Raw genomic sequence first — 72089 nt, forward strand, 5'->3', positions numbered from 1 at the left:
GGTCTGGGACCTATTCAGGGGGTGGCTGTTGTGAAGGGCCAGATTAAACCGAATATATATATTTATTTATATATATATATTTAATTGTATTTGTATATTCTCTAATATTCCCTGATATCCCTTGTATATTCCTTGTACAATATGCATTGAATATCCATTCTAGCCTACTGAACATCCCATAATAGTCTCCATTCTACTATTGGTCGAGACCTTGGTGCCAGGCTGCCATACCCCTCAGACCCAGTTCAAACGTACCGCTCCACATGTACGAACAAGTCCTAGTTCCGCGTAGGAATCTGGCTACCGCACCACTAATGGGACTATTTGTTCATAGTGCGTATATATACTGCGCTACTAAAGTGGGACTTTCTTTTTCAGTCCAGTTTCTTACCCTCCAATAGAGTCACAGACGTAAAGCCTCCCCGCAACGCCACGTGTGGGAGTAAGGCCAAGTTCGCCTACCATCGGTATTGAGACATCGTGTATATTAATATTTGAATAGTCATATTTGGCACTATATCGTCGAGTTGGACGTAGTCTATTAAGCTAATAATAGTCTGTTAATATATAGTGCTTCGTGCGGTGAGAATACTACCGTAGTCAGTACCCCATCGTTTCGGGCAGAGAACTGGCTGCTTACCCAGGATGGTTGACCCATGTGAAGCTGCACCCGAGGAGCCCCAGAGCCGACGAGCGAGTGGACCTGTATACCGGATTATTCTACCGACGACAGCCCGCCTTCCCAGGCACGGATTATGCTTTGTATACTTTGATTATTCCATGGATAAAGACCCCCGACACTGCCGTGTGTTGGAACCCCCCCCCCTGGAGAGGACGCAAGGTGAGGAGACGCTCTGCAAGACGAGGTCGCTTCACGTCTCTCCCCCGTGGACCGGAGAGAGCCGGCCCACAAAGAGTCCACCTGCTTTCATCTGTGGTCCAAGGATCGCCGGCGCATTGAACGGCACTACAGTGGGTTCACCTGGGATACCCTTGGCCGGACGAGGCAGCCGGATTCTACCCCCCCCCCCCTCCTACTCCTGTCGGCTTACAAGCGACCGGATTAACCCCCCCTTAGTGTATCCAGTCATATAATCATTAAAGTATCATTGCTGTTATTCCTTAACTATTCCAGGTCGTATATTTACCACCTGCGCCATCAGAGATTGGACATTCTCTATTGATATACCGACGAATACTCTTTGCCATAAAAGTGCATACTATTTCAATTCATAAATGTAATTAAGTGATTAAGTGCTTGCTCTACACACCATTGCTGTGTAGTAATAAACGCATACTTCGACTTCGTACATTTGTGTTGGATCCGTTTCATCTACGTGAGAGTGTTTATGATAATATATTTATGCCGTGTACTGGGTGGCCGAATATTAAGTACAAAGGTAGTGGTAGTAAGTATCATATCTAGTAATACAGTCAGGGAATTGTACCCCTCAGTTACACATATGCTAGCCTGTTTTTTAACAATAAGTTGTGATGCCATCACAAACACTGGCATTTAAAGGGTACAAATAAAAAAAATGCCTGCACCAGAATGCAGGAAATTAAGTCTTTGTAACAAAGAGATTCCTGGTGGGGGACCCCCAGACCCCCTGCTTAAAAAGTGGCCTGACTGGGGCTATATTTCCTGGCCTGAATGATTTCCCCAGTCCGGCCCTGGTTAAAAGCCTCCAATGCTTATTAGTGTGTGTGCGTTTGAACGCTTGCATTTTCAACCATACATTTCCATTTAAAATAATTTTTTTTACCTCCTATAATAGTGGGGGTCGCGGCTCTCTGACACCATTTTTTTTGGGTCGCGGCCTGAAAAGTTTGGGAACCCCTGGTCTAGCCTGTACCCCCCAGACATGTTGCTGGCCCCGTCAAAACAGTATCCTATCAGCCTCTCCATGGGCAGGTCGAGGCGTAAAAGTATTTTATACACAAAAACAGCGTCTCGGCTGTTGTGTCTTGGCCGGGCATTGTAAAAACCCCAAAAGAAGTTCTGAGCTTCCAAGTTGTCATCGGCTAACTGTATATTACACGAGAATTGTTCTTTTCCAGTGATTGATCAGTGGTTCCGTCAGCGCTCAAGCCAAAGATTGGGCTTTTGGATGCTTTGCCTCTAATTTGTCACTGAATATCATGGGCAAGCAGCTGTAAGATTTCGTTTTGGATGTTGTTGGACATCCAGTTGTCTCTCTTTTGGAGCCAATTCTTCAACTCGGGATCAGACTCGGTGCGCACTCTTTCCATCATGAGCTGCCATAACACCCCATCCCTATTTGCATCACCCCTCAGTGGAAGCCCCTGGCGCCCGAGGGGGGGTATAGGGGAACAGACTCAGTTAACTCTTCAATACCTGATGCTGAGGCTGAACCTGTCGTCTCTGTCTCTCTCTGACGTTTATCAGATTTAGTGGGACTGTCACTGGGACCGGCGGGACGTTTCGAAAATAAATCTGATATTTTTCTTTTCTGCGAGTGAGACATTCTGTGCTGGCAAAGTCTGACTACTAGCTCAAATCGACTGACTGCGCAAGCACTGTATCACAGTAGCTCAGTGGTTCGTGGTGCGTGGGAAGGGCGGGAGACAGGAGGTGAATACAATTAGTTGTTTCACCTGTCATTCAATCAGTCTGTGACAGTCTGTCATCACTCGAAAATCTACTCGGTTTTATGATTGTGTACATACAGTAGTGTAATGAATGAATGAAAACTTTATTTAACAGATTGGAGAATGGCTACAATACAGTACGGCTCAATACACACAATATTAAAATGGTGACGTGCTTTGAGCAGGATAAACTTATAATATACAGTGTTACAGTTATACAGTTACAGTATATACAAATATATAAATACTGCCAAAAAAAAATATATATATATATTATTATATATTTATATATTTATTTATATATATATTTGCAATAATTGAGAGGGGGTGCTGCAGCACCCCCCGCACCCCCCCTTCCCGCGTCCCTGGGGGGGGGGGGGGTTGGAGGGGAGAAAATAACAGTGTTAATATACAGCCGGAGCCTTGCGTAAAATATGAATGTATGAGGCCTCTTTTTTGGAAACACGGAGTGGCGCTAGTAGTTGCGTTTTACAATGAAAAGACACCATGAACAAACATAGCAGCCACCAACCATGAGCACAGAAATTGCGCCTCTTCAAAAGGCGTGTTTCCCGCAGCCCCACGTTCTCTGTGTCACCAGCGAAAGACTTGTCGTCCGTCATGCCTTTTCACATTAACACGTGAAAGAATACACAGACTGAATGAAAAAAGAGGGGCAGAACCCTTGGCCATGTGCTATGTACCTTGCCTGCAAGTGTGGTAGAACTGGATTCCCCCCCACCACCCCAAATTGTAATTAACCCCTCCCTGCAGACAGCCCATTGTCCCCCAATATCCAAGTTCTATCTAAACCTGTCTAACCTTCAACCCCACCCCCCTACCACCACCCCAAGCCCCCACCCCCCATTGTATCCAAAGACCCCACAACCTCACCTCTCTTGGCCAACCACCCCTAGCCCCCCCCCCTCACCATTCCAAACAAACCACCCTGAAACACATCACCCCCCCCCCCCCCCCCATGGACCCGAAACCTCCCCATGGAACAAACCAATCACCCACCTTTCCAGTTCGACCACTAACAATGGACACACCTTTTTCCCCTCCTGATTTGACTGTATATAATGTGACCACAATCATTGATCTAGAAGACCTCAGTTTGGATACACCCGGCCAGTGTCCACTCTGAGTCATCCAGCTGTAACTCTTTGATTCACCTGAACCTACTTTGGTGTATTAAACCCATGTTTGTTCAAGCCTACCTGACTGTCTACATTTGATTACTCCGGGAACAATTCTCCCACACAAGCTAACATGAATAGCAATACCAAATGCGAATTCAGAGTCTACGCCTGTTTTAACACTTTGACGACCGATGGGCTTAGTCTAATTAGTGGCTAGAGGACCGGGGAATGTAAACAAACATGTGGGTTTTCTAACAGCTATATCTATACTTTATAGTGTTGCTATCTGTCCATTCTCATTGTCAATTGAGTGCATAAACCGTCCCTTCAGAATGGCTTAAAGAAAAAAAAATCCATCGGTTTCGTATCATCTATTTTCTGGAAAGCTAGTTATAGAGCTAAAGGCTACTAACGTTATATTCAACGGCATTTCCGTCGTATATATGCTAATGAAATAACATAAACTGCTTATGATCAAGATACAAGATACAAGATACAAGAGTTTTATTTGTCACAGCGTGAAATGCGGGGGGTCTCGCCCCCAACAATGTGCATAATACAAGTAATAATATAATATAAGAGTCCAACCAATAGAGCGACATAGTACAATAAACAAGTAAACAAAGTAGGCATATCGGTATCTGTACATGAGCTATTTACAGAGCATGCCACAGGTCCTGTGGCAGTGCAGTACACTGTTAGCTACGGATGAGGCATTGGGTCTTTATGTACACTGCTATACAATGCTATATTATACGATCTCAAGCTATACTATTTTAAAGTGATCTTTCCTTCTGTAAAGTGTCCATAGTGTGAGCGTGTTCAGCATGAGTGTGTGTGTGTGCTCATGTTAAAGTGGCTGCTAGTGTGTGAGCGTGTACAGTGTGTGTGCTCATGTGTGCTTGTGCGTGGAGAGTTCAGTGTTCAAGGCTCTGATGACCTGTGGGAAGAAGCTGAGCCTAAGTCTCTCGTTACTGGTGCTCACAGGCGTTTGCCTGACCGCAGCAGCATGAACATGCTGTTGTTGGGGTGGTGAGGGTCTTTCATTATCCTGTAGGCTCTGGATTTGCACCTCTTGTTGTATAGGACCTGTAGGGTTGGAAGTGCAATACCTGTGGTACACTCGGCTGAGCGCACCACTCTCTGTAGGGCCTTCTTGTCCTGTGCCGTGCTGTTGCCATACCAGGCAGTGATGTTTCCAGTCAAGATGCTCTCTACAGCTCCGGAGTAGAAGGACTGGAGTATCTTCCCAGATACTCTGAACTTCCTTAACTGTCTCAGGTGGTAGAGGCGCTGCTTCGCCTTTTTTACGACTGAGTCTATGTGTGTTGTCCATGTCAGGTCCTCTGAGATGTGGACCCCCAGGTACTTGAAGCTGCTCACCCTGTCCACGGTAGCCCCGTTTATCTTCAGTGGTGTGTGTGTCTCCTGCTGTCTCCTCATAAAATCCACGATCCGTACTATCCCAGAGCATCTATGGATGAAAGGGGGGCGGCGGGGGACGTCGATTAGTATTATTGATTACCAATACAGTGTCCGTGTAAGTAGCCACATTCACAGATCGATTGCTTGCGTTGCACAACAAGCTCCAATCCGGCTATAAATTAGGTGATATCTTACCATCAGCCCGTGTGATACCCGGCAGCATTTCCCCGTTATCGATCGGCATCTGGTAGATCGATATGTCCATTGGTTGATGATAAATCCCCTTATTCCATGGTGAAATCTCCGCTTCGAAACGTGATACACAGTGCATGCTGTTGGTTTGTGATCAGAGTAATATGATACTCCGTTGGAGGGTAAAAAAAAATATTCCATTCGCCCACGATGATACTGCAGTGGAGCGATGGCGCCCCTAAGAGGATCTGGCCGGTATTGCATGTTGCCGATTCCACAGAGGCGGGTAGATCTGCAGAGTCGATCGGGGATCTTGATCCGGTTATTAATATGGAATAAAACAATAACAACTTGCCACGGCTATATACGTGCCTCTGGTCCACAACGCATGGCACCAAAACACGTATATATACGTGGCTGGTCCTTAAAGTGTTAAAAAGCGTGTTCTCAATTAACCCCAAACTCTCTCACACACAAACTCTCTCACACACAAGAGAACGCCACCCGTCAATTTGAGCTGTTATCAACAGAAACAACGGGCCCTCATTACTCATTTCATACGAGAGCTACCTCAAAATACACAGTAAATAAACACATGCACGTTACAAACAAAACTCGTCACTCCTTTAGAGGGACCTTTCTCATTGTAACGTATAGTATTTCGAGGGCAGAACAGAGGGAGAGAGATGAAGGAACCTGCTGCTGCAGTGACAGTACCAACACAGTGCAACACTACAAGATGCCTTTGTCGGCCCTACGTGAGCACGGCCCAGTTCGACTACTGAATGCCGTGCGATGTTCACCGGTCTACTGTCATGGAACTCTGAAGAAAGTCCAACAGCGTCTCTCCCCATGTTTACACCCCGCGTCCACTCCATGCAACACCTGTGATGTGCTGGTAAGAGACGCAGGGCCTCAGCATTTTCCGCAGAGACCGGGGGACTTGAACCCTGTGGCCCGTGCGTACTCTTCCTTCTACTGTTAACCACCTCACTCGTCGGGAATCCGTTTGACGTTGCCGGAGCCGACGGCATCTGAGCAGCACCATACCCGGCACCGTTTGCCATAGTGAACGGCGGAGGCTTGGAGAAGGAAGTGCTGGTGGAAACCGCCTGACCACCAGCCATAGCTGCTCACCGAATGACAGGAGCAAGCAGCGGCGGGAGTCTTGCGCCGTAAGTCAACCCCGGAGGGGACGCCGGAGTCTGAGGGCCTCTCATTGAAGAGGGGCGCTCAAGGGTCTCTGGACGGTACGCACCCAGCTCCGAGCGCCGCCGAAGCTCAACCTCACACCATGAACGTGGGGTCAGGGAACCTCTGCGGCCCACAAAGGAGGTTGTGACGGACATTTTTGGTGATGCCATCCTCCGTAAAAACAGCAACCACCGAGAATAACTAAGCTAAAAGCCACTTGCATGCCGTGTGCGTATAGCAAAACACTTCCTGAAGTGAAAGAATTGGGAAGGTGGAGTACGGTCACGCCCCTCGCCTATATGCATATGGCCGGAAGGGGCGTGGCCGGGCAGGTAAAGGTGCATAGCGGAATTCTTTCAAGGTCACGGCTAGGTGACTGGGATATCCCATAGAGCAGAGCCGAGCTATCTACGAAATATAACACTCTCATCACAGACAAGCAGGATGTGGCCAAATACTTAAACACATTCTTCACTAACATAGCCACAACACTGGTTAATAAACTACCCTCCCACTCAGGGCATTTTGGGGTAGAACACATCCTAGCATACTACAAAAACCTAGGGGTCCGCAAAGACGACTTCAAACTTGAATTGGTAACAACAGATGAGGTACTCAAAAAACTGAGCGCCCTCCAACCTAACAAGGCCACTGGTCATGACAATATCCCCTCCAAATTCCTCAGAGACTCAGCAGCCGCCATCACCCCAGTCATCACACGCATAATAAACCTATCCATAAAACAGGGACATGTCCCCAAAGACTTCAAAATTGTGAGAGTGAGCCCCCTGCACAAAAAAGGCAGCAAATTAGACCCAGGCAACTAACGCCCTGTTTTTATTCTTACCTCCATCTCAAAAGTCATGGAAAAAATTGTCTACGAACAGGTCGAAAAGTACCTTGCGGAAAAAAATCTAATCTACGAATTCCAATCTGGGTTCAGAACATCGCTGTCCACTGACACATGCCTTCTCTATTTGAACGACCACATCAAACAAGAGGTGGACGCGGGCAAATACTGCGGCATGGTCATGCTGGACCTCCAAAAGGCTTTCGACTGTCAATCACTCCATTCTGATTGACAAGCTAAAATCTATTGGTTTTGTTTATCAGTGAGCTGGATGCAATCCTACCTGGAGGGGAGAGAACAGATGGTGGAGGTAAACGGTACCCTATCCCCCCCCCTCCCAGTGAACTGTGGTGTTCCACAAGGAAGCATACTAGGACCATTACTGTTCCTAATTTATGCAAATTACATGTCATCAGCTTGTGACTGCAACCTGTTCCTGTTCGCAGACGACTCAGCCCTGCTGGTCTCTGACAAGAACAAGTTACAGGTTGAACAAACCCTCAGCTCAGAACTCGGCAGAATCTGCACCTGGCTCGCTGATAACAAACTATACACCTGGGTAAAACAGAGTCCATTCTCTTCGGATCAAATAACAAACTCAGCAAGACCAACAGCTTCTCTGTTACAGTGGGTGACAATATTGTCACAAGGAAAGATGAAATTACATACCTGGGTTCCATCCTAGAGGCAAATCTTTCCTGTGACAAGATGGCATCCAATGTGTGGAATAATATATTGATTCCCCAACTCTCATGTAAAGACATCCCCCTCCCTTCTCCTTTGTTCCCTATCCTGTTCCCCCCCCCCCCCCTAACTCGTTTGACCTATCATGTGAGTGTTCCCCCCCCCCCCCCCCCGTTTCACTATATAGGGCTCCTCCCGACAACAATCGAGCTTCTCTACCTGGGTCATTTCAGCTGATCACCAAGGGCGAGAGCCTCAGCCATTCTCTCTAAATACTATGTGTATATTTCTATCTGTCTGGCTAATAAACCTTGTTATTAACTGGATCTCGGTTGACTGAGAACGTTCTTCAGGATATCCACAATATCCCACAATTGGCGTCTACGAACTTGTGACAGAGTCTTTGCGTCCTGGCCCTGCCGTGTTGTTTCACCTATACAGAGAAAAGTGAGTATATAGATGGTCGACCAAAAATGTATGGCAAGGATTTAAAACCTTCCCGCTTTTCTCTGTGCCAGGGGAATGTTACGGTATGTTGTCAATATTGAGATCATGGCTGAGTGAGGGTAATGTGCATTAATATATTGGTAGCACTTTATAATAACACCCTGTTATAATACATTTATAAGGTATTTGTAGATAATGAACTAATCATGAACAAACCATTTATATACATTCATAAATGATTATTAAATCATTTATAACTATATTTGTATACCATTTACAAAGTATTTATAACGCATTAGTGGATAATGACTAATCATGAACAAACCATTTATATACATTCATAAATTATTATTAAATCATTTATAACTATATTTGTATAACATTTACAGATTAGTTCTACATTATTTATAACTCATTATCAACATTGTTTGTACTTGATTTGTTCATCATTAAATAATGTTGTTTAATGTGTAGTAACACATTTGTAGATGCTTTGAAAAATAGATATGAAAAAACGACTATAGTGTATCTCCATTTATTTTTCATGTTCAACAAATGATTTGTTAAGACATTCATAAAACATCTATAAATCATTTGCAGATGCTATCGTGGGGGCCAATCTAAAGTGAAGCCTATTCATCATTAACAAGTGTCTAATACAGTTAATTATTTGTTTACTTTTTCATCACGTTACAAATGTTGTAGGCAGCTTTCGGATACACCCTTCTTTGTGACATCAAACAGTGACAGAATTAGGACTAAAGATAAATGCAATTTTATTAACATATAAAATACATGTGCATGACATATAGTGTAACATCGGGGGGCACTAGGACCCAGGAGTTCCCTGGCCAGGTAGAGTATCTAGAGAGGAAGTCTCACGCGAGCGAGACTTGACGTCACGTGTGTTGCACTGTTGCCGTCTGTTTGAATGGAAGCACAAGTTATCCGCGCTGCGTCTATACTTTAGCGGCCACCACATCTACACGAACGTCTACACAACACAAGTTGTTTGTAGGTCGGAAATGATGGAATAGATTTACCAACAAAAAAAGGTGTTTAACCTGCTCATACCTTATTAAAAGCGAAAGTATAGACGCAGCACGGATAACTTGTGCTTCCATTCAAACAGACGGCAACAGTGCAACACACGTGACGTCAAGTCTCGCTCGCGTGAGACTTCCTCTCTAGATACTCTACCTGGCCAGGGTACTCCTGGGTCCTAGTGCCCCCCGATGTTACACTATATGTCATGCACATGTATTTTATATGTTAATAAAATTGCATTTATCTTTAGTCCTAATTCTGTCACTGTTTGATGTCACAAAGAAGGGTGTATCCGAAAGCTGCCTACAACATTTGTAACATGTGATGAAAAAGTAAACAAATAATTAACTGTATTAGACACTTGTTAATGATGAATAGGCTTCACTTTAGATTGGCCCCCACGATAGCATCTGCAAACGATTTATAAATGTTTTATGAATGTCTTAACAAATCATTTGTTCAACATGAAAAATAAATGGAGATACACTATAGTCGTTTTTTCATATCCATTTTTCAAAGCATCTACAAATGTGTTACTACACATTAAACAACATTATTTAATGATGAACAAATCAAGTACAAACAATGTTGATAATGAGTTATAAATAATGTAGAACTAATCTGTAAATGTTATACAAATATAGTTATAAATGATTTAATAATCATTTATGAATGTATATAAATGGTTTGTTCATGATTAGTTCATTATCTACAAATACCTTATAAATGTATTATAACAGGGTGTTATTATAAAGTGCTACCAATATATTTGATCTGTATTGTGAATCGTTACGGGGGAAACGCGTGTACCCCGGTCCTTATCAGGTGAGTTCTGAAAGGATTTGCTAGGTTGTTGGCGTGCTATCCCTGGTTAGAGTACCAAAACATAGGCACCATAGGTTGTTGGATTGCTATCCCTAGTCGAGCTGGAGCCGGCTGAAATATAGGCAACAAGGTGAGATATGTAGGCTTATTAAGGCTTGGAAAACGCTACTCTGTTAGAATCTGTTCTGTGATTCTTCTGCAATAGGCGGGACGAAAGACCAAGAGCTGGTAGAATCATGATAGGATTTACCAGAGTATCGTTGTAATGTTCATAGTTTAAATCTCAGACTAAGCCTACGGTCTGTTCCATTCCTGAAAACGATGTATTCGGATTAGGTGAACCATTATCATCATAGATAGGCGGGTAGATATAGCTACGGGACATTTGTTGCGTGTGTTGAGAGACCGTGAGTTTTGGTTAAATGGTGTATTAAATCTACAAGATATCGCTGGTCAATTTCGAAGTTCAGGATTCGGTCGTATGCTTTAATGACGATGTATAGTTATATCAAGGGTATCCAAGCCTTATCGCAGCATGAGGCTGGTCGATTAAACGAACAGCGATCCAATATAGACCAGATATGCACACACATTACTGTTTTTATGTTATTATCGTTTTTTTCTTTCTTTGTTTACGTTTTACATGGAACCACATATGATGCACAGGCTCGTTCATTCGGTTACAAAACGCTGGTTTTAGTTGACTTCCGGGCTATTGAGAGCTTGTGGAAAGGTACTGCATGGATTGCAAAGCGTTATTTCCGAGGTGAATGGGAACGCATGAACATCGCTGGAAGCGATGACGTCACATGGTGTGCGCTGTGAAGTTATGAGTTTGATACGAAGCTATCCGTGTGTGACCGGTGTACTGTGACGGCGTTGTGTTAAGGACGACAGACATGGATGACTGTTGACGGACTTTATTTCCCTCCTGTTAGGTTACAAAGGCAACAATATGCAGCAGCATTAGGAACACGACATCTGCAGCACGAGCCCACGGAACTCCGGGTGGAACTCTCTTATAAGAATGACACATTTTAATATACAATTACATTGGAAAATATACACAATTGAATACAAAACGGACACATGGGAGCTACTGTACACACATACCTGTTAGGTTACAAAGGCAACAATATGCAGCAGCATTAGGAACACGACATCTGCAGCACGAGCTATGGTTGAGAAAAGACGTGACTCCATTAACTCCATGTTAGCAGCGCACATGTGTGCAAACTTCCTACATGCTATTAAAGTGCATTTTACCCAGTCAAACCTCCCACAAAACAACTGCACAGGTACATATTAACAACAGTAGTTACATTACAAACTTGTTTCACAGTTTTAGGAATGTAACATACAATATTTAACAACTTTTAGACCGAAGTCTTTCACTGAACATAAGGAGTAGTGCTCACCCCACGGAACTCCGGGTGGAACTAGCTCACCACGAGAAAGCAGGCAGGATGCGTGTCCCGGAGGACCGGAAAAGTAAGGGTGTCGATTTCAAAATAAAAGCCTTAACTCCCAAAAGTGCAATAAAACAAAACTAAAGGAATTAAATCAACTTAAATCAATAAAATAAAACGTTTAGGAGTATTAGTGGAATGTATTAAAGTGTATTTTGTGATGGGGTGTAATTATCTATACAAGGCAACAAGGCACTTGTTACATTCACCCCACAGAATTACACCTACATCGAAGAAAAAAAAAAAAACCCTGTGCCTACCTCGTGTCACACTAGTCACAAGCTTACTATGAGAACCACACACTGCGGAACAATCCAACGATACCTGTCACCTAATAAAAGGCCAGGAGGGCACTAGGAGTGGCCAACTCCCACCATACCTCCAGGGATAACGACGGTGCCTTATACACCATCCAGCTACACTTGACCATACCATGACGAGGGCACATACACATAAATAAAACTGTTACTCCTTATCACCACAAAGGACACTGTATCAGGCTGTAAGCGCTATACACAACACTGCAGCTAACCTCACACACGTTTGATAGAGGCTTGTGGCTCGAAGCCCATCATACTCTCAAGTTGGACCATTGTCTCTATCAGCCGAAAGACTGGCCTGATGACCCTACCGAACCTGGACGTGTAGTGTTCAGTGGTCTGTGGACCCTGGCTCTGACCAGGCACACTGACACTCATTAGCTCAGGAGTACGCCCTGGTTGTGTGGACACAACACTGTCATCATGCTGGACTACAGCAGGGGGGGAACTCGGTGGAGCAAGCAACAGTGGGGGACTGGCGGCACTTGCCACTGGAAGCTCACTCAGAGCAGGGGACATCCCCTGGGGGGAATACGGACGTAGCCCGTCATCCTCACTCTCCACTGAAGACTGCTCTTGCACCCATGATGCGGTGCGATCCCCATCAGGTCCATCTCCCATGGAAGGTCCATCTCCCATGGAAGGCTCTGCCGCCACACTGTCCGCGTCTGAGGTGTTAGCTTCAGACATGACTGAGAGGGAGGCTTCCTCTTGCACCCATGATGCGGTGCGACCCCCATCAGGTCCATCTCCCATGGAAGGTCCATCTCCCATGGAAGGCTCTGCCACCACACTGTCCGCGTCTGAGGCGCTAGCTTCAGGCATGACTGAGAGGGAGGCTTCACCAGGCGCACAGGTGTCGCTGTCCACGGCTAGACCCTCATCATCAAATGACCTGTCCAAGGGGAGGAAGTTGACCTGAAGCAGGAGGTTCCTGTGGACTGTCTTCTCCCGTCCAGTCCGGTCTCTGATCCGATATATGTGGCACTGTGGTCTGGAAGCGATGACGGTGTAGACGTCCGGCTCCCATTTGTCCGCCAGCTTCCGCTTCCCTCTGGCGCCCTTGTTCGCCACCAGGACCCGATCACCCACCGAGAGGGGCAAGCCCTTCATCTTTTTGTTGTACTGGTCGGCCTGATGCGCCTGTTCCACTGAGGTGTGCCTCTGGGCCAACAGCATAGCAGACTGGAGATCGGCCGCCAGGGACTTCACATAGGCATCATAGTCACAGACCACCTCGTCCTGGAGCACATTCTTAAACAGCAGATCAACTGGCAGACGCGGGACCCTCCCGAACATCAGGTAAAAGGGTGCAAAGCCAGTCGTCTCATGCTGTGTACAATTGTAGGCGAAGGTCAGGCTCTGGACCATCTGGGGCCATCTGTGCTTAGACTCCGATGGCAGGGAGCGCAGCATTCCACCCAGGGTCCGATTGAATCTCTCAGTGCCACCATTCCCCATAGGGTGATACGGAGTGGTCCGGGACTGCGTGACCCCTGCTAACTCCAGCAGCTCCGCCATCAACTCACTCTGGAAGTTCGCTCCTTGGTCCGAATGCAGGCGCTGTGGGAAGCCATACACACAGAAATAGTTGTCCCACAGCTTTTTAGCAACCTTCTTCGCGGTTTGGTCTTTGCAGGGGAAGGCGTGGGCCAGCTTTGTAAAGTGGTCAGTTATGACCAGAACATCCACAGACTTGTTGTTATTATCTTCAGCTGACCAGAAGTCGATGCACACCAGCTCCAGTGGTGCAGAGGTTATTATGCTCTCCAGAGGGGCTCTGGCCGCCGGCTCTGGAGTCTTGCTGAGTACGCATCTGGGACAGTTCCTCACATGGCCCTGCACATCCTTCTCCATGTCATACCAGTAGAAACGCTGACGTACGAGAGACAGCGTTCTAGGTTGACCTTGGTGACCAGCCAAGTCATGCACTCCAGACAGCGCCTCCGACTTCAAGGACTCAGGCAGAACATACTGGAACCTCTTGTGCCTGGTCATGTGGTCCTTCGTAACCCTGTACAATATGCCGTTCTGCATAGCGAGCCTCTCCCACTGCTTCAGCATCCTCAAGGCGGGCTGATCTTCATAGCAGCGCTCGCGTCTGGAGGGTCTTCGGCCCCTTTCAACGTAAAAGATGACTCTGGAGACGGTGGCATCTTTTCGCTGGCGGGCCTGCAGATCGGCCAACGACAAGGAGGAGACTGCGTCGTGGTCGGCAGTGACAACAGTGGACAGGTGACCCGCCATAGATACTGCCCTGTGTCAAGGCCGCAGAGTCCCAGTCTTCCTGGGAGGAAAGCACCGTGGAGGTCTCATCCGCCGACATGGACACATCAGCAACCGCACATCCAGAAGGGGTCACTAGAGCTTGGGGCTGGCATGTCAGACGGAAGATATCCTGCACCCCCCTGTTCTCCACATCACACACCTGCTCCAGAAGAGCGGAGTAAGGCTCGGTCAAGAGACGCCGGCTGAGCGGCCTCACGAAGGGATCTCTGCTCAGCGCATCGGCCACTGTATTCAGCCTCCCAGGCACATGCTTGATGTCGAAGCAGTAAGGGGCCAGCTTGGACACCCAGCGCTGCTCGCATGCGTCAAGTTTAGGCTTGGTCATGTACTTGAGTGGATTATTATCAGTCCACACAGTGAACTTGTGACCCTTGAGCCAGTGACTGAATTTGTCACACACTGACCATTTGAGGGCCAGGAACTCCAGTCTGTGGGCAGGATAGTTCGCTTGACTGTGGCTGAGCGACTTGCTCGCAAAGGCGATTGGTCTGGCCTTCTCCTCCCCGACAGGGACTTGAGAGAGCACTGCTCCAATACCATCCAACGACGCGTCAGTGGAGAGGATGAACGGCCTCTCAAAGTCCGGGTGAGCCAGCACTACACATTCGACGAGCGCCTTCTTGAGCTCCTCAAACGCAGTCTCACAGGCGGGAGTCCAGTCCTCAGGAGTCAGCTTCCGGAACGTACCGGCTCTCGTACGACCAGCACTGGTCTTCCCTTTTCTCTTCTGGCCAGCTGTCAAGGCGAAGAGGGGCTTGGCTATACTGGAGCAGCCATGTATGAAATTTTGGTAATACAACACCATGCCGAGGAAGGATCTCACTCTCTTCTGAGCGGGAGTGCGGCCATCCGACTCCATCAGATCCTCTCTCTGGAAGCCAGAGATGACGGAGACCTTCTCTTGGTCGACAGAGACTCCACTGGCATCGACCACATGACCCAGGAACCTGACCGACCTCTGTAAGAAGTTACATTTCTTCTGTGCGAGCTTGAGGTTGTTCACTCTGAGTCTGCAGAAGACCACCTCCAATCGCTTCAACGCCTCCTCCTCAGACGGCGCAAACACCAGCAGGTCGTCCAAGTAGCACAAGAGGCTGGAGTAGTTGAGGTCGCCAAAGATGCCGAGCATCATACGCATGAAAGATGCCGGACTGTTGCACAGGCCTTGCGGGAGTCTGTTGTACTCGTACAAGCCCAGTGGTGTTGTGAAGGCAGTGTACCGCCGGTCAGACACATGGAGAGGGACGTTGTAGAACCCTGAGGTCAGATCCATGGTGCTAAAGAAAGTGTTCCCACCAAGGGCAGCAAGGCAGTCGGACTGATGGGGCAACGGATGAGCATCTTTGACGGTCTTTGCGTTGAGCCAGCGAAAATCCGTACAGATCCTGAGGTCTCCATTCTTCTTCCACACCATGACCAGAGGTGAGGCATACTCGCTCATCGACTTGGAGATTATCCCCTTCACCTCCATCTCAGTCAACACCTCTCTCAGTTTGTGATAGTCAGCTGGGGGGACACGCCTAAAGGGCAGGCGGAACGGACGGTCGTCCGAGAGGTGGATACGGTGCACAAAGTCTTTGACCTCTCCACAGTCCAGCTTGTCCTTGGAGAAGACATCTTGATACGTCACCAGTAGGTCAGCTAGCCTCTTCTTCCCATCAGGAGACACCTCACATGACTTGATGTTCACGTCCTCCAGTCCACAGTCGGCCAACATCTGCTCAGCATCTAACGAGGAGCCAGGAGAGGCGGAGGAGCTGGAGACACCAGACTGCTGCTGACACAGGCCCTGAGTGATGGACAGATCTTCAACAGCAAGACAAGGTGAGACATCAGCCAGTTTGGCATTACGACGGAGCGTGATGGGGCTCTGTGTCGGGTTCAAGACCTTCATGGGGACCCAGCGGTCGCCCCACATGGGAGTCACCACTCTCCCCACTATGATGTTGCGAGGGGCCGACCTCGCTGAGGTGGGCTCCACAATGACTGTACTCCCAGGAGACACATGTGCACTGGCTGGTAGCTTCCCCCACACTAGATACTCCTGCTGAGGGAGGAGGGTAACCGCCTGGCATAGCTTCACTGTGCCTATCACCCCGGGCGGGTCTGGGCCCGACCAGCGGGAGGTGCAGCTTAAGAGCTCAAGGAACTTCTCACACTCAGGGTCTCTGTTTCTGCAGGACACAAGCGCCCAGTACTTTTCAGTCGACTTCAGCCTTTGGAGAACGGACTTGATTACATTAGTGCCAATTATAAACTCGTCTCTCAGACCTGGCACAACCAACGTAGGAACCACAAATTTTGACCCACAAACTTCAATCTCCAAATCATAGACACACTTTGGTCGAGTAGTCAAGCCACCACAACCAACCAGCACCACATTCACAGGTGCCGGCTGGACACGAGGGAGAACACCAGCGGTTTGTAACTTTTGTTCACCCTCCTCACTGAGCGTGCATGACATACTACCAGAATCCAACATCCCCCTCAATGTGTACTTGTCACTGACTAACACTGGAGCATAAAACAGTTCACTAGCTCCGTTCACTCTCTGTGACCCAACAAAGATGGCTGTTTCGTTTTCTGGAAGTAATCTGCAGCTGTTTACATAGATGGCTTCTAAGTCTGGTTCTCTCTCGAGGGTTTCATTGACTTTGCCCATACTATCCCTCTCACTGCATGGGCTGGCTAGTTTAAAGGGGCAGCATTGACAGGATGGGTCTGAGCGGGTCTGTTGGAGGGAGATGCTGATCCAGCTGATGGCTGGGAGATGCCAGGGCATGAGTCCTCATAGTGACCAGGGCGGAAACAGCGGTGGCACAGCCGATAGAGCATACAGTGTTGATAAGTGTTGTGCCTGCTGTCTTGACACACTTCGCATGGGTCGTGCTGGTTGTGCGGGTAACTCTGCTGATTCGGTCTGGCCTGGTTGCGCGAATAACCCTGCTGACTCGGTCTGGCCTGGTTGCGCGAGTAACTCTGCTGACTCGGTCTGGCCTGGTTGCGTGAGTGGTATGTCTGCCCATTACTTGGCTGGATGTGGGAGCGAGACGGCTGACCAGGCTGAGCCTGTACTGCTGGGGCCAGCGAGGCCGAACACAGTGAGAGCACACGGTCTAACAAGTCAACCACCTGATGAAGGCCAGGGTCTACAGAGGGGGGACACGCCGGGGCAGGAGTCATTAAGATGGGTGTAGGAGGGCTGAGGGCCTGCGCTGCGGCTAAGACCCTGTGGGGCTCACCAAGCTGTTCATGAGAAGAGCCAAAGGAGGGAGGCTGCTGTGACTGCACAACAACAGAAGACTGCTGGGCCCCACCATACAGGACAGGAGGGGATGGGCCACCAGCCATGGGGCTCTGACTGCATGCCGAGATGTTAACCTGCTGTGCCCGTAAACTGGATCTCCTTTGGTCTCTCTGGTAACCATCTAGACGCTCCTGGACCTCAGCTGCAGTCCACTGCTCCACAGGCTTCAGCTGGAAGGACATAGCTAGACTGGGATCTGGGCAGTGCGTGATCAACATCATCACGACCTCGGCGCTCGCATCATCAACACACCGACCCCGGCGACGTAGACACTCATCTGCAACATCGATTGCTTTATTCAGCCGGACCCAGTAATCCATCACTCCCTCACTAGGCCTGGGAACCATGGCATAGAAGTCGGCCATGGGCATACTGGAGTATGTCAGCTCGCTGAAGTTACGCTTTAAAATGTCAAACACAGCTGCAGGGGTCATATTGGCAGACAACTCATGCCGGCTACGCAGTGACACCTTCACTATGTCTCTAGCTTTACCAGTCAACCTGCCCATCACTAGTGTGATAGGCCCGATGGCCTTCAAGGTCCCCTGAACTTTATTAGATCACTATCTGGAATAAGTTTGTCTACTGAACCTTTGTAACGCTCTGCAACCCCCCCCCCCCCCCTCGCCCCTTGTTGTTATTGTTATTATTATCATTTCTTGTCTTGTTTTGTCGTGTATGTATTGTCTTGTTTGAGAAAAATAAAAAACTTTAAATATCAAAAAACTAAAAAAAAACAAAAAAACCTGCCCATCACTAGATCACACAATTCTCTGTCGGTTTTACAACTCGTACACTAGCATCATGTCTTCCCACTCATGTATGGAGACTGGCTCAGTGCGATCACCTCTGAAGAACGGAGGTGGTTTAGTCTCCGCCTGCACTATTACCTTCATCCTTGACATGTCTGCACACCCAGAAAAACATTGTGGTTGGGGTGCGGGGACCTTGGGCTCAGGGGCGGGGACCTGGGGCTCAGGGACGGGGACCTGGGGCTGATAACTGGTCTGGTGCATGGCATGCAGAGTAGATGCAATTTGTTCTCCTATCTGTATGGCAAGGTCTGTGACGAGGCTGCCTAAATCCTCTGACCTAGCGAGTTGCGGGGCTGCATCATTGCCATGCGTGATTGGAGTAGATGTGGCCACTGGCCCCACTGCTTCAAACACTGACTGGCGAACTGTAGACTGACTCAGTTCCACAGGTCTTCCCCTCCCACACATAAGAGCTGACTGACCTAGTTCTGTAGGACCCACTGGTCTTCCCCTCCCATACATAAGAGCTGACTGACCCAGTTCTGTAGGACCCACTGGTCTTCCCCTCCCATACATAAGAGCTGACTGACCCCTGCCATATACAGGCATCATACCCACAATCTCCAGATCTGGTGCTACTGCTTCGGACATGTTCAAGAATAAAAATAAAAATGCTTTAGAGGGCTATAAACAAAAGAAAAGTATGTGTGAATGTGTTAAATGGCCGCTCGTTACTGCTCAGACTTTGAACACTAGACTACACACGAATACATGTAGGCTACTGTATGGCTATCCATTCACAATTTACCCAGGGCCACCTCAGGGGGTGTGCGAGCAGTGCGGTCGCACAGGGCCTCGCGGGAAGGGGGGCCTCGCAAAAAAAAAAAAAAAAAAACATTTTTTATTTATTATTTTTTTTATTTTTTATTTTTTTTATTTTTTTGCGAGGCCCCCCTTCCCGCGAGGCCCTTTTTCATCACATACCTAAAATCTAGTTTTGCTTATATGCTTATATATTTCACATTAGACACGTTTGTAGAATGTGTCTGACTTGTTCCTGGGTCTGCACCTGGGTCACTATTGGAGCTCTGGTGCTCTGCAGCAGACATACTATTGGTTTCAACGAAGGGAGTGGTTACTTACATCATAGTACGCCGCCGGAAACTTAAACGAAGAAGAAGAAGAAGAGTCAGCTGCGTTTGAATATTTCGCGCGTGCAGCTTTTGACTATTATGCTTAGTTATGCCAGCCAAGGTCGGCCATTATCAGTCGGTCAGTCACCAAGGAACGTTGACGAAAGGCGGGACAAATGGCCGGAGCCTTGTCATGATGCAGTCGGGATATAGCCATGGCCCATGATGATGTCGGCTAGTAGCTAGCTTAGCTAAAGGCTATCTAGCGTTAGCTAACCTGCAGCCAAGGATGAAGAGGATGGTCGTTTGGCAGATGAACTTCGTCAACTCCACGCGGTTGTCTCCATCCTCTTGGACGTTTGGTGAGTTTTTCACCTATTCTATTAACTCTATTCTATTCCCGCCGTGGACATCGCTCTCTCTCTCACTCTCTCTCTCACTCTCTGGAGCTAAACTGGCCGACTAGCTAATAGTACTACTAGTAGCTAACGGTGTGTGCCTGGTGTCAGCACCTGGCTGTATGTAGCCGCATAGCTTGCTTCTGCGTTAGCTAATGGTTAGCGATAGCCTGGTTGAGCTAACTGTTAGCCAGTTAGCTGTTTAGCTTCGACGTTAACTGCCGGCTGCGCTCGGCTGGGAACGTTCGTTTGATGCTATCAGTTAGCCTTGAGTTAGCTGTTAGCTTGTGCTACGACCATTGACATTAGCCGTGAGAATAGCAGGGGGTTCTGGCACTCTGACTACGACATCATCTTTGACAGAAGATGTAGTCGGGCCTGCACCATGACAAGGCTCTGGCAGCAGCTTATTTTTGTCCCGACAGCGAGAGGCCTTTCGTCAACGTGGAGACCTGTGTTACGGCCTTTCGCCCTGCGTTCCTTGGTGCAGGTAAGATTAATGAAAATGTCATGACATTACCCCACTCTTCCTTCCTTCCCCTCCCGAATGTTTTGTTAATAACGATGTTTTTTTCCAGGCAAAACATATGCTACTTCACAACATTTGGAGATACGACATGTGCTGTGTGTGAATGTCTTGGTCGTTTGTGTAGCTTGGGTAGCGTTGGGCCGTTGGCCAAAGCTGTGTGTGGCCTGGTGTCAGTAGCCTACCTGGCTAGCCTATTTAGCTGATGTCGGCCATTGGCTCCTTGCTGCTTTGGTTTCTCTGGTATAGACCCTCTTCTCTTTGGATTTAAGTGTTGATCTTTGTCCTTTTGGATCTCTCATACATGCTCTCTCTCTAACACACACACACATGCTCTCTCTCTCTCTCTCTCTCTCTCTCTCTCATACATGCTCTCTCTCTAACACACATGCTCTCTCTCTCTCTCTCTCTCTTTCTAACACACACAGTCTGCCTATGGCGGCCTTTCTCGATGGCTAGGCTGTGCTCGCTGAGTCTGTATAGTCAAGGATCTTCAGTCACAGTGCTCAGGTATTCTGCCACTGTGTACTCTCTGTTTAGGGCCAAATAGCATTTCAATTTATTTCCAATGTCTCTCTCTCTCTCTCTCTCTCTCTCTCTCTCTCTTGGATTTAAGTGTTGATCTTTGTCCTTTTGGATCTCTCATACATGCTCTCTCTCTAACACACACACACATGACAAACACACATGTTCTCTCTCTCTCTCTCTCTTTCTAACACACACAGTCTGCCTATGGCGGCCTTTCTCGATGGCTAGACTGTGCTCGCTGAGTCTGTACATAGTCAAGGATCTTCAGTCACAGTGCTCAGGTATTCTGCCACTGTGTACTCTCTGTTTAGGGCCAAATAGCATTTCAATTTCTTTCCAATGTGTCTCTCTCTCTCTCTCTCTCTCTGTACACTGTATATTGACTGTAGAACGGGAGCTCTCTCTCGCTCTCTCTTTTGCTATATGTTGACTGTATCATGCCCCGCCTCGGGCAGCGCTATTATTTAAGAATATGTTGACTGTATGAAAAAACATACAGTTGCGTTAAATCTTGCACAGGGCCTCGCATTTCTCCCAGGCGGCCCTGATTTTACCAGAACAGATGGGGGGGGGGGGAAATAATATATATATATATATCTCATTACCAGCCAACCATATAAACAAATTAGTTCCTAATTATATTTACAGTGGGCATGTGTTAGATAGCAACACTTGTTACTGCTCAAACTTTGAACATTAGACCATAGGCTATCTATTCACAATACATAACAGATGAAAGAAAAAGAAAAAAAAAATACAATGGTCTTGTACAACTAGTGTCGTTTCCAATTACTGTATCATTACAATAATATTTACAATTATAATCTATAGCATATTATTATCAAACAAAAACAACCAATATCCCATGTGCGCTTATCCTATGCGCACACGTTAACGTTCGACGTTGTACTCAGCACAGCCAGTTGAATGAAGAAGCGGCGTGCAGACAGCGTCCCCGGTGGACAGACGAGCGTTGTCCGTTGTCCGAGGTCGAACGGCACCAAGTGTGACCGGTGTACTCTGACGGCGTTGTGTTAAGGACGACAGACATGGATGACTGTTGACGGACTTTATTTCCCTCCTGTTAGGTTACAAAGGCAACAATATGCAGCAGCATTAGGAACACGACATCTGCAGCACGAGCCCACGGAACTCCGGGTGGAACTCTCTTATAAGAATGACACATTTTAATATACAATTACATTGGAAAATATACACAATTGAATACAAAACGGACACATGGGAGCTACTGTACACACATACCTGTTAGGTTACAAAGGCAACAATATGCAGCAGCATTAGGAACACGACATCTGCAGCACGAGCTATGGTTGAGAAAAGACGTGACTCCATTAACTCCATGTTAGCAGCGCACATGTGTGCAAACTTCCTACATGCTATTAAAGTGCATTTTACCCAGTCAAACCTCCCACAAAACAACTGCACAGGTACATATTAACAACAGTAGTTACATTACAAACTCGTTTCACAGTTTTAGGAATGTAACATACAATATTTAACAACTTTTAGGCCGAAGTCTTTCACTGAACATAAGGAGTAGTAGTGCTCACCCCACGGAACTCCGGGTGGAACTAGCTCACCACGAGAAAGCAGGCAGGATGCGTGTCCCGGAGGACCGGAAAAGTAAGGGTGTCGATTTCAAAATAAAAGCCTTAACTCCCAAAAGTGCAATAAAACAAAACTAAAGGAATTAAATCAACTTAAATCAATAAAATAAAACGTTTAGGAGTATTAGTGGAATGTATTAAAGTGTATTTTGTGATGGGGTGTAATTATCTATACAAGGCAACAAGGCACTTGTTACACGTGGGCTAACGTGAAGTTTAATATGCCCGAGGCAGAGGGTGTATGAAATCCACGTTTAGTTATCTGTTTTATTTTTATGTGTATGTACACGCTATTGGAACCTGCCATGTTACTTTAGCGAGATGAAAAAGAGTTTTTCCAAGGTTGCATTGTCTCAGCCACCGGAGAAACATGCCGAGTGTTGCATTGACGACACGTAGCGTGTTACAGCCTCGACCACTAATCTTTTATTTAATTTTTTTTAACCTTCTCTTTCTCCTAATTTTCTCTGATTTTCTCCCTGTCCCAATTTAGTCATTGTGCCAATTCCCCCCCTCCACTACCTGGTTGTTGTACGCATGTTCTCCCACGAGTCGGTACAAGGGTGTCCTGATGTCGAACGCACGCTTCCTCCGAGACGTGCGCCATCAAGCCAGTGACGCTCTTTCCACTTGGCAGCGAGGACTCTCATTGGTGAAGTGTAACGCGTGGGAGTGCACGCTATCTCCACCAAGTCCTGCCCCGCTTAGCAAACGCCGAGACCTGACCTGTAGGCGTCGCTGTCCACAACGCCAGATTCCCACCTGCCAGCTTTCCCACCCCCTAATACTGCCAATTGTATTAGTATGAACGGCCAGCCAAGCTGGTAGCAACGCCGAGAGCTGGGCTCGAACCCAGCGTCTCCTGCATTGGTGACGAGCGCAATCTCCGCTACGCCACCTGACCGCCTCCTCGACCACTAATCTTAAACTATCTTCAACCGAATAGAGAATGGAATGTATTTGATTGAAGCTACACATAAAAAAAAAAAATTGTTATATGGTTATTCAATAACTGAACTGAACTATGAGGACTCGACGTGAGCACAACAACTTTCCGGTGAGTATGAAACAAAACCTTGATGCTGTATGACATATCTTCTCATTTACAGTAAATTACAGCTATCCCATATCGCTTGAGTGTTTATGTTTCTTTAATGTACATGTTATAAATCACATAAAGCTAATCTCAATGTCTGTTTCAGATTAGACTTTATGAGTTTTTCATTTGGAAAATATTTTGACACAAACAACACAGATTATGTTTAAAAATAAGATGTTTAGATCAACAAGCAGGTTATATTCACTTGAGTTAATGGGTTTATCTGAAGAACCAAGGAAAAATAACTGGCCCTCTCCATTATAAAACATTTTAAATAGAATTCTAATCAATTGGATAGATTTGATCTAAGAGTTAAAGAAAGAATAACAACAACCTTTCTTTAGATGAATGAATATAATGCAGATAATGTTTTTAGATGAGAGGCCAAATTAGGGGTGGACGGTATAAACGGTATACGGTATAAACGGTATGAATTTGCTCTACGGTATGGATTTTGACTATACCGTGTAACCGGTAGTGCAGCTCTAAAATAGCAATGACGTCATGTAACCACAGCGCGACTATTTCACTCGCATTTACCCCTAAAAATAGATAGAATTAGTCATAGATAATAGATATGTGCGAACTGGAAAAAGTTATTTAGGAGGCTTCGCGCAGTGGGCGTGCCAGCCCCTCCCGCACGCATGTAAACACGGGTCTAGTAGTCTAGTGGGACGGGACACGGCACACGGGAGGACGGCGGCGTCTCCCTGAGCTAACGTTAGCTTAGCTACCGTTACAAAATGACCCAGTCAACTATTCACTTTTAGTTTAATACATGATGAGGCATTGTCTAACCGAACGGTATCTAGTCGGCCAGCTACCGATAGCTCCTGACATCAACAAACGCTCCATCAAGTCTAGTAGAGACGTGTATGATAGCTCCGTTAGCTGTTAGCTCACGTTAACGCAAGTTAGTTCACCGTTCAAAACGAAATGTCCCATTGAACTAAATAATTCACTGAGGCGTTGTATTAACGTTATATATCCGGCTAGCAGTAGCTACAGATAGCTCCTGATATCAATGTCTTATAAGTTATAACACTGATTCGATGCGTATTCGAGCTGAGGGCTTGCTAACGTTATACCAATACAATAGGGTCCAGGTGCAGCGCCGGAGAATCCTGGCCGTAGCTCTGCTCGAGGCTACTCGAGTATAGGTCCAGGTGCAGCTCCGGAGAATCCTGGCCGTAGCTGGAGGCTACTAGAGTACACACAGACAGTGGAGCTTGTTGCGTGGTGGCGATGTCTCGCAGATAATACAAGTACAAGTCTAATTATATAATATATATATTTTATAAAAAAAAAATTATATAAAATTAAAAAAAAATGTTTTATCAAAAACGATGATACCGTGATATATACCGTTACCGTCTATGCTTCAAATTATACCGTGATATAAATTTTAGACCATACCGTCCACCCCTAGGCCAAATCATGCCTCCTCTTTTCCAGAGTAACATTGATGAGATATGTATATTGTGTGAGATGATGAAATAGATGAAGACTAGATGATGTGTTTTGAGCTCACAATCAAGGAGAACACACACAGAATGGTCTTAGAGGAGTGGGAAATTAACATGTTTTTGTGTTTACAGAAAACAAGCAGACAATCAAGAAGACAGACTGATTTGCATTGTTTAGACACTCAATTGTATCACAAAAAGACTTACCACAGTGAAACTCAAATGATTTGCATGTGAACATGAGATATAGCTGAGGACAGTTTGGAGCTGAAGGGCAATCGATTGACCGTTCAAAATAAATCTACATCATGTAAATCTAGTTTTACAGGAAAAAAGACGATAGCAGACGCTATTCAGAGTGGGCACTTGAAAAGCACAGGGTAGGGCAGGAGGCAGACAAAGCAATGGCCTGCACTCTGACCAGACGAAAGGGCACTGTGAATGCAATGTCTGTGTGAGGATTCGCCTGTTCCCTGAGCTTTTCCCTGTCTACTCTTCACCAGCCCCCACCCTTGGACATTCTGTTCCTCTACCCTCACGCACCTGTTGGGAGTTTGCAATCTGCTGGAGAGTACTTAGGTTGCAGACTCCCCTCCAGTCCTTGTCGGGTCGTTCTGTGTTCTGGATTCTGTGTTCTGGACTCTGTATCTGTATCTGTGTTCACTCTGTGTTCATGGAGTTCTGTACGTTACCATCCTGTACGTTACCATCACCTGCCCCGTCTCCGGCGTGAGACGACGTGCCAGCCATCTCCACCTGTCGCCGTTTGCCTGGAGTGGGACACCGTCTTCGCTCTCTAATTCTCTACGGGAGGTTTTCCAGTGTTCCCACTCCAGACGTCAAGCCGGCTCGTCATCGCTCCCGATTCCACGGGAGGAAGGCGTCTCTTCGTGATCCTCGTTCCTGGGGTGAGGCTCGTCGTCGCTCCCTAGTATTCCACGGGAGGACGGCGTGTGCCCATCCCGTTCCCCTTGGACCCAGGCTCGTCGTCGCTCCCTAGTATTCCACGGGAGGACGGCGTGTTCCCATCCCGGTCCCCTGGGACCCCCTTTGTTCTGCGCTGCCCGTCTGCAGCATCCGAAGAGGAGGATCCCCGTGCCAGGCCTCCGCCGTCGGGACCCTGTCCCCGTGCCAGGCCTCCGCCGTCGGGCCCCTGTTCCCGTGCCAGGCCTCCGCCATCTGAACCCTGTCCTCATCCCTGTAAGCAGCTCTGGCCCTCGCCCTGTCCAAGGCCTTAACCCTGTTCTCTGTCCCTGTCTCCAGCCCGCCTCTCCGGGCCTCTGTCCCTGTCCCCCTCTCCAGTGCCCCTGTTCCTGGCCCTGACACTTAGCCCTGGTCCTTAGCCCTGGCCCTTAGCCTTAGTCCCTTAGCCTGTTCGCCTCTTAAAGGCACAGTGCCGCATTTTCCAGATTTCCTTGACTCTAGTGTTTTTGTGTTTTCCCTTAAAGGGACTGTGCCGCTTTTTGTTCTATAATAAATATTTGCCCTGTTTTGGCTTACTCTCATACCTGTCTTGTGTTGTGTGATTGGGGTCGGTTACAAACCATAACAGTACGACCCGACCAGTCGACGACCCCAGCCAGCACAGACAGTGTATGTGAGTTAGCCCCTGTTAGTTCCCTCTAGTTCCCTCTAACCCACTCTAGCTCCCTCTAGCTCCCTCTAGTTCCCCTGTTAGTTCCCCTGTTAGTTCCCCTGTTGACTCCCCTGTTAGCCTCGTTAGCTCCCCTGTTAGATACCCTGTTTCCCCACAGCTAGGACTGTCCTTCCAGCTAGCTTGTTCTCCTTTGCTAGTCCAGCCCTGTCTGCTAGCCTAGCTCCGGCAGCTAGTGCAGCCTCTATGCTAATGTAGCAGTACAGCTAGCATAGGCCCTGTAGCTAGCAATGCTCTGGCAGCTACCCAGTCCCTCTGCTAGCCCCACTTTAGGTGTAGCTTCCCCTGCTAGCATGGCCATTTTTTTTGTTTGTTGCTTTGTCATGTCCCCTGCCCCGCTGTCTGCTTTTTTCGGTCGCCCGGTGGCTCCCGTGGGGGGGGAGGTACTGTGAGGATTCGCCTGTTCCCTGAGCTTTTCCCTGTCTACTCTTCACCAGCCCCCACCCTTGGACATTCTGTTCCTCTACCCTCACGCACCTGTTGGGAGTTTGCAATCTGCTGGAGAGTACTTAGGTTGCAGACTCCCCTCCAGTCCTTGTCGGGTCGTTCTGTGTTCTGGATTCTGTGTTCTGGACTCTGTATCTGTATCTGTGTTCACTCTGTGTTCATGGAGTTCTGTACGTTACCATCCTGTACGTTACCATCACCTGCCGCGTCTCCGGCGTGAGACGACGTGCCAGCCATCTCCACCTGTCGCCGTTTGCCTGGAGTGGGACACCGTCTTCGCTCTCTAATTCTCTACGGGAGGTTTTCCAGTGTTCCCACTCCAGATGTCAAGCCGGCTCGTCATCGCTCCCGATTCCACGGGAGGAAGGCGTCTCTTCGTGATCCTCGTTCCTGGGGTGAGGCTCGTCGTCGCTCCCTAGTATTCCACGGGAGGACGGCGTGTGCCCATCCCGTTCCCCTTGGACCCAGGCTCGTCGTCGCTCCCTAGTATTCCACGGGAGGACGGCGTGTTCCCATCCCGGTCCCCTGGGACCCCCTTTGTTCTGTGCTGCCCGTCTGCAGCATCCGAAGAGGAGGAGGAGGATCCCCGTGCCAGGCCTCCGCTGTCGGGACCCTGTCCCCGTGCCAGGCCTCCGCCGTCGGGCCCCTGTTCCCGTGCCAGGCCTCCGCCGTCGGAACCCTGTCCTCATCCCTGTAAGCAGCTCTGGCCCTCGCCCTGTCCAAGGCCTTAACCCTGTTCTCTGTCCCTGTCTCCAGCCCGCCTCTCCGGGCCTCTGTCCCTGTCCCCCTCTCCAGTGCCCCTGTTCCTGGCCCTGACACTTAGCCCTGGTCCTTAGCCCTGGCCCTTAGCCTTAGTCCCTTAGCCTGTTCGCCCCTTAAAGGGACTGTGCCGCTTTTTTTTCTATAATAAATATTTGCCCTGTTTTGGCTTACTCTCATACCTGTCTTGTGTTGTGCGATTGGGGTCGGTTACAAACCATAACAGTTTGGAGATCAGCTTGCCATAGTAAACACTGGTACTTTATGAATGCAGTCAGGAAATTACTCACAAATTCTATTTTTCCACTAACTAAATAACATGCATGACTCTTCCTTTTAACAAACTAATACATTTCTATGACTGCAAATATCAACAACACCAGGTGGAACATCAATATAATCATTTACACAATGATTATCAACATGTACAAGGTGTACATTTACAAACCATCACTAATGCCAAAGCTTCTTTCTTCCACCATAGGATCGAGGCCTCTGCCAAGAATCTTCGCAAACTGCATGCTACCATGTCCTCCCTCCTCACTCCACCCCCACCCCCCCCTCCCTCATCTTTCTCTGCCGAAGACTTTGCGATCTTCTTTGAGGAAAAAGTGGAGAACATCCGCAGCTCCTTCTCCCAACCCCCACCCATTCCAAATGCTGAATCGAGAACCTCATCCTTCACTCTGTCATCTTTCTCTCCCATTACAGAAGCAGAGACCCTGACACTGGTAACGTCGAACCGTCCGACTACTTGCCAGCTGGACCAGCTACCCTCCCCACTCCTCCAGACCATAGCACCAGACATCCTCCCATTCCTAACGGCAACCATCAACTCCTCACTCAACTCGGGGGTGGTCCCCACCTCCCTAAAACAAGCCAGAGTCACGCCGCTCATAAAAAAACCAACCCTGAACCCTACCGTCATAGGCAGCTACCGTCCTGTCTCTCTTCTCTCCTTCCTTTCTAAAACACTTGAACGTGCTGTATCCAACCAACTTACTGCTTATCTCTTACAGAATGACCTCCTAGACCCTAATCAGTCAGGCTTCAGGACTGGTCACTCCACAGAGACAGCCCTCATTGCGGTCACAGAGGCACTTCACTTAGCAAAAGCTCCGGAGTATACGTATACGTATAATGTATACGTTTTCGCGTTATCCCGTGGTGAATGCCAGATCCTCCTCGCAGCCGTCGCAGGAATGGGAGTGGCTGGCTCTGCGCTGACATGGCACATTATACCTCAATGACCGCTCCTACCAAGTGTCATGGAGAGGGACCCTGTCGGCCACCCGCCCCCTGCGGACGGGTGTCCCCCAGGGCTCGGTTTTAGGACCCCTTCTCTTCTCCCTCTACACTAAATCACTGGGTAACATTATCACGTCTCATGGCTTCTCCTACCATTGTTATGCCGACGATACTCAACTCTTCCTCTCCTTCCCTCCCTCAGATATCCACGTCTCTGAGCGGATCTCGGCCTGTCTGTCCGACATCTCCGCCTGGATGACGTCCAACCATCTCAAACTGAACCTAAGCAAAACAGAATTGCTCCACCTGCCGGCCAAATCCTCCCCCCTAACCGACCTTTCAATCACAGTCGAGAATGCAGCTGTGACTGCGTCCCCGACCGCCAAGAACCTTGGTGTTGTCCTCGACGACCAGTTGAACTTCTCTGCTCACATCGCAGCGACGACCAGAACCTGCCGATTCCTCCTGAGCAACGTCAGAAGGATCCGCCCCTTCCTGACAAAAGAAGCCACCCAACTCCTCGTCCAATCAACAGTCATCTCCCGCCTCGACTACTGCAATGCACTGCTCGCTGGCCTCCCGGCCACTGCCACTAAGCCTCTTCAACTCATTCAGAACGCAGCGGCCCGCCTGATCTCAAACCTACCGAAGTCGGCCCATGTCACCCCACTTCTTAGGGACCTGCACTGGCTCCCCATTGCTGCACGAATCCGCTTCAAGGCCCTCGACCTAGCATACCGTGCGGCAAAGGGAACCGCTCCCGCCTACCTCCGGTCAATGGTCTCTAACTACACACCCTCAAGACCCCTACGCTCTGCATCTTCTGGCCGCCTCAGACCTACTCCTATCCAAGCTCCGGGAGGGTCATCAAAGAGAAGTCGCCTATTCTCAGTCCTTGCCCCACAATGGTGGAATGAACTACCCACCCCAGTTAGGACAGCCGAATCACGTCCAATCTTTCGCCTTCGACTAAAGACGCACTTCTTCAACCATTATCTGAATTAAAAAAAGAAATATAAAAAAATAAAAAATCTAACCCTAACTAACCGTACTGTCATGCACTTGTCCTAATAAACTAACCTACACTGTAGCACTCAACACTTTGATGAACATTGTTACTCAGCTGATAGAGTTGTGCCCTTCCTGATGGCTTGTCGTACAGAACTTGTAAGTCGCTTTGGATAAAAGCGTCAGCTAAATGACTAAATGTAAATGTAAATGTAAATTTGTCATTTAGCTGGCGCTTTTACCCAAAGCGACTTACAGGTTCTGTACGACAGGTCACCAGGAAGGGCACAACTCTATCAGCTGAGTAACAATGTTCATCAAACAGTGTTGGGTGCTGCAGTGTAGGTTAGTTTATTGGGACAAGAACATGACAGTAAGGTTAGTTAGGGTTAGATTAAGTTTTATCGGTTGGAAGCAGGATAATCATTTACACAATGATTATCAAAATGCACAAGATATATTATAGGATAATTGAATTAATGCTACTTAAGAGTAGATGAGAAAATGAATGATTGTTTTTCATGCAAAATTAACTGGCAATTAATTAATTAATTAATTAATTAATTAATTAATGCAAATAAGAGACTCAAGGAGGATAGGTATGTATGAAAACTCGCTCACCATCCTGAGGTAAGGTCAACTTCAATTTAACATCACAGACTATAAAGATAAAGAGCTATTTTGTCTGATTCCATGCAAAGATCGGATCCAAACGATATAACATGCATAATGGTATCACACAATGAATGGAACTATGAATTGAATTAACCCTAAATGATTTTCCTCTTTAGCAGAAAGGCGTTGAATCATTTATGTGAGGATTTTTTTTTTTTTTTTTTTTTGTCTTTTTCCCCCTCCATTTTTCCTCCGATTTTCTCCCATCCCAATGTTAGTCGTATGCCAATTCCCAGTCCCTTCCTGGTCGCTGCGCTTTACCCCCCACAGTCAGATCATTTGGGAGAGTGGAGGCTACCACATGCTTCCTCCAACACACGTCCAGCCAATCACCGCTTCTTTTCACCTGGCAGCGCGGATTCTCATTGAGAGGGCGTAGCGTGTGGGAGGACCACACTATCCCCCTCACGTCCAATCCGCGCTTAGCAGGCGCCCCGACCGAACTGTAGGAGTCGCTGTTTACAACGACCCGGACCCACCCCGCCAGCTTCTCCCACCCTCTGATACAGCCAATTGTATCAGTGCAGACGGCCAGCCAAGCTGGTGACAACCCCGGAGCTGTGAGCTGGATTCGAACAGGCGAACCAAGCTCACAGCTCCGGGGCTGGTGACGAACGCAATTTCCGCTCGACCACCTAACCGCCCATGTGAGGAGTTTTCTAAGGCAATTTTTTATCCTCAGATCATAGATCGGTGAGAAGACAGGACGAGTGAGACGACGCGTGACCTGAACCACAAACGACAATGAGAGCACGGCAGAGAGGAACAAAACCCAGAGACCTGGACGACCCACAACAGCAGAGGACGACGAAGGAGACTGACCAAGGAGACTCTGACGGAGAGGAGATCCACCTTCGACGGCCTGAGAGAAGAAGACACCTACGAGTTCAGAGTTATCACCGTCAACGAGATTGAGCCTGCTGCGCCACCCCGGCAGCCGACGACAGACCAAGGCCAACGCCGTGTATCTCCACCATCCGTGTGGGAGAGAGCGTCCTACTGACTGGCTGCTACACCTGCAATCCCTCATCCTCCTTCAAGTGGTACCGCAATGACGAGAAGGGGAAGACCGACCAGTACAGCACATTCAAGAACACCCTGCCGCCATGTCTCTGGGCCTAATGAAGGCCAAGTGTGAGCACCGCGGCAGATGCAGAGCAACACAAGCTCCACGGGGAATCTACAGCGTCCCTGTGGACGGCCACCCCACCACCACCAATAACCCTGTGACCTTTGACGAGGTACACAGGGAGTGGATGGCGACCGCCTGGAGGCCTCCGTGAATAATGAGGAGTAAATGTTTCCGACTACATCATCAAGAAGACAGACATCATCAGAGACCTGTAGACCAAGAGAAACGCCTAACACACATTGTCCAACTTGTTATGTTTTTTTTTTTTTTTTTACTGTCTTACTGCTTGGCCCCACCACACAACAGCCAGAGGACAGCTTGTCAACACACAGGACAGAACCAGTTGGTTTGTTCCAAGACACCAAGTTTTGTTTCGACCATTGATAGTATGCACCACAACAATATACTAGAACAATGCATAACGGTTATCATAATCACCTTTTATATAATTTTTTTTATATAAACCACTATGTTTTTTTATACATTAGCCACTAGGTTAATGCCTATTTGTAAATCGTGTTCCTGATAATTATGCACACGATTTTGTGTTTTACCCTATGCACTCTGACCACACAGAGACAGTGTTCACATGTGTTTAATAGGTTGAGTATTAATGATCTTAGCTCCCATTGATATTATCATGAAGACACATAGCTGACACCCAGTGGTGCAGTGCTGGTATAACTCGGTATAACGGCGTTATACCTCGGTCACTGAGGCTGAAGTACGCGCAATCGCTTTTTACATGGCATTATCCAACCGGACTCCCGGAGAAGCATGCAGCTGCAGAGCCGCAGAGCCAGCGGCGCTCTCTGGGCCGCGCGCTGACGGCCGCGCTGTGAGGCAATAGTATCCAGCTGCAGGACGAGAGCAGCCAAAAAAAACTGTGCATGCGCGTGGAGCGTTTGACCTACTGTCAATTTGCCACTGCACCACTGCTGACACCTAAATGTCTGATTTACGACGTGAGCGACTGGAGGTAAGCCAAGATATTTGCACAGCTATAGTTTATGTTGTTTGTTGTTTGATATCAGAGTTGCGGAGAGGACCACTCATTGATAAATATATTTGAGGGATTAGTAATAAAAGAAAAGGGTGATATTCCCACATCTCTGATATCAAAATAACACACAGACCTTAGGCCAGTCAATCAAGTCATGAATCACGTATGTAAATATTTCTATTTTAAACTGTTATGCCAACCACCAGATTAAGTATTTGAATTGATTTTCATGCATTCATTCGGTAAACCAACAGATCACATTGGCCAAATTTTCATAATTTTATTTGTTTTCTATCCATTCATTATCTGATAACCGATGGATTACAGCGATCTCATTATTTTACCATGTCTATTCACTTTTCAATATTTTGCTTGTTCCAAATAATCCTGGTATATTATATATTAATCTCACCCACATTATAAAGAGAAGAATGCACTAACTGTGGAATAATATATTGATTCCCCAACTCTCATGTAAAGACATCCCCCTCCCTTCTCCTTTGTCCCCTATCCTGTCCCCCCCCCCCCCTAACTTGTTTGACCTATCATGTGAGTGTTCTCCCTCCCCCCCCCCGTTTCACTATATAGGGCTCCTCCCGACAACAATCGAGCTTCTCTACCTGGGTCATTTCAGCTGATCACCTAGGGCGAGAGCCTCAGCCATTCTCTCTAAATACTATGTGTATATTTATATCTGTCTGGCTAATAAACCTTGTTATTAACTGGATCTCGGTTGACTGAGAACGTTCTTCAGGATATCCACAATATCCCACAAATGTAATAAAAAAAGTCAACCAACGAACAAGATTCTTGTACCGGATCTCCTCTCTGGTAAACAAAAATACCCTGAAGAGTCTCTAACAGGAGCACTCATTCAAGGGTACTACGACTATGCTTGCACCTCATGGTACCAAAGCACCTCAAAGGCACTAAAACACGATTACAAACATCACAAAACAAACACCTTAGTGGTGTACTGTATCTTGTAGACCAGGCCCATTGCAAGTTGCTGTACTCTGTCGTCTACTCTAAGCCATCCTAGGTTGTCAAAGTGTGCAGGGGTGAGTGAGGTGGGTTCTAGGGGTAAGGTCAAGTAGTAGTCTGACTAGTTTGTTTTGTGATGTTTGTAATCTTGTTTTTAGCGCCTTTGAGGTGCTTTGGTACCATGAGGTGCAAGCATAGTCGTAGTACCCTTGAATGAGTGCTCCTGCCAGAGTCTTCAGGGTATTCTTGTTTACCAGGGAGGAGATCCGGTACAAGAATCTAGTTCGTTGGTTGACTTTTTTGATTACATTGGATGCCATTTTGTCACAGGAAAGATTTGCCTCTAGGATGGAACCCAGGTAGGTAATTTCATCTTTCCATGTGACAATATTGTCACCCACTGTAACTGAGAAGCCGTCGGTCTTGCTGAGTTTGTTATTTGAACCGAAGAGAATGGACTCTGTTTTGCCCATGTGTAATGATAGTTTGTTATCAGCGAGCCATATGCAGATTTTGCCTAGTTCCGAGCTGAGGGTTTTTTCAACCTGCAACTTGTTCTTGTCAGAGACCAGCAGGGCTGAGTCGTCCGCAAACAGGAACAAGTTGCAGTCACAAGCTGACGACATGTCATTTGCATAAATTAGGAACAGTAGCGGTCCTAGTATGCTTCCTTGTGGAACACCACAGCTCACTGTGAGGGGGGGGGGGGGGATAGAGTACCGTTTACCTCCACCATCTGTTCTCTCCCCTCCAGGTAGGATTGCATCCAGCTCACTGATAAACTATCAAAACCAATTGCTTTTAGCTTGTCAATCAGAATGGAGTTGTGATTGACAGTGTCGAAGGCCTTTTGTAGGTCCAGCATGACCATGCCGCAGTATTTTCCCACGTCCACCTCTTGTTTGATGTGGTCGTTCAATCAATCAATCAATGCGCCAGCTTTCCATAGCCTATTTTCACTGTGCGTCACTATGTTTGGAGAGCTATATCTATATTCTATATTAGAGCTATGGAGACAATACTATGGTCATTTGACAGTCACTTTCTCCCGTCGAACATGCAAAAATAGATGATTTTTTCATGTATACGTTTTCGCGTTATCCCGTGGTGAATGCCAGATCCTCCTCGCGGCCGTCGCAGGAATGGGAGTGGCTGGCTCTGCGCTGACATGGCACATTATACCTCAATGACCGCTCCTACCAAGTGTCATGGAGAGGGACCCTGTCGGCCACCCGCCCCCTGCGGACGGGTGTCCCCCAGGGCTCGGTTTTAGGACCCCTTCTCTTCTCCCTCTACACTAAATCACTGGGTAACATTATCACGTCTCATGGCTTCTCCTACCATAGTTATGCCGACGATACTCAACTCTTCCTCTCCTTCCCTCCCTCAGATATCCACGTCTCTGAGCGGATCTCGGCCTGTCTGTCCGACATCTCCGCCTGGATGACGACCAACCACCTCAAACTGAACCTAAGCAAAACAGAATTGCTCCACCTGCCGGCCAAATCCTCCCCCCTGACCGACCTTTCCATCACAGTCAAGAATGCAGCTGTGACCGTGTCCCCGACCGCCAAGAACCTTGGTGTTGTCCTCGACGACCAGTTGAACTTCTCTGCTCACATCGCAGCGACAACCAGAACCTGCCGATTCCTCCTGAGCAACGTCAGAAGGATCCGCCCCTTCCTGACAAAAGAAGCCACCCAACTCCTCGTCCAATCAACAGTCATCTCCCGCCTCGACTACTGCAACGCACTGCTCGCTGGCCTCCCGGCCACTGCCACTAAGCCTCTTCAACTCATTCAGAACGCAGCGGACCGCCTGATCTCAAACCTACCGAAGTCGGCCCATGTCACCCCAATTCTTCGGGACCTGCACTGGCTCCCCATTGCTGCACGAATCCGCTTCAAGGCCCTCGACCTAGCATACCGTGCGGCAAAGGGAACCGCTCCCGCCTACCTCCGGTCAATGGTCTCTAACTACACACCCTCAAGACCCCTACGCTCTGCATCTTCTGGCCGCCTCAGACCTACTCCTATCCAAGCTCCGGGAGGGTCATCAAAGAGAAGTCGCCTATTCTCAGTCCTTGCCCCACAATGGTGGAATGAACTACCCACCCCAGTTAGGACAGCCGAAACACGTCCAATCTTTCGCCGTCGACTAAAGACACACTTCTCCAACCATTATCTGAATTAAAAAAAGAAAAAAAACATCTAACCCTAACTAACCGTACTGTCATGCACTTGTCCTAATAAACTAACCTACACTGTAGCACTCAACACTTTGATGAACATTGTTGCTCAGCTGATAGAGTTGTGCCCTTCCTGATGGCTTGTCGTACAGAATTTGTAAGTCGCTTTGGATAAAAGCGTCAGCTAAATGTAAATGTAAATGTATAGTTTAGGAGTGATCTGGGCTAATTCCTGAAAAGCTGAGTTATAGGGCGCTATGTTTTTAAACTTACATTTTTATTCACATTTATCAACTTACAACATTTAGACAATACTGAAACAAAACCAAACATAAAACAGTACATTGACATGGATCCCTTGAAAATGTTTCATAGAATAAGGTGAAGTTCAGCAGCCCAGACCACCATAAGAGAGACCTCCCCCTCCCGCCATCCACCCCAAGAAACAGGACAACCGCATATCCCAGGTCCACTATGCGTGGAGCCGAGCACCTGGAGCCCCCACCCGCCTTGATTCCAAGGTCCCCGGCCCACGAGAACCCCAAGCCCAGGCCTGCAGAAGGCCAGAGCACCACGCCTCAATGGCCCTCAGACTCCCCGCGACCCCAAGCCCGGGGCCCCCTCGGCCCAGAGACAAGACTGCCCTGACCATAACAGCCGAGGGCCCAAAAATAACCCGACCCCACACACACCGACCCCACAACATGCAAGGCCCAGCTCTCCAGGGCCGAACCGCCGAAATGTATAGTTTAGGAGTGATCTGGGCTAATTCCTGAAAAGCTGAGTTATAGGGCGCTATGTTTTTAAACATCAATTTTTATTCACATTTATCAACTTACAACATTTAGACAATACTGAAACAAAACCAAACATAAAACAGTACATTGACATGGATCCCTTGAAAATGTTTCATAGAATAAGGTGAAGTTCAGCAGCCCAGACCACCATAAGAGAGACCTCCCCCTCCCGCCATCCACCCCAAGAAACAGGACACCCGCATATCCCAGGTCCACTACGCGTGGAGCCAAGCACCTGGAGCCCCCACCCGCCCTGATTCCAAGGTCCCCGGCCCACGAGAACCCCAAGCCCAGGCCTGCAGAAGGCCAGAGCACCACGCCTCAATGGCCCTCAGACTCCCCGCGACCCCAAGCCCGGGGCCCCCTCGGCCCAGAGACAAGACCGCCCTGACCATAACAGCCGAGGGCCCAAAAATAACCCGACCCCACACACACCGACCCCACAACATGCAAGGCCCCCCTCTCCAGGGCCGAACCGCCGAAATGTGTCATGATCCTAGGCCCGGTCCTGGCTGGACTGGGCAGGATGGTAACATTGGGCAGTGCCCTCCAACTAACAGTGGGCAATGCCCTCCATCCAACATTGGCTCTCTGCCTAACATTGGTCTCCTACCCTCTGGTGGCCATCCGCAGACGGTGCGCTCCAGTACACTGGACATCCTGACTACTGTGTTAACAATAATTAATAGTATGATTAATGTGGTGTCATGGTGTGTACTGTTGTTGACTTTCCCTTCCCTTGTGTGATGTGGTGTACTGTTGGGTTGTCATGAGTTGCTTTTGTGTTTGTCATTGACTGGTGTCTAGGTTGTTGTGTTCTGTGTTGGCCAGGTGTTTCTGTTTGTTAATTAGTCGGGGTATTTAGGTGTCTGTCTGTCTCCCCTTCGTTGTGGCGACATACCTCCAGTTACCCCCTGTTCCTATCCACGTCGTGTCGCACCGTTCTCCCTCTAGTAAGTCTTAGTGTTTGTTGTTTTGTATTGTGAAGTTTGTTATGTAGTTTCTGTATGTTCCTTGTATTGCACTGGATTCTACAGTAAACACCCTTCTCCAAGCTTCACTCCTCGCCTCTGCCTCCTCCATTCCTTCCCTTTCTGTATTATTGCATTCTACCTACCCCACCGTGACAGAATGTCGCCACCAACAGTAACGAATGCAGCAGGAAGGGCAAGTGATACCATCACCGTCGTCCTGACCCTGATGGCCGGTGACATGAAGAGTTACTCACTGGCCAAATGGGGGTTCTTACTCCGGAAGATCGACCAGGTCGCCACTGAGAATCCGACACTGCAGACGGCGATGTGGGAGATGGCTGAACATGTTGCTGTCCTCATAGAGAAGCATAAGCCGAAGGCTAGGGTAGCTAGCCTGCCGACTGTTCTCAGGCTTACGGTCAGCCTAGATCCTCCCACAGCCGCTGAGGCTGCTCGGATGTCCATCGCCGATCTGACGTCTACAGCCAACATAGCTCCGACCGTTAGCTTCGTGCCAATAGCTAACCGGTCGTCCCCAGTTAGCACAGCTCCACCTGTTAGCTCCGCCACTATAGATGGCCAGACGTCCCCAGTTGGTACAGCTCCACCCGTTAGCTCCACTCATACAGCTAACCAGACGTTCCCAGCTAACATAGCTCCGCCCGTTAGCTTCGTGTCGATAGCTAACCGGCCGTCCCCAGCTAACACAGAACCGCCCGTTAGCTTCGTGCCAATAGCTAACCGGCCGTCCCCAGATATCACAGCTCCGCCTGTTAACTCCGCCACCATAGATGGCCAGACGTCTCCAGTTGGTACAGCTCCACCCGTTAGCTCCGCTCATACAGCTAACCAGACGTCCACAGCTAACATAGCTCCGCCCGTTAGCTTCGTGCCAATAGCTAACCGGCCGTCCCCAGCTAACATAGCTCCGCCCGTTAGCTCCGTCCCAATAGCTAACCGGCCGTCCCCAGTTAGCACAGCTCCGCCTGTTAGCCCCGCTACCGTAGCTAACCAGACGCCCACTGCTAACCTAGGCACCAGGTTCAAGGTGAGTCTGGTACCAGAGACGGACCAGATGTCCCCAGCTAGCACAGTCTCCAGTGCTAGAATAGGCTCCAGGTTCAGGGTGAGCCTAGTAACTGAGATGGACCAGATGTCCCAAGATAGTCAGGTCTCTGCAGCTAGCAGGCCTAGGAGGGCTATCAGGACAGGAGCTGGTAGGCTCTCCCCGACTGTTAGCTTAGCCTCAGCAGCTAGCCAGGCATTCCCAGCTAGCACAGTTCCCACAGTGAGTCCAGGGCCCACAGTTAGCCTAGCCCCCGAGGCTAGTATGGCTGGCAAGGCCTCCACAGCTGGTCCAGCTTCCACGCCCAGTCCAGCCTCTGCTCTGGGTCCTGGCTCCTCATCCCCGGATCCTACACCACGCCTCGCCGCCGAGACCGGTCCAGTCTCCACGCCCTGCCCAGCCTCTCCACCTGGTCCGGCTGCCGTGCCGACTCCCGGCTCCTCGACGGATCCTGGCTCCTCACCCCCGGGTCCTACACCACGCCTCGCCGCCGAGACCGGCCCGGTCTCCACATCCTGCCCGGCCTCTACCCCTGGCCCGGCTGCGGTGCCGCCGCCCTGCTCCTCGACGGATCCTGGCTCCCCGTCTGGTCCAACTCTGCGCCGTGATCGGCGTCCTGGTCCTCGCCGTGGTCTTCGCCGTGGGCTTCGCCGTGGTCTTCGCCGTGGTCTTCGCCGGGGCCTGCGTGGGATCCTGCTCCGGGGGTCGTCGCCGCCGCACCTCCGTTCCGGCTCTCCCGAACCGGTCCCTAGTCCGGCGGCTGGAGGGCCCCTCGTCCGGGATCCTGCTCTGGGGTCCAGCTCCCCTTCCCGGGCTCCTACACCTGTTCCCGGGTCCAGCTCCCCTTCCCGGGCTCCTACACCTGTTCCCAGGTCCAGTCTCCCTCCCCGGGCTCCTACACTTGTCCCCACCCCCCCTCGTCGGACCTCGGTTCTCAGGTTCTGCCCCCCTCCCCGGGTCTCGGTGCCCGTCCCCACCCCTCCTCGTCGGGCCTCTGTTCCCAGGTCCGGTCCTCCTCCCCGGGCCTCTGTTCCCGTTCCCACCCCCCCTCTCCGGGTATCTGCGCCCGTTTTCAACCCCCCTGGCTGCTATGCCCCTCCTGGGTTTTTCGTTCAGCCTCCTGGTCCCTCTTCTTCGGGTCCTCTCCCTGGGTCCTCTCCGGGGTTCCGGCTTCCTCCCTCACCTGCTTATGGACGTTATTTTCGGGGGTCTGGAAGCCCCCCGTTGAGGGGGGGGTACTGTCATGATCCTAGGCCCGGTCCTGGCTGGACTGGGCAGGATGGTAACATTGGGCAGTGCCCTCCAACTAACAGTGGGCAATGCCCTCCATCCAACATTGGCTCTCTGCCTAACATTGGTCTCCTACCCTCTGGTGGCCATCCGCAGACGGTGCGCTCCAGTACACTGGACATCCTGACTACTGTGTTAACAATAATTAATAGTATGATTAATGTGGTGTCATGGTGTGTACTGTTGTTGACTTTCCCTTCCCTTGTGTGATGTGGTGTACTGTTGGGTTGTCATGAGTTGCTTTTGTGTTTGTCATTGACTGGTGTCTAGGTTGTTGTGTTCTGTGTTGGCCAGGTGTTTCTGTTTGTTAATTAGTCGGGGTATTTAGGTGTCTGTCTGTCTCCCCTTTGTTGTGGCGACATACCTCCAGTTACCCCCTGTTCCTATCCACGTCGTGTCGCACCGTTCTCCCTCTAGTAAGTCTTAGTGTTTGTTGTTTTGTATCGTGAAGTTTGTTATGTAGTTTCTGTATGTTCCTTGTATTGCACTGGATTCTACAGTAAACACCCTTCTCCAAGCTTCACTCCTCGCCTCTGCCTTCTCCATTCCTTCCCTTTCTGTATTATTGCATTCTACCTACCCCACCGTGACAGAAATGTATAGTTTAGGAGTGATCTGGGCTAATTCCTGAAAAGCTGAGTTATAGGGCGCTATGTTTTTAAACATACATTTTTATTCACATTTATCAACTTACAACATTTAGACAATACTGAAACAAAACCAAACATAAAACAGTACATTGACATGGATCCCTTGAAAATGTTTCATAGAATAAGGTGAAGTTCAGCAGCCCAGACCACCATAAGAGAGACCTCCCCCTCCCGCCATCCACCCCAAGAAACAGGACACCCGCATATCCCAGGTCCACTACGCGTGGAGCCGAGCACCTGGAGCCCCCACCCGCCCTGATTCCAAGGTCCCCGGCCCACGAGAACCCCAAGCCCAGGCCTGCAGAAGGCCAGAGCACCACGCCTCAATGGCCCTCAGACTCCCCGCGACCCCAAGCCCGGGGCCCCCTCGGCCCAGAGACAAGACCGCCCTGACCATAACAGCCGAGGGCCCAAAAATAACCCGACCCCACACACACCGACCCCACAACATGCAAGGCCCCCCTCTCCAGGGCCGAACCGCCGAAACGATGGCCTACCCCCCGATACTCCCCCCCCACTGAGCCAAGCCCACCCACTTCTGTTCCTCCCATGTCACAAAGATTAATATGTACATTTATAGCAACTGCTGTTCTAACCTGATATAAAAAGAAAAGAAAAAAGACATTTGGTACTTCCCAGGTTTTTTGGGGGTTCTAATTTGTATCCCCCTTGTCCCCGTTGGCGGGTGGAGGGGAAAATGGCTCTCCTAGTGAGAGGGCCCCTCCCTAGTGGTGAAGATATCCCCAGTGGCGATTCTCCCAAGCTCACTATAATTGTCCAACATGTTATTTGAATTATTGTCCTTCATGTGATCTAAGTTCAGCTTGAATTGTTTTTTTTCTTAATTGTATATATTTAAATTCTCTGGATTCACTTATCTTCAAATAATATGTATACATTGTATGTATTCCAAATCAGAACTTGAATTGTTTTTTCTTATTTGTATATATTTAAATTATCTGGTTTCACTTAGTTTAATTGTTATTTATAATATGTGTCCCGAATCAAAACATCAATTTATTCTCAAATAATATGTATACGTAGTACGAATTGTGAATTGTCTTTCACAGTAGTTTATGTGGTACTTATGTGTCCCGAATCAAAACAGCCATTTATTTTCAAATATATATACGTGGTATGTATTCCAAATCAAAGCTTGAATTGTCTTTCACAGCAGTTTCGCTCTGTACTCATCCTTCCTTGTATCGCCGTGTCCTTTCACCTTCTCTCGTCTCCTTCTCCTCCTCTCTCATCTTGACCTCAGTGCTTGAAACCTGGTTTGTCTGGGTGACCTCAGTGTTTGAATCCTGGTTGGTGTGTGTGACCTCAGTGCTTGAATCCTGGTTGGTGTGGGTGACCTCAGTGCTTGAATCCTTGTTGGTGTGTGCAGGGCCGCCTGGGAGAAATGCGAGGCCCTGTGCGAGATTTAAACGTGAGCCCCCCCCCCCCCCCCCCCCCACTCCCCTAAAGGTAAAAAAAATATAATAATACAAATTATATATATATTTTTATTAAATTTTTTTTCATACAGTCAACATATTCTTAAATAATAGCGCTGCCCGAGGCTGGGCATGATACAGTCAACATATAGCAAGAGAGAGAGAGAGAAAGAGCAAGAGAGAGCTCCCGTTCTACAGTCAATATACAGTGTTATCGCTGCACAGACCCGGCAATGCCCCTGACCAGAGGAGAGAGAAATATAATATAGTTAGTAAAAGCACTATATAAGCTCAGAACACAGCTCAGAACACAACACAACTTAGAACACAGCTCAGAACACAGCTCAGAACACAGCTCAGAACACAGAACACATCTTAGAACACAGCACAGAACACAGCTCAGAACACAGCTCAGAACACATCTCAGAACACAGCTCAGAACACAGAACACATGCAGAACACAGCACAGAACACAGCTCAGCACACAGCTCAGAACACAGCTTAGAACACAGGACACCTCAGAACACAGAACACATGCAGAACACAGCTCAGCACACAGCTCAGAACACAGCTCAGAACACAGCTCAGCACACAGCTCAGAACACAGCTCAGAACACAGAACACAGCTCAGAACACATCTCAGAACACAGCTCAGAACACAGAACACATGCAGAACACAGCTCAGCACACAGCTCAGAACACAGGACTAGGTACAGACTCAGCGAGCACAGCATAGCCATCGAGAAAGGCCGCCATAGGCAGACCTGGCTCCCAAGCGAAGACAGACTATGCACCCACTGCACACAAGATGAGGTGGAAACCGAGCTCCACTTCTTAACAACCTGCCCACTATACCAAGACCTCAGAGACATATACTTCCCACAAATTGCAAACACCCAAAGAGACTTTGAAAACATGGACAATAACTCAAAACTCCCATACCTACTGGGAGAAATACAAGAATGTGCAAACACAGCAGCCAGATTTGTGAGCTGCTGTGACAAGAAAAGGACATCCAACGGAATACAACCACCATAAAGTCTGTACAAGAAATTCCTTCTGTAATGTACTGATTTCTTTTGTTTTATCTGTTTGATTGTTGTGTTTTGTTTGGCTTTGGCAATGTAAACGTATGTTTCTCAAGAGAGAGAGAGAGAGAGAGAGAGAGAGAGAGAGAGAGAGAGAGAGAGAGGAGAGAGAGCGAGAGGGAGAGAGGGAGAGAGGGAGAGGGCGAGAGAGAATGAGAAAATAGAGAGAGAGAGAGAGAGAGAGAGAGAGAGAGAGAGAGAGAGAGAGAGAGAGAGAGAAAATAAGAGAGAGAGAGAGAGAGAGAGAGAGAGAGAGAGAGAGAGAGAGAGAGAGAGAGAGAGAGAGAGAGGTGAAAATGTGACAAGGATAATAACAGGTATTGGAGGTGAACTGAATCCATCATTTGTGACGTGCGTTTGTTTTCCCCTCTCTCACACTGGTGATGATGGCCAGGTGGGATGGAGCCATGCAGGCCGCCATGAAGAGGACCACGTTTTCGTGCCTCGTCTGTCTGTAGTTCATCACCTCCTTCTTAAAAAGCTCAGGTGGTCCTGGTTGTTGCCATGCCTAGTTAGCTAGCGTTAGCTAACGCTAGTTATCCTTTAGCTAAGCTACTAGCCGACATGGCTAGCCTGACTGAACCACACGTTAGCACTCGATAGCTAGCGTTAGCTAACACTAGTTAGCCTTTAGCTAAGCTACTAGCCGACATGGCTAGCCCGACTGAACCACACGTTAGCACTCGCTAACGCTAGTTAGCCTTTAGCTAAGCTACTAGCCGACATGGCTAGCCCGACTGAACCACACGTTAGCACTCGATAGCTAGCGTTAGCTAACGCTAGTTAGCCTTTAGCTAAGCTACTAGCCGACATGGCTATCCCGACTGAACCACACGTTAGCACTCGATAACGTAGCTAAAGCTAACTAGCTGTCCCTGCCTTTAGCTAAGCCGACAGCCTGACTGAACTTTCTAACATGCAACAACTTTCATCTTCAGTCCATCTGCCGAACGACCGTCCTCTTCGTCTTGGCTGGCATAACCTCCAATGCTGCACGCGCTCCCGTGGAAATAGTCAGACAGACGCACGCCGGCCGACTACCTTACCTGTAACCCCTCCCCTCGTTGAAACCAATAGTATATCTGCTGCAGAGCCGCAGAGCTCCAATAGTGTATGCAGAGCCACAGAGCTCCAATAGTATATCTGCAGAGCCGCAGAGCCCGGAACAAGTCAGACACATTCTACAAACGTGTCTAATGTGAAATATATAAGCATATAAGCAAAACTAGATTTGAGGTATGTGATGAAAAGGGGCCTTTTTTTTTTTTTTTTAAGGCCCCCCTTCCCGCGAGGCCCTGTGCGACCGCACTGCTCGCACACCCCCTGAGGCGGCCCTGGGTGTGTGTGACCTCAGTTCTTGAATCCTGCATGTTAGCTTTTGTGTTAGCTTGTTGCCTCGCCCCCCAGTCTGGTTGGTCTGCCTTTCTGAAATCCTCCAGCCCCCGATTTAATATTTCTCAGAGTCTGTCTATTTTTTCTTCCAACCTTCTCATATGTTTATCGATAGTGTTCTGTATTGCATCAAGTCCGATCTGCATGTTAGCTTGCATGTTAGCTTTCATGTTAGCTTGGAGCTTCGCCACCCAGCCGGGTTGGTCCACACTGTTATCTAACGTTACGTTAGCTTGTTGTACCTGTTGCGTCATCTCCTCATGTTGTATCTTTTCTTTCTGTGTATTTTCCTTGTCGGGAGTCGTTCTTCTCTCATTTATCCTCATGTTTTGTGCTCTGGGTCTTGTCATTGTTCTCTTGTCTTTGAGTTGTCACTTTTTAGGGTGTTTAAGAACCTTTTATTTCCTTTATATTTGGGGGACACAAGTACATTGGAATACTGACAAAGCCATACATGGTAATTTACTGTACAACTGGGTTAGGACATTTGTAGGGGCCAGTTTCGAATTGCAGTCTCTCGTAGGTGTTCTTTGAGAGTGTTTTTGAAAGTGGGTAGTGATTCACATTCCTTTACAGCTTTGGGTAGGGCGTTCCACATTGATGTGGCATAATTGCGAAACGTGTTTAGTCCCTTGTTTGAGCCGAATCTGGGTTTAACATGATTTGTGGAGCTCCCTCTGGTGTTGTGGTTGTGGTATTTACTGACCTTTGGGAAGGATTTTGACATGTACATGGGTACCTTGGTCGTGTAGTGTATCTTGTAGACCAGGCCCATTGCAAGTTGCTGTATATAATAGGTATTATGTTTCATCATGAATGCATTTTTTTATGCTCTGATCGTCATCAACGGCATTCGTTTTGAATACTGCATATGTTGATCGACTGGATCGATATGAAATCATTCTAGGATCAAGGTGGAATTGACGTCAGATAGTCGTTACCTTTGATCGGGGGTATTCCAAAAAGAATATTCCAATTGTCTGATCGGGGTTTCCAGTATTGGTGTATATCGGGTCCCCGACATAATCGGGCACAACAAATGCATCTGAGGCCATGGATGCGTTCCAATGTGATCGGGTGAGGCCAAAATTCCTAGCAGGATGCGGCCAGTATTGTACTCTAGCGATTTCAGAATGATTTCCTATGGTAACACCTTGGTCCGTGAACCTGTAACGAATAAAACAATTTAATAAAAGAAAAAAGGATCTAAAAACGAGTTAACTCGTCTTGTGTTAATGCAAAAAAAAAAACAGACGACAGTCACAAGAGTCTGTTCTAGCCTATTGTTCCTATTGTTCTTAATGAAGCATCTATTTTTCTATTTGACCAATAGCTTGGAAGTTCTATCCATCCCAGAACTTAGTGAGTTGACCGAATCAATGACTACGCTCAGGTTTTTATAACCTTTTCATGAGGTCTGGAAACTTTGTGCTTTGCCTTTGTATACATCTGGGATCACCTTGTGCATTCCTAGCAACTGCCGTCATTCAGTGCCGATGAGGACCAGCCAGATTCAAGAACATTAGCTGGATACTGTTTGTTACGAAGGATCAGATTAAACCGAATATATATATTTATTTATTGATATATATTGCATAGTATTTGTATATCGTTTGATATCCCTTGTATATTCCTTGTACATATACACGGAATATCCCTTTAGCCCAGACCATAATAGTTCATTCTCCTATTGGACAGCGGTCCACCGGCGCCAGGGACCGGCCTCCGGAGCCAGGTTCAAAGTCACCGTCAAGATGTGTCTGGACATGCCCGGCCTTGCCCAGGGATACGCGACAGAAATGAGATTGGAACTAGTTTGTTCACCGTGCGTATAAATACGGCGCAGGTGAATATAGAAGCCCCTTACCTTCCTTAGCATGTTACCGATAAGTTGAAGCCTCACCCACGATACAACGTGCGGTGAAGTATGGCCTGTTTGGCCCCAGAATAGAGCATTGAGACCGCGTGCGAATTAGTAACTGAATTGTCAGAGTTTGGCGCTATACCGTCGAGTGCGACATATTTCTATTAAGTCTTTAATAGTCTATTTGTGTATAGTGTATCGTGCGGTTAAAGTTCTACAGTGACCAGCATCTCCAACGCTTTCTCGTATTAGCTAGAGTTCTTATCCAGGCTGGGCCGACCACATGGCGCTTTCACCCGAGGAGACCTAGACGAGAACCGTATGGACATGTACACTGGATTAATCTACCCGACGACTACATAGCCCTTTGCGGCTGGAATATATTTGCTTTGGTCCTGTGATTTATGGAGCGGATAATCGCCGACGCCTGCACGTGTTGGATTTACCCCGCGAGGAGTCAAGTCGAGTCGGCGTCTCAGAGAGCCTGAGGCCGACTAGCTTTCTTCACTGTGGAGCTACAGTCTACAAGAGAACCAAGCTGTATTCGTCTGTGGATCAAGAGGCTACTGCACCGGCTTCTGTACCTGAAGTCTCCCTAGTCATCGTTGACCAGACGTCCTACTACCGACAGATCTTCTACCCCCCCCGCTGGCTTACAACCAGGGGAACCCCTTCCAGTATCTCCCGCTATATTACTAGTGTACCATAGATATAATTCCCTAAGATTCAGGTTGTATAATTACCTCCTGCGTAACCAGAGAATGGACATTCATTATTGATTTGCCTACGCATATTCCTTTGCCTTACAAGTGCATTCAAAGAATAATGTAAAGTATCCTATGTACCTTTTGCTCCATTAAATACTTGATTAATACCTTTGACTGGAACCGATTTCATTGTGGGAAGTGTTCATCATATTCATATATCGTGTACTGTATGGCTAGTAATTAAAGTACATAAAGCGGTAGTGGTTTAATGATACCATACTTATCAATACAGTCAGGGAATTGTACCCCTCAGTTACAATTGGTCCTTCGAGCCGGATGGTAACTAGTGTAATATTAATATAGCGGTATTAATATTGACATGGCCTATGATGAACACTCCACAAAACGGTTCTCCTAAAGTAGATCGCCCGCAGCGTAGACGGCAGACACCTCAGTACTTAGAGGATTACGTTGTCAATACACTACCTAGCCTTCTACAGACGGTAAACGCGGAAAAAGTAGATAGTAAAATTATGTCCGACCCTATCGCCCAGGTTACCCCGCCAATAGAGGCCCTAGTGGGTTCTAACGTAACTGACCAAGCTCACGGTAGGGACCAGGAGGGACCTGACACGACTTTACCCCCCGCCAAGACCGAAGAAGTAGTCCCCGGAGAGCTCCAGGATAAAGACAGCTCTCCAGGGATGGAACTTTACCCGCTACAAGAAGAGGAGAGCACCCAGGAGATGGATCTCCAGGACTCGCCACAGGAGAACAGATCTCCAACGAGTACTGCCAGGAGCGGATCACCTCAACCAGCGTCTTCCCCCAGCGGGGCGGACAAGATGCTGGCACAGGCATTCCTCGCCAGCCTAGCAGCCTCTACAGAGCGCGATCGACTCCAAGCACAGATGCTTTGCGAGCGCGAACATTCTTCCATGGAAAGAGAACGCCTTCAAGCGCAGCAACGGAGCGACGAAGATCGTATACGTCTAGAGATTAGACGCCTTCAGACGGAAGAGAATATGGTAAGAGATCGGGCCGAAGCAGAGCGCGCCGCCGCCGAAGCAGAGCGCGCCGCCGCCGAAGCCCAGCGCGCCGCTGCCGGTGCCCAAAGAGAAGCAGAGCGCGCCGCCGCCGAAGCCCAGCGCGCCGCTGCCGGTGCCCAAAGAGAAGCAGAGCGCGCCGCCGCCGAAGCCCAGCGCGCCGCTGCCGGTGCCCAAAGAGAAGCGGAGCGCGACCTCGCTCTCACCAAGCGCGAAGCCGAGCGCGACCGATTACAAGCGCAGATAATGGAGCAGCTGATCGCCAGGGCAACACCCCCTCCCTCCGCACGGGGTTCCAGGGCCTCGTCAAGACACGGGTCAAGGGCACCCTCCCCTACCCGATCAAGCGACCCTGAGCCCGACCACCAGAGAGAGCCTATACCCCCCTCCGAACTCCTTCCCCGACCGGTCCACGCGAGGACCAGCTACAAGGAAGAAACGGTCTACACCGCGGAGAGGCTAAATAGACGACTACAGGATCTAGAGGACCTGCCAGAGCAAGAAGAAGAGGGAGAGGAGGAGAGTCAAGCCCGACAGCAGCACAGAACTCCACAGGACCAGGAGGTCCAGTACAGCCCAGGCTCTACCCCCGCGGCTCTGCGCTACAGACCCCTGACTCAATTCACGGGTGAGCTTGACGCACGACCAGCCCCGAGGAATAGCACCTGGATACGCGGGCCATGGTACCCAGCAGGTACTAGCCCACCAAGAGGCGTAAGAGGAGACTCGCCTGGGAGGCCTCTCTTCCAACGCTCACCGATGTGCCAGCCATCCATGGCATCATACATTGGCACACCGACGTTTCCGGACTTCACCCACGAGAACAGAGCACAGTACACCGAGCTACGAATGTGCTTAGAGACAATGATGTCCGATGTAGCTGACGAACCGTACAAGTATGCTATCCTACTGAAGCACCTCAAGGTGCCCCGAGCGCACAATATAGCGCTGGCCTATGCCACCTCTACTACCCCATACACAGCGGCTCTAGCAGCACTCGACCAAAGATATGGACGCATATGGGATTACGTAATACAAGAGATAAGGCATATTGACCGCCTACCCCCAGCCACAGACAATCGCTCACTAGATGACCTGTCTATCAAGGTACAATCCCTGTAGGGATGCTGGGGGCGCAAAGAGAAAAGGGTATGCACGAACTGTACGCAAACTCTAATGTCGAGAGGATTTTAGAGAAGCTCCCGCCCGCCCGACAAGAGCGCTTCAGGCGGCAAAGAGACCACCGTGATCCTAATGGTCCCGAGCCATCCCTCCTAGACCTAGCCGACTTCCTGGCGAGAGAAGTCAACAGCCTACGGTTGGATACGTTCATGCGGGGCACCCCAAGCTCCAGAGAGGGACCTAGGAGAGCAAACGATGGCCGAAGATTGGTGACCGTCATGCACCAATCAGAACCAGTACCGAGCAGCAAGAACCACAGTACCCCCTCGATGAAAGAGAAGTGGAAGATGGTGTGCCCGTACTGCGAAAAGGAACACTGGTTGTCACAATGTGACACGTTCAAGAAGATGACCGCCGACGAGGTGGGTCAATGGATAAAGTCCAACCGACGCTGTTACCGATGTGCGCGCAGTCACATGGCAGCCGACTGCCGCTTAAAGAAGAGGTGTAGTCGGTGTGACGGAGCCCACCTAGATGTACTACACGACAGTAACAGAAGAAAGCCTGCACCCTCAAGCAGCACAAAGGCAAGTGTTATGTACATTGACCCCGCCAGCAGCGGGGGCGCCCGAGTGCTCTTAAAGGTGGTCCGCGTAACACTGAGTTACCAAGATAAGGTCATGGACACTTACGCCGTCCTTGACGACGGGTCAGAGAAGACCCTTCTCCTCGCGTCCGCTGCGGCCCAGCTGGGGCTGCGGGGGAGCGAAAACCAGATGACGATTCGGACAATAAGAAGAGATCTAAAGACGATAAAGGGCGAGAATGTCTCCTTCACTATCGCAGCAAGCGGGCAGCCAGAGAGACGGTATAGGATTACTAATGCTTTCACCAGCCAAGAAATAGGCCTGTCGCAGTACACCTACCCCATCGCCAAGCTGATGGATAAATATGTGCACCTGCGTCAACTACCTATACCTCTCATAGACGCTGCCACCCCGACCCTGCTGATAGGCTCCGACCATGCAGACCTCATAGTCCCGATAGACCGGGTCCACACAGGGCCCAGAGGCTGTCCTGCAGCAGTCGAGACCCGCCTAGGATGGACACTACAAGGCCCCCTCGCTAAGTCTCTTAACCGAACAGCAGCCACTAGCTGCCTCCACTCCAGAGTGACAGAAGAAGACACCACCCTCCTACAGCATGTCGAGAGGCTATGGACACTAGAGACAATGCCCTTTAAGAACGAAAAGAAAGACATTCGTTCCAAGGAAGACATTTACGCCATAGCACTCCTCGAGCAAGGGACAAAGAGAGTCAAAGTCAACGGAGTGATGAGATACGCAACTCCACTCCTGAGGCGAGAGGGTATGCCCACCTTCCACGCCCCAAAAGAAGCGACGGAGCGGTATCTATTGAACACAGAGCGGCGCCTAGCCAGAGACCCCGCTCAAGAGACTGTGTACCGCGCTGAGATTAACAAGCTAATCACAGTGGGACACATAAAGAAAATTGACATTAAAGAGGCCGATCAGACGACCGAATCATGGTACGTGCCGCACCACAAAGTCCACCACAACGGCAAGGATCGTATTGTGTCCAACTGCAGCTACCAGATCGGATCACAAAATCTGAATAAAGAGCTCTTGCCCGGCCCAACACTCGGCCCCTCCCTACTAGGCGTGTTACTACGTTTCCGCCAGGACAAGGTGGCCATCAGCGGCGACATCAAAGGGATGTTCCTGCAGGTGAGACTAGTGGAGGAGGACAAGCCCCTGCTGCGGTTCCTATGGAGAGAGAGGATCGGGGATGAGCAACCAGCCATCTATCAATGGGAAGTCCTCCCTTTCGGAACCACATGCAGCCCATGCTGTGCTACGTTTGCACTGCAAAAACACGTCGCAGAGGACCCAGCAGCTGATGAAGAGGTCCGAAAAAGTGTAGAAAATAGTTTCTACGTGGACAACTGTCTGCAAAGCGTCTCGACGCCAGAAGAAGCCGAGGCCCTTCTACTCAAGCTCCGCGCCTCCCTGATCAAAGGCGGCTTTGATCTCAGGCAGTGGGCCAGCAGCGACCCGCAAGTATTGCGCAGCCTCTCCCCCGAGGACAAGGCAGCAAGCAGCGAGACCTGGATGGCGACCATCCCAGGAGAAGCCCAAGAAATGACATTAGGACTAGTCTGGCTCTTCAAAACAGACTCGCTCCATTATAAACACACACCCCTGACCAAGGAGCAGGGAAGGTCGACTGCACTACCGACCACCAGACGGAGTGTATACAGAACACTAGACAGACAATATGACCCGTTGGGATGTATTCTACCTTACACCACCAGGGCAAAGATGATTGTAAGAGCGTTATGGGACAAGGACCAGGGCTGGGACGACCCCATACCCGAACACCTTGCATCCACATGGAGAGAGTGGGAGACGGAACTCAGCTCACTCCCAGGTGTCAACATACGCCGCAGCTACTTCCCACCCACAGTGAGGCCGGAGACGTGCCAGACGGACCTGCACGTCTTCAGCGACGCCTCCGAAGTAGCCTACGGTTCGGTGGCCTACTTGCGTGCCCGAGAGGAGGGAGGAGAAATACATACTGCCTTCATCCTGGCCCGCTCAAGAATAGCCCCACGAAAGCAACAATCTATCCCGCGTCTAGAGCTCTGCGCAGCCCTAGCAGGAGCGCAACTCGCCACGTTAATCCAACGTGAACTCACCATTCCGGTGCAAAGAACAATCTTGTGGTCAGACTCCACGACAGTACTCACATGGATCCGGTCTGATTCGTGCAGATACAAGGTCTTCGTGGGAGTCAGAGTCACAGAGATTCAAGATTTAACAGAAGTAGCAAGCTGGAGGTATGTGGACACAAAACACAACCCAGCTGACGTCATCACCCGGGGAATGTCCCTGGATGACCTCACCCGTCACAACCTATACAGTGACGGGCCAGAGTTCCTCAAGCTCCCGGAAGAAGAGTGGCCTACACCCACCCCATGGGAAGCGAGTAAAGAGGAGGCAGAAAACAAGAAATCTATGTTCTGTGGATTGAACACACTCGTCTCCACAGACCCCGACATAGACGATTGCCTCACCCTAGAGAGTGCGCAGCTAAAGACATTCCTGTGGCACCACCCAGAGGTTCAGCTCACTACTGACATTACTGCAGCTGACTACGAAGAAGCGGAACTTCTTCTACTACAACGAGCCCAAAGAGACTCGTTCCCCGATGAGCTAGACTGTCTACAGGGAGCAAAGCCCGTCCCATCAGACAGCAGACTGCTCCACCTAGCCCCCGAGAGCGACGCCCATGGTCTCATCAGAGTGGGTGGTCGTCTGCGGAGAGCTCCAGACTTACCGGATGACGTCAAGTACCCGATAGTCTTAAACAGCCGACACAAGGTCACAGAGCTGATCATAAAGAAATACGACGAGGATGTGCATCACGCCGGGGCAGAGAGAGTCTTCGCGGAGATCAGACGTCGTTATTGGATACTGCAAGGGAGAGAAGCAGTGCGGCGCTTCCAGCGAACCTGTCTAGACTGTCGTAAGTGGCGAGCGCAGCCCAGTATACCCCGGATGGCTGACCTACCTCCCTGTCGCCTCCGGCTCGGCGACAAGCCTTTTCACTCCACCGGTATGGACTGTTTCGGCCCGCTGTATATAAAGAAAGGAAGAGGAACCGAGAAGCGGTGGGGTATTGTATTCAAATGCATGACCACCCGAGCGATGCATATAGAACTTGTAACTGAGGGGTACAATTCCCTGACTGTATTGATAAGTATGGTATCATTAAACCACTACCGCTTTATGTACTTTAACTACTGGCCACACAGTACATGATATAGATATGATGAACACTTTCCCACCTGATGAAACCAAGTCCACACAAATGTATAAGTCGAATATTTAATATATAGCAAAGGGTATATACAACGTTCACTTAATGACATTTATGATTTGAATGCACTTGTAAGGCAAATGAGTATTCGTAGGCAAATCAACATTGAATGTCCAATCTCTGGTTACGCAGGAAGCAAGTATACAACCTGGTTCTTTAGGGAACTATAGCGATGGTACTTAATGATTATAGCTGGATATACTAAAGGGGGGTCCTGCTGGTTGTAAGTCAGTAGAGGGGGGGGGGGGTTAGGAGAGCCGCCGGCGATATCCCATCTGGCCAACGATTTCTTGGGAGAATTCAGAGTGCTGAACATGGTGCCCACAGGACCTTGGTCCACAGATGAATATGCTTGGGCCCTCTTGTAGACGGTAGCTGCCGGTCCACAACGAAGAGACGTGAGGCGACCTCACTCGGGGTAGAGCGCCGTCTCACCTGGACTCCTCTCGGGGGGTAGTTCCAACACTCACCAGTGTTGGCTGTTATCCATGGCATAAATCAAAGCACCCAAAGCAAGTAGATAATCCAAGCCGTGTAGGGCTCGCCGTCGTCCGGGTAAGGTAATCCAATGTGCAGGTCCACTCGTCCTAGCCCAGAACTCCTCGGATGAAAGCACCACACGTGGTCTGCCCAGCCTGGTTAAGACTCTAGATAACGCGAGGAAACGATGGGGGTACTACTCACTGTATAACTCTAACCGAACGATGCACCATACATAATAGACTATTATTAACTTAATAGAAATACGTCCCACTCGACGGTATAGTGCCAAACTATGACAATTCAACTATGAATCCACACGATGTCTCAATGCCATTCTGAGGCCAAGTTGACCATACTGCACCACACGTGTATCGTGGGTGAGGCTTAACGTCTTGCCACTAGGTTGGAGGGTAAAGAACTAAGGGCTAAGGGACTAAAAGAAAGTTCTACTTTACTTGCGCCATATATATATGCGCTGTGAACAAATAGTACCATTCGTATTTCGCCAGACGTATTCCTACGCGGAACCGGGCTAGTAACGACATGTTCGTCGGCACGATTGAACTTGAACCAAGGGGCTTGGCTGCTGGCGCCAAGTTCTTGTCCAATGAGAGAATGAAACTATTATGGGCTGTTAGTAGACTAAAGGGATATTCAGTGTATATGTACAAGGAATATACAAGGGATATCAAACGATATACAAATACTATTAAATATATATCCATAAATAAATATATATATTCGGTTTAATCTGATCCTTCACAACAGCCGCCCCCTAATTAGTCCCACCTAATTAGCTAAGCAGAGACAGATTAACCGCACTGTCTACCACTCAAGGTCCGCTGTAAGGGTCAGTCAACTCACAAAGTCGTGGGGTCATGGTCGTCATCGATAGTGTCTGGGAGTCTGGTCGTCTCTCTCTTTTACCCACTTCTGGCGGGTCTGTAGAGACGGTAGGTAGTGGAGTAGGAAGCTGTTCCAAAACTTGTCAGCTAGTACTTGAATGTACCTCCACATTCTTCGGCCGTTCGCTTCTTCAGGCCTGTACATTGTCTGGGGTAGCACGGGGTCCAGCCGCACCATCAAGAGTGTGTTGGGGGTGACTGGGTCGACATCTGCTATATCACTGGAGACGTAGCCGAGGGGCTTGGAGTTCAATACTCCCTCGATCTCCGTGAGGACTGTCATTAGGACTTCTTCCGCTACAGTCTGGGCCCCAAGCACGGCGTACAGGGCTGTCTTTATAGAACGTACTTCTCGTTCCCAGGTTCCACCGAAGTGGGGTGCGTTCGGGGGATTAAACTGGAAGTCAATCTGGGATGGAGCGAGGTGGGTCTTAAGTTCTGGGCCCATAGCTTGGAAGCTCTCTCTCAGCTCTCGTTCTCCGCCTTTGAAGTTTGTCCCGTGATCAGACAACAATGTAGACGGTTTTCCTTTCCGTGATGTGAATCTTCGGAAGGCCATAAGGAATGAGTCTGTGCTCATGGTTGGAAGGAGTTCGATAGGTATCGCTCTGGTGGTCATGCATTTGAATACAATACCCCACCGCTTCTCGGTTCCTCTTCCTTTCTTTATATACAACGGGCCAAAACAGTCCATGCCTGTGGAGTGGAATGGCTTGTCGCCGAGTCGGAGGCGACAGGGAGGTAGGTCAGCCATCCGGGGTATGCTGGGCTGCGCGCGCCACTTTCGGCAGTCTAGACAGGTTCGCTGGAAGCGTCGCACTGCTTCTCTTCCTTGAAGTATCCAATAGCGACGTCTGATCTCCGCGAAGACTCTCTCTGCTCCTGCGTGGTGTACATCCTCGTCGTATTTCTTTATGATCAGCTCTGTGACCTTGTGTCGGCTGTTCAAGACTATCGGGTACTTAACGTCATCCGGTAGATTGGGGGCCCTCCGCAGACGACCACCCACTCTGATGAGATTATGGGCGTCGCTCTCGGGTGCCAGGTGGAGCAATCTGCTGTCTGATGGGACGGGCTTTCCTCCCTGTAGACAGTCTAGCTCGTCGGGGAACGAGTCTCTCTGGGCTCGTTGTAGTAGAAGTTCTGCTTCTTCGTAGTCAGCTGCTGAAATGTCGGCAGTGGGCTGAATCTCTGGGTGGTGCCACAGAAATGTCTTTAGTTGCGCACTCTGTAGGGTGAGGCAATCATCTATGTTGGGGTCTGTGGAGGCGACTATGCTCAGTCCACAGAACATAGGTTTCTTGTTCTCAGCCTCCTCTTTACTCGCCTCCCGTGGGGTGGGCGTAGGCCACTCTCCTTCCGGGAGCTTGAGGAACTCTGGTCCGTCACTGTAGATGTTGTGATGGGTGAGGTCATCTAGGGACATTCCCCGGGTGATGACGTCAGCTGGGTTGTGTTTGGTGTCCACATACCGCCAGCTCGCTGCTTCTGTTAACTCTTGAATCTCTGTGACTCTGACTCCCACGAAGACCTTGTATCTGCATGAATCAGACTTGATCCATGTGAGTACTGTCGTGGAATCTGACCACAAGATTGTTCTGTGCACCGGAATGGTGAGTTCACGTTGGATTAACGTGGCTAGATGCGCTCCTGCTAGGGCTGCGCAGAGCTCTAGACGCGGGATAGATTGTTGCTTTCGTGGGGCTATTCTTGAGCGAGCCAGGATGAAGGCGGTGTGTATCTCTCCTCCCTTCTCTTGGGCACGCAAGTAGGCCACTGATCCATAGGCTACTTCGGAGGCGTCGCTGAAGACGTGTAGATCCATCTTGCATGTCTCTGGCCTCACTGTGGGTGGGAAGTAGCTGCGGCGTATATTGACGCCTGGGAGTGAGCGGAGTTCCGTCTCCCACTCTCTCCATGTGGAGGCAAGGGGTGCGGGTATTGGGTCGTCCCAGCCCTGGTCCTTGTCCCATAGTGCTCGTACAATCATCTTTGCCCTGGTGGTGTAAGGTAGAATACATCCCAACGGGTCATATTGTCTGGCGAGTGTTCTGTACACACTCCGTCTGGTGGTCGGTATCGCCGTCGACCTTCCCTGCTCCGTGGTCAGGGGTTTGTGTCTATAGTGGAGCGAGTCTGTTTTGAAGCGCCAGACTAGTCCTAGTGTCATTTCTTGGGCTTCTCCTGGGATTGTCGCCATCCAGGTCTCGCTGCTGGCAGCCTTGTCCGCGGGGGAGAGGCTGCGCAATACGTGCGGGTCGCTGCTGGCCCACTGCCTGAGATCAAAGCCGCCTTTGATCAGAGAGGCGCGTAGCTTGAGTAGGAGAGCCTCGGCTTCTTCCTGAGTCGAAACGCTTTGTAAACAGTTGTCCACGTAGAAACTGTTCTTCACACTGTGTCGGACCTCTTCATCTGCTGCTGGGTCCTCTGCGACGTGTTTCTGTAGTGCAAATGTAGCACAGCACGGGCTGCATGTAGTTCCGAAAGGGAGGACTTCCCATTGATAGATGGCGGGGTGCTCATCTCCGATCCTCTCTCTCCATAGGAACCGCAGCAGGGGCTTGTCCTCCTCCACTAGTCTCACCTGCAGGAACATCCCTTTGATATCCCCGCTGATAGCCACCTTGTCCTGGCGGAAGCGTAGTAGCACGCCTAGTAGAGAGGGGCCGAGTGTGGGGCCGGGCAAGAGCTCTTTATTCAGATTTTGGGATCCGATCTGGTAGCTGCAGTTAAACACAATGCGATCCTTGCCGTTGTGGTGGACCTTGTGGTGCGGCACGTACCATGATTCGGTCGTCTGATCGGCCTCTTTAATGTCAATCTTTGTCACGTGTCCCGCTGTGATTAGCTTCTCAATCTCAGCGCGGTACACACTCTCTTGAGCGGGGTCTTTGGCTAGGCGCCGCTCTGTGTTCAATAGATACCGCTCCGTAGCGTCTTTCTTTGCGTGAAAGGTGGGCATTCCCTCTCGCCTCAGGAGTGGAGTTGCGTATCTCATCACTCCGCCGACTGTGACTCTCTTTGTCCCTTGCTCGAGGAGGTTTATGGCGTAAATGTCTTCTTTAGAACGAATGTCTTTCTTTTCGTTCTTAAAGGGCATTGTCTCTAGTGTCCATAGCCTCTCGACATGCTGCAGGAGAGTGGTGTCTTCTTCTGTCACTCTGGAGTGGAGGCAGCTAGTGGCTGTTGTTCGGTTGAGAGATTTAGCGAGGGGGCCTTGTAGTGTCCATCCTAGGCGGGTCTCGACTGCTGCAGGACAGCCTCTGGGTCCTGTATGGACCCGGTCTATCGGGACTATGAGGTCTGCATGGTCGGAGCCTATCAGCAGGGTCGGGGTGGCGCCGTCTATGAGCGGGATAGGTAGTTGACGCAGGTGCACATATTTATCCATCAGTTTGGCGATGGGGTAGGTGTACTGTGATAGTCCTATTTCTTGGCTGGTGAAAGCATTTGTAATCCTATACCGTCGCTCTGGCTGCCCGCTTGCTGCGATAGTGAAGGAGATATTCTCGCCTTTTATCGTCTTTAAATCTCTTCTTATTGTCCGTATCGTCATTTGGTTCTCGCTCCCCCGCAGTCCCAGCTGGGCCGCAGCGGACGCGAGCAGAAGGGTCTTCTCTGACCCGTCATCAAGGACGGCGTAAGTGTCCATGACTTTATCTTGGTAGCTCAATGTTACACGGACTACCTTTAAGAGCACTTGGGCGCCGCTGCTGCTGGCGGGGTCAATGTACATGACACTTGCCTTTGTGCTGCTCGATGGTGCAGGTGCAGGCTTTCTTCTGTTACTGTCGTGTAGGACATCTAACATCTAGGTGGGCTCCGTCACACCGACTGCACCTCTTCTTTAGGCGGCACTCGGCTGCCATGTGACTGCGCGCACATCGGTAACAGCGCCTGTTGGACTTTATCCATTGACTCACTTCTTCTGCATTCATCTTTGTGAACAGGTCACATTGTGACAGCCAGTGTTCCTTCTCGCAGTACGGGCACACCATCTTCCACTTCTCTTTTCTCGAGGGGGTACTGTGGTTCTTACTGCTCGGTACTGATTCTGATTGGTGCATGACAGTCACCGATCTTCTTCCATCGTTTATTCTCCTGGGTCCCTCTCTGGAGCTTGGTGTGCTCCGCACGAACGTATCCAGTCGTAGGCTGCTGACTTCTCTCGCCAGGAAGTCGGCTAGATCGAGGAGGGATGGTTCGGGACCGTTAGGATCACGGTGGTCTCTCTGCCGCCTGAAGCGCTCTTGTCTGGCGGGTGGCAGCTTCTCTAAAATCCTCTCGACGTTAGAGTTGGCGTATAGCTCGTGCATACCCTTTTCTCGTTGCGCTCCCAGCATCCCTACCAGGGACTGCACTTTTATAGACAGGTCGTCTAATGAGCGATTGTCTGTTGCTGGGAGTAGGCGGTCAATATGCCTTATCTCTTGGATTACGTAATCCCATATACGTCCATATCTCTGGTCCAGCGCTGCTAGAGCCGCGGTGTATGGGGTCGTAGAGGTGGCATAGGCTAGCGCTATATTGTGCGCTCTGGGTACTTTCAGGTGCTTCAATAATATTGCATACTTGTGGCGTTCATCAGCGACATCCACCATCATTGTCTCTAAGCACATCCGGAGCTCCGTGTACTGTGCTCGATTCTCATAGGTGAAGTCTGGAAACGTCGGTGTACCAATGTATGACGCCGTGGATGGCTGATACATCGGCGAGCGTTGGGGGAGAGGCCTCCTAGGCGAGTCTCCTCTTGCGCCTCTCTGTGGGCTGGTACCGGCAGGGTACCATGGCCCGCTGGTCCAGGTGCTATTCCTCGGGGCTGGTCGTGCGTCATGCTCACCCGTGAATAGAGTCGGGGGTCTGTAGCGCAGCGCCGCGGGGGTATAGCCTGGGCTGTACTGGACCTCCTGGTCCGGTGGAGTACTGTGCTGTCGTCGGGCTTGGTTCTCCTCCTCTCCCTCTTCTTCTTCTATCAGGTCCTCTAGATCCTGTAGTCGTTTATTTAGCTTCTCCGCAGTGTATGCCGCTCCTTCCTTGTAGCTGGGTCTCGCTTGGACCGGTCGGGGAAGGGGGTCTGCGGGGGGTATAGGCTTGGTCTGTTGGTCAAGTTCAGGGTCGCTTGCTCGGTTAGGGGATGCTGCCCTTGACTGTTGTCTCGACGAGTTCCTTGAACCCCTGGCGGAGGGAGAAGGTGTTGCCTTGGTGATCAGCTGCTCCATTAGCTGCGCTTGTAACTTGTCGCGCTCGGCTTGTAGTCTGTCGCGCTCGCCCTGTAGTCTGTCGCGCTCGGTTTCGCGCTGGATGAGAGCGAGGTTGCGCTCTGTTTCTCTTTGGGCACCGGCAGCGGCACGCTGGGTGTCTGCTCGGTCTCTTGCCATATTCTCTTCCGTCTGAAGGCGTCTCATCTCCAGGCGTATGCGCTCTTCTTCGCTCCGTTGCTGTGTCTGGAGTCGATCGCGTTCACCCTAAAGTCGATCGCGTTCACCCTGGAGTCGATCACGTTCGGTAGAGGCTGTCAGGCTGACGAGGAACGCCTGTGATAGCATCCTCTCCGCTTCGCTGGGGGAAGACGGTTGTAGAGGTGAGCCGCTCCTGGCTGTACTCGTTGGGGAGTCCTGGAGCTCTATCTGCTCGGCGCTCTCCTCATCTTGTTCCGTGCAGAGTTCTCTCTCTGTAGGGTTGTCTTCCTCCCGGGGCTGGTCGGGGACTACTTCTTCGGTATTGGTGGGGGGTAAAGGCATGTCAGCTCCCTCCTGGTCCCCACCGTGAGCTTGGTCAGTTACATTAGAACCCACTAGGGCCTCTGTGGTCGGGGTAACCTGGTCGTTAAGGTCAGACATAATTTTACTTTCTACTTTTACCGCGTTTACCGTTTGTCGAAGGCTAGGTAGTTGACTGACAGCGTAATCCTCTAAGTACTGAGGTGTCTGTCGTCTGCGCCGCGGGCGTTCTACGTTAGGAGGACCGTTTCGTGGAGTGTTCATCATAGGCCATTTCAATATTAATAACACTATATTAATATTACACTAGTTACCCTCCGGCTCAAAGGACCAATTGTAACTGAGGGGTACAATTCCCTTACTGTATTGGTAAGTATGGTATCATTAAACCACTACCGCTTTATGTACTTTAACTACTGGCCACACAGTACATGATATAGATATGATGAACACTTTCCCACCTGATGAAACCAAGTCCACACAAATGTATAAGTCGAATATTTAATATATAGCAAAGGGTATATACAACGTTCACTTAATGACATTTATGATTTGAATGCACTTGTAAGGCAAATGAGTATTCGTAGGCAAATCAACATTGAATGTCCAATCTCTGGTTACGCAGGAAGCAAGTATACAACCTGGTTCTTTAGGGAACTATAGCGATGGTACTTAATTATTATAGCTGGATATACTAAAGGGGGGTCCTGCTGGTTGTAAGTCAGTAGAGGGGGGGGGGGGGGTTAGGAGAGCCGCCGGCGATATCCCATCTGGCCAACGATTTCTTGGGAGAATTCAGAGTGCTGAACACGGTGCCCACAGAACCTTGGTCCACAGATGAATATGCTTGGGCCCTCTTGTAGACGGTAGCTGCCGGTCCACAACGAAGAGACGTGAGGCGACCTCACTCGGGGTAGAGCGCCGTCTCACCTGGACTCCTCTCGGGGGGTAGTTCCAACACTCACCAGTGTTGGCTGTTATCCATGGCATAAATCAAAGCACCCAAAGCAAGTAGATAATCCAAGCCGTGTAGGGCTCGCCGTCGTCCGGGTAAGGTAATCCAATGTGCAGGTCCACTCGTCCTAGCCCAGAACTCCTCGGATGAAAGCACCACACGTGGTCTGCCCAGCCTGGTTAAGACTCTAGATAACGCGAGGAAACGATGGGGGTACTACTCACTGTATAACTCTAACCGAACGATGCACCATACATAATAGACTATTATTAACTTAATAGAAATACGTCCCACTCGACGGTATAGTGCCAAACTATGACAATTCAACTATTAATCCACACGATGTCTCAATGCCATTCTGAGGCCAAGTTGACCATACTGCACCACACGTGTATCGTGGGTGAGGCTTAACGTCTTGCCACTAGGTTGGAGGGTAAAGAACTAAGGGCTAAGGGACTAAAAGAAAGTTCTACTTTACTTGCGCCATATATATATGTGCTGTGAACAAATAGTACCATTCGTATTTCGCCAGACGTATTCCTACGCGGAACCGGGCTAGTAACGACATGTTCGTCGGCACGATTGAACTTGAACCAAGGGGCTTGGCTGCTGGCGCCAAGTTCTTGTCCAATGAGAGAATGAAACTATTATGGGCTGTTAGTAGACTAAAGGGATATTCAGTGTATATGTACAAGGAATATACAAGGGATATCAAACGATATACAAATACTATTAAATATATATCCATAAATAAATATATATATTCGGTTTAATCTGATCCTTCACAACAGAACTCCTTCCAACCATGAGCACAGACTCATTCCTTATGGCCTTCCGAAGATTCACATCGCGGAAAGGAAAACCGTCTATATTGTTTTCTGATCACGGGACAAACTTCAAAGGCGGAGAAAGAGAGCTGAGAGAGAGCTTCCAAGCTATGGGCCCAGAACTTAAGACCCACCTCGCTCCATACCAGATTGACTTCCAGTTTAATCCCCCGAACGCACCTCACTTCGGTGGAACTTGGGAACGAGAAGTACGTTCAATAAAGACAGCCCGGTACGCCGTGCTTGGGGCCCAGACCGTGGCGGAAGAAGTCCTAATGACAGTCCTCACGGAGATCGAGGGAGTATATTGAACTCAAAGCCCCTCGGTTACGTCTCAAGTGATGTAGCAGATGTCGACCCAGTCACCCCCAACACACTCTTGATGGTGCGGCTGGACCCCGCGCTACCACAGACAATGTACAGGCCTAAAGAAGCGAACGGCCGAAGAATGTGGAGGTACAGTCAAGTATTGGCTGACAAGTTTTGGAACAGCTTCCTACTCCACTATCTACCGTCTCTACAGACCCGCCAGAAATGGGTGAAAGAGAGAGACAATTTGACAGAAGGAACAGTCGTCATGATTATCGACCAGTCACTACCCCGAGCTATGTGGCCGGCTGGCCGCATAAGCAAAGTGATCACCGGTGCCGACGGAAAGGTCCGAGCAGCCGAAGTGCTCGTCCAAGGGCGGACCTACACCCGACCCGTGGCGAGGCTAATAGAACTGCCAAGGCTCCCCGATACCATCGATGACGACCATGACCCCACGACTTTGTGAACTGACCGACCCCTCACAACAGACATTGAGTAGTGGACAGTGCGGTTAATCTGTCTCTGCTTAGCTAATTAGGTGGGACTAATTAGGGGGCGGCTGTTACGAAGGATCAGATTAAACCGAATATATATATTTATTTATTGATATATATTGCATAGTATTTGTATATCGTTTGATATCCCTTGTATATTCCTTGTACATATACACGGAATATCCCTTTAGCCCAGACCATAATAGTTCATTCTCCTATTGGACAGCGGTCCACCGGCGCCAGGGACCGGCCTCCGGAGCCAGGTTCAAAGTCACCGTCAAGATGTGTCTGGACATGCCCGGCCTTGCCCAGGGATACGCGACAGAAATGAGATTGGAACTAGTTTGTTCACTGTGCGTATAAATACGGCGCAGGTGAATATAGAAGCCCCTTACCTTCCTTAGCATGTTACCGATAAGTTGAAGCCTCACCCACGATACAACGTGCGGTGAAGTATGGCCTGTTTGGCCCCAGAATAGAGCATTGAGACCACGTGCGAATTAGTAACTGAATTGTCAGAGTTTGGCGCTATACCGTCGAGTGCGACATATTTCTATTAAGTCTTTAATAGTCTATTTGTGTATAGTGTATCGTGCGGTTAAAGTTCTACAGTGACCAGCATCTCCAACGCTTTCTCGTATTAGCTAGAGTTCTTATCCAGGCTGGGCCGACCACATGGCGCTTTCACCCGAGGAGACCTAGACGAGAACCGTATGGACATGTACACTGGATTAATCTACCCGACGACTACATAGCCCTTTGCGGCTGGAATATATTTGCTTTGGTCCTGTGATTTATGGAGCGGATAATCGCCGACGCCTGCACGTGTTGGATTTACCCCGCGAGGAGTCAAGTCGAGTCGGCGTCTCAGAGAGCCTGAGGCCGACTAGCTTTCTTCACTGTGGAGCTACAGTCTACAAGAGAACCAAGCTGTATTCGTCTGTGGATCAAGAGGCTACTGCACCGGCTTCTGTACCTGAAGTCTCCCTAGTCATCGTTGACCAGACGTCCTACTACCAGAACTTCTACCCCCCCCGCTGGCTTACAACCAGGGGAACCCCTTTCAGTATCTCCCGCTATATTACTAGTGTACCATAGATATAATTCCCTAAGATTCAGGTTGTATAATTACCTCCTGCGTAACCAGAGAATGGACATTCATTATTGATTTGCCTACGCATATTCCTTTGCCTTACAAGTGCATTCAAAGAATAATGTAAAGTATCCTATGTACCTTTTGCTCCATTAAATACTTGATTAATACCTTTGACTGGAACCGATTTCATTGTGGGAAGTGTTCATCATATTCATATATCGTGTACTGTATGGCCAGTAATTAAAGTACATAAAGCGGTAGTGGTTTAATGATACCATACTTATCAATACAGTCAGGGAATTGTACCCCTCAGTTACACTGTTAGTTAAACTTACTAAAAAGGTTACTATTAAACATGATATGAGCATGCTGCTGTGTTGTTAAATGTTCATCTGTGGTGGCCTTAAGCATTTGGTTGTTAGCTCAAGCTGGCTGCTAGCTTTGAAGCGGTGTCCAGTGTGTCATATTTGAAGGAAGTAACCACAGTCAGTCGGGGCCCTTTGGGAGGGTGTGGCCTGTTTCAATTGAAACAGGTGAAAAGACTGCCAATATGAACAATTAACTTGACGCTATAGCAAAATACTGATATTGGTTTTACATTATATTTGTTATTATGATGAACACTTAATGGTTGCTTGTTTAGAGTAATCTGGCTTGCTGTAACATGACAGTGTAAACGTAGCTGTAACATAACAGCGTAAACATAGCTGTAACAGCCTGAGGTCCTGATTTTCACCCCACTTAGTGCTATGGTAGCCTACTGTACCCATATCTCCCAAAGATCTAGCTGCATTTACTTTTGTGAGGAAACCAGTGTGTGATGGCTACTTGCTGGGGGACTCCCACAATGATGTTATTGGACTTAAATATTGTGTGTGTGAGGCAAGCATTTCTTAGGTGAAGATTGTGATTGAATTTCCTTCATCTGGAACCTGTGTGTTCCAAAACACAGAGACATATTACAGAATAGGTGACGTTGGGGTAAGAGATGCATCATAACCAATGGCTTAGGAGCAGACAAGTAAACCGTCGGTATGCTGTCTAGCGATAAAAGTCTTGTGTTTGTTGAAAAGCTACTTGCCTGATGGGAGACTCAGAATTATTTGGAGTTGTGTGATATCATATCATATCAGTCTCCCTCCACGGGCTGTGCCAATACCGATAGTTGTTGTTGAAACATATTGGTCTTCACGTGATTTACTGAAAATAGCTATGAGTCATAAGGTCACTGCTGAGTGCACAAATATTAGATTCAACAAACAACTGTAAGCTGAAGACCAGAATTGGCTAAAAGTGAAAATGGTTTTAGAGCCATGTATGTGAATCATCTGACATTTTTGAAGGGAATATGAAGGAATTCACGATTCATTAATACAAATAAAATGTATTTATGAATGTGTTTTGTCATGTTTTAAGAATGTAAGAGGATGGAATATAAAGGATCCAGAAAAAAGTTAAGACCCTTTCCACCCCCTCTAAGATTTTGAAAGCAGTGTACGGTTGTGTACAGAGAAACGGTTTGCAGCCGCGCAGTAATTATCTTACACAGCATAATGTATATTAATTATCTTACACAGTATAATGTATATTCAGTAATTATCTTACACAGCATAATGTATATTCAGTAATTATCTTACACAGCATAATGTATATTCAGTAATTATCTTACACAGCATAATGTATATTCAGTAATTATCTTAAACAGCATAATGGATATTCAGTAATTATCTTACACAGCATAATGTATATTCAGTAATTATCTTACACAGCATAATGTATATTCAGTAATTATCTTACACAGCATAATGTATATTCTCCATATTATGCTCTTGGTTCATAATGTATATTCTCCATATGCTCTTGGTTCAAAAAGGCCTTTATGGTCTTCAGTAAACTGGCATTAGTAAGCATGTTTAGGCATAAACATTTAGAGACTCAGGAGGGGCGAGATGGCAGCAGTATGTGTTCCTGGCTGGGAGGGACATCAAACACGGTCTTTTAATGCAATCAAACACGGTGTTTGCGCCTCAAACATTCCCCTCCACAGTTTTTTGAAGCAGGAAATCCAAGCTGTTGTTTGAGGGGGGGAATAAAGCATACCTCCACTTAAGAGGCAGAGCTTCCTGGAATAGCATGTCTGTGTTTGATTGAAGTCTGGCTTGCCTCGCGTTGACATCTATTTTCCGTGCGCCGTGCATGAGCCCTTCTGGCCACAACGATAAGGGGGGCCGGAGCATAATTCAGTTGGACCCCAGTTTGACCCGTTGCTAATGATGTCCTGACTTGTGTTTAGCGGAGCTCTGTGATTGGATGGCTTCCGCCTAATCGAGAGTGACAGGACAGCACCTGTAGATGGTTTGGGTTCAGGTTTACCTGGGGAATATTATGGGTGAGTAGGGGCAGGAGGGAATAGAATAAATCTATCTGGTGTTTATTAACCTGTGTGGCAAAGGCCTGTAGAGGTTACGGAAAGCGAATTTCTGGTTTTTCACCAATGCTACTTTGCTCCACTGTGTCACTCGATAATGGAACTATCTCAAAGAGAGTTTGCCTGAGAGAAGCAACAGTTGTGATTGGAGGATCAAAATGGGGTCAACTGCATTTGTTCCCTTGTGTGTTTTTTGTTGGATTTTGAAGTGGCTATTCATTATCTTGTCTGTGTAACATCAATAAATGAAAAATATGGAGCAGATTGTCCTTTAAATTGTCCCTGGAGGCAGACAACGAAAAGTGCTATCATCAAGCACTGTCCTCCCCAGCGGCAGCACACTCAGAAAGTCTACATACAAGACAGAATGGCTGTTCAGGATTTTTTATTGTGTAAAATTGAACTTGATTATGTTAATTTCTGCAAAAGAAATGTGTCCCCTTGCCCTGGGTCCCACATCTATAAAACCCACATTATAACATATAAAACCCTATCACGTAGGGTCCCATCAGAAGAAAGTCTGTAACCCAACCGGCGTAATTATTATAGTTTTTTCTTATTCCACCCCCCCCCCCCCCCTAAATCTACAGTACAGTGCATTTCTCCTACTAACAAGTGGTCCAGCTACACCAGATTATAGCTCATATCTGGAAGGTACAGTATATACTGCCTGAAAAGGAACTACTTTCCATAGATCAAAAAAGCAATCACTGCGAATGACAATGGCAGAAACCATAATTGTAAAGTTTATCGAGCAAGAGAGTGGGTGAGCAGGGACTGGATATTTAGCATGGATGCATTCTCAGGGGATACGCATGACATAGCCACATATGGGGGGGGGGGGGGGGGGAGAAGCAGGCAGATCTGTGGAAAAAGAGGAAGCAGATATTTAGAATGTACACAATGAACAATGAGAGAAATTATGCTGATAAAGAGATAAAGAGTATTGACCGTCACAATAGGGATCCACTCTAATAAGTGACAGCTGAGTCAAATGGCATGCTTAAGGAGAAAGCGCCTGAAAAGTTTTAAAGTATAAAATGAAATGGTAGAGGGAGGTGCAAGATAGAGGTGTGGTTAGGGATGGATGAATGTGGTTCTAGTTGAAGGCATTATAGTGAAGACAGGACTGTATAGGTGTGCCGCTAAAGGGGAAAATAGGACAGAACTATTCTAACTGCATCATTGAAGCGCATTTCCTGTGTCGAGACTAGGGGGCGGAGTGGCCGACTGTGAGTGAGGTACTGAGTTCCTGATTGAGAGAGTGACATCGCCGGTCATAGAGATGGCACGTCTAAAGAACCTATTTCTGGAAACCCCCAGCTCTCTGCTGTAAAGAATTATGTTTCCCACCTCACTTTATCATCCTTGCCCAGGCACCTCCAGGAGCTAAGGAGTGAAAGAAAAGGCCCCATATTTTCCCTGATCCTCATTAGGTGCTCGCGAAGAGCCCTTTCTTGCCACCCTCCCGCCTGCCTCTGTCTCTCTGTCTCCAGACCAGACGTGGGTGGTCATGATGGAGCTGCTGTCATACAGCTTGTGATCTTCACCGGCGATATTGATGCACCGCAAAAGGTTTCTCAGCGGTCTCAGAGGCAGGGCCAATGTTCCTTTTTAGCTTGCAGGTCTTCCGCTTGGCATCTGTAGTCGCCACCGTCTAGGTATGACAGAGATGGCTACATATCAAAGCTGAAGGTTCAAGGTGTGGCAGTGATCCGAGCGGCTACAGCGGACATTGTATCCTCTGTTCTTTATATTGCACTTGTATTGCTCTATGACTGTTTTCTTACGTGGCGGTTGGGACTTTTGGAGTAAATCCTTTCTCTGTTTCATTGAATGGTTGCAAAGTGGCTCTTTAGCATGTGATTCACTCTCTGTGACACATCAGACACAGTGGTACATTACGATTTTGCTGCAAAGTCATGACCAGGGGCGGATTTAGAATTGTAGGAGATCCGGGGCATAGCCCAGAAAGATTTTTTTTACTTCGACACCACCTTTAACTTATACCACCACCTTAAAGCGGACAAAAGGCACTAGAGAACACTTAAATTCACACCCTTTAATTAATGAAGCAAACTATAATAATTTATAATAATAATAATAATAATAATAATAATAATAATAATAATAATAATAATAATAATAATAATAATAATAATAATAATAATAATAATAATAATAATAATAATAATAATAATAATAATAATAATAATAATAATAATAATAATAATAATAATAATAATAATAATAATAATAATAATAATAATAATAATAATAATAATAATAATACTAATACTAATACTAATACTAATAATAATAATAATAATAATAATAATAATAATAATAATAATAATAATAATAATAATAATAATAATAATAATAATAATAATAATAATAATAATACACTGTGTTTGTATAGCACCTTTCATACAAGAATTGCAGCTCAAAGTGCTTCACAGCAGTACAAAAAGACAGGCATAAAATGAGAACAACATTGGCAGATCAAGAGCAATGCATAAAGTGCAGACATAAAACATAAAATAGATAGCAGTAAAATAGACAAAGTCAAGGTAAGACATAGAACATTAAATCACATCGTTTTTCATATTAGGATCTAAGATCTAGGGTTAAGTCGCCGAACGTTGAGCGCCAGGACCCCCGAAAACCAGAGTATAGTCGGGTTTTCATCGTTGTTTCTTTTATTTGATATTTCCATTCATAAAGACATGCCGGCAGCCTGTGTTATCACTGGGGATGGGTCTGAGATCTCAAAAGTCCAATACCGCCGCCTAACACCTTGCGGCAGCTATTGCACTCCATTTGAAACGATGTGGCTTGGTGTCTGTCATTTTGGAAATGACACCAGACCACCCTGAAACTACACTCATATTCACGACGGTATAAAACGGAAATGTATGGATGGAAAAATGATCTGTTTTTTGCATCTTGACTGGAAGAAACTCAATGACAATCGACTATATTATTATATCCATAGCTATAATATATAATATAGCTTTAGGCCTGCAAACACAGCCACGTATCCCCATGTTAAAAGGCGCTGGCCTTTCAACAGTAACAGTAAACTGCGCCATCTGGCGCTGAAAGTGTTAATATGCGTCTTTGTTTACGGTTTGATTATCACTGATACAAAGTAAAATAGTGCAGTGCAATAAAATAGTTAGTAAAATAGAATAAAATAATGAAATAGTGCATTGCAATAAAATAGTTATCATATTTTTTCGGGAGGCCGGTAAGGAGTGCATTACAGTAGTCGAGTCGGCTTGAGATAAAGGCATGGATCTGGTTTTCAGCGTCCTTTTGATTTATAAATGGCTGTACTTTAGCTATGTTTCTAAGGTGGAAGAATTATGTTTTTGTCAACTTGTTGATTGTGATTTAAAGCTTAGGTCTGAGTCTACCATAACACCAAGACTTAACTCACTCAAATACAGTTAGCAGCTGGATAGACTACAGATGGAAATTAGCTTCTGCTAAATCTGGTGCAAACATATTTTCATGTAACAATGATTAATTGACAAAAAAAATGTATAATTTTTTTTTATTTGATTTTTTTTTAAATAGATTCTGGGCTTTTCAGAAAACATTCTGGGCTTGAGCCCAAGTAGCCACCCCCTAGCCCCGCCCCTGGTCATGACGTTATATTGAGGCTGTCGTAGTCAATGCAGATTAATACATTTAGATAATTGAGAGTGTGTGTGTGTGTGTGTGTGTGTGTGTGTGTGTGTGTGTGTGTGTGTGTGTGTGTGTGTGTGTGTGTGTGTGTGTGTGTGTGTGTGTGTGTGTGTGTGTGTGTGTGTGTGTGTGTGTGTGTGTGTGTGTGAGTGATTATGGACCATGATGTGTAGAGTACCCCTCCATCAGTTCAAAGAGCAGAATAACCAAGAGTGACATTCAGTAACTGCGAGCAAGTGCAGTCTTATTATCAGCAGAAATGTCAGGGAGAAATGCGCATTGGCGACCCTCTCCCGTTACCACCATGGCATCACACACTATCCCCCACGGAGCCAGTCTGTTCCCCAAACACTGCGCATTTTACGCAGGAGGAGGTGGAGACAGTGCTGCGCGCTCTCCCTAACAATAAATCAAGTGGTATGGACGGTGTCACTTATGAGTCACTCAAAGCCACGCAGCCAGGTATCCTAACATCAATCTTTAATGCCTGCCTGGAGAACAAAAGAGTGCCTGAGTCATGGAAGGGTGCTCTCGTCCACAGAATTCCCAAAAAGGACAATATCCCGGACAACCCATCAACCTGGAGAGACATTTCACTTCTTCCTACCATCTACAAGGTATTTATGAAATGTATCCTTGACGCATCTTGCCCTGGCTCGTGGATGAAAACATACTGTCTCCCAAACAAAAGGCCTATATCAACAGGCAGGGCATGAATGAGCATGTGTTCTGTCTCAAAACAGGCATTGATGATTTCAAACACGAGTCCAGTAAATTTTATTCAGTGTTTCTGGATTTCCGTGATGCTTTTGGAACCCTAGCACACAATGTCATGCTGACAGCCCTTGAGGAAATACATCTACCCCAGGTTTTCATTGACATTGTTAGGGATGTTTACTCTGGTTCATACATACAGGTGATTTGTGGCAAACAGCTCACAGACCCAATCCCACTCCAAGTAGGTATAAAGACAGGCTGTCCATGGAGTGCAGTCAACTTTTTACTCGCTATCAACTCATGGTTAAAATGGCTTTGTAGTTGCGCTCCCCCTAATGTAATTTCCCCTAATCCCGTCCAGGGGTATGCAGATGATGTAATAATAGCCTCCAGACAGGAGGCTGTCATAAACACCATGCTCTCCAGAACCGACTCCTTCCTAGAGTGGTCTGGATTAGAGGTCAAATATGCAAAATGTGCTGTATTCTATGAGAGGCGGAGCGGGGGAAACCGCTGGTACCGGGCAAAATCAGATATAATTCCCACATTTACAGTTGATAACAAGCCACTGAGAGTCTACGCACGTCATGAAACATACCTATCTGGGTCATAAATTTAATGTGGCAGGTGAATGGGAACAACAAGTGAGTGAAATTATCTCTGATTACTCAACCAGATTAGAT

This window comes from Notolepis coatsorum (genome assembly GCF_963971535.1).
Source record: "Notolepis coatsorum genome assembly, chromosome: 19".
NCBI classification, from domain to species: Eukaryota; Metazoa; Chordata; class Actinopteri; order Aulopiformes; family Paralepididae; genus Notolepis; species Notolepis coatsorum.